The following is a 64,537-nucleotide window of genomic DNA, read 5'->3' on the forward strand; positions in this document are numbered from 1 at the left end:
ATTTAGAACTTACATTTCCGGAGGTTCATTAACCTTTTCCTTAGTGTCTTGTCTAGATACTGATGGAGATAATTTCATGTGGAACTTCTGTTATGCAAACAAGTAGCAACAAAATCTCTGCATCAGTAACATAAGAATGGCCATTTAAAAGTTTTCCTGCTGAATCATCTGCATGCACATCTTTTTTCTCTTTTCCAAGGAAGCAATGTGTAAAAAAACTAAATGTGTTTCAAAGGCATTTGAAATTAAAAAGATTGGCCTTGGTCGAAAACAGATTTATAGAACAGCGTCCAGAAATTCTTGGGAATTTCAGCCCTTTTTCTCTCACCCTCATAAATCTGAGTCACTCCCATCAGCATTCAGGCTATGCTTCACTCCAGTCTCTCTTTCAAATCACTTTGTTCCATGACAGAAGAAGTCCACCTCCTCTCCAGCAGGATGATTTATAAGAGTCAACTTACAACAGTGTTTGTTCTTCTTAACTGTTTTCTTCATCCCAAACTTCCCCAGTCTGCAAAAAGAGGAATCGTTTAAACTCCCAGATAGATATGAGGCACTCGATTATTTAATCCCTTCCTGTATCAAATTTCTGTGCAGTGTATTTCCTAAGTGATTCAGTGGCAGGTTATGAGATATATTTGTCATGTTAGCTGAGTCTCTCCATCAAGAAATTTCTCTCCTATTGAAGTTTCATTTGGTATTCTTTAATTCAATCTTATTACTCCTTAATCTAATCATATTGAAACTAGCTTGTTGCCGGTAGCCAAGTCCACACATCAACACTGAAATGGAAAGTTACTCTGAAATATAAAAACACATATCATTTCATTACAACTCCCAGTGATGGTTCTTCTCATGCACGGAGGGGATGACAAACTGATGCTCGCTTACCTATGCCAGTTAATTGGTGCTCATTAAACAAGAATGTATGTAATTTTCCTGAGCACTAAGGAGAGAACAGACCGAGTACAAAACACCTGCAACCATGGCAAAATAAAGCAAAAATTTCTTCTTTGCACTTCTAGATATTCCAAAAATTCCCCATGGGCTTGTCTTAGCTTTGAGGTAATGCTCTTGGGTTAACAGTTTTGATTAAAGCAAAGGAGGAAAAGAAAATGAAAATGAGAACAAGTATCTCCAAACAAAACAATCCTTTCTTCGGCTTTATTTCAGCGTTCTGTGTAATTTGTTTACACCTGCTACTGAAGCAGAAGTTGGCTGCTTCTCAACAGCAAAGCTTTAATACATATATCATACAATACGTATGTGTTTATAGAGACTCAATACATGTAGTTTGTACACACACTATTAAAACTGCAATACCAAATATACACAAGTATCACAGTGTCAGATTCGAAGTTACCCATGCTCCTGTTGTGCATTTGTCATGACTCACTTGTAAATGACATGTTCACATGCTATTCCTTCTAAGGCCTCTGTTCATTCAGCACTGAAGTATGTACCCCTGTTGCTTATGGAAGAGCACTTGCAGTCCTGCAGTGAATGTGCAGTGCCTTCAAGTCCCTTTGGTATATAATACAGAGATAATGGAGACAACAAAGGCCTTAACCCAGCCTCATCTCCTTGAGAGCAGCCCTGCGGAGAAGGACTCGGGGGTCCTGCTGGGTGAGAAGCTGGACACGAGCCAGCAGAGTGTGTTTGCAGCCCAGAAGGCCAGCTGTGTTCTGGGCTGCATTAAAAAAGGGGTGGCCAGCAGGGACAGGAAGGTGATTGTGCCCCTCTGCTCAGCTCTTGTGAGGCCCCATCTGCAGCACTGCGTGCAAGGCTGGAGCCCCCAGTACAGGAAGGACGTGGAGCTCTTGGAGTGGGTCCAGAGGAGGGCACTGAGATGAACAGAGGGCTGGAGCACCTCTTCTATCAGGAAAGGTTGAGGGAACTGGGCTGCTTGAGCTTGGAAAAGAGAAGGCTCTGGGGAGACCTCATTGCGGCCTTCCAATACTTGAAGAGAGTGTAAAACCATTCCTACCAGGAGTGGGAATGACTGTTTACGAGGGTGGATAGCGATAGGACAAGGGGGGAATGGTTTTAAACTGAGACAGGGAAGGTTTAGGTTAGATATTAGGAGGAAGTTTTTCTCACAGAGGATGGTGACACACTGGAACAGGCTGCCCAAGGAGGCTGTGGATGCCCCATCCCTGGAGGCATTCAAGGCCAGGCTGGATGTGGCTCTGGGCAGCCTGGTCTGGTGGCTGGTGACCCTGCACACAGCAGGGGATTGGAACTGGATGATCGCTGCGGTCCTTTTCAACCCAGGCCATTCTATCATTCTATGATTCTCATGCCCTGCCAACATTCCCATGTTGCTTTGAGATGTGGGAGTACCAGCACTGCGTGCTCAGAAAGACCTGAACCAACCTTCCTGAATTTTTTAAATTCAGCTTTTTTAGTACTCCAAATTTGGAACATTTCAGCCCAAATGACAGAACTGCAGAAAGGAAACAGATTTTACACCAGGAAGTGACTAGAGACTGGGATCAGAGCCAGAGGGGTCTGTGCTACTCCTGCCTTTGCCACGGAGCAAGCACAGAGCTCTGAGCAGAGGCACAATGTGGTTTCCTCAGTTGCTCTCTCTGTACATGGCACCAGTAGGCAGTATTCACATTCTGCTGTGACACGACATTAAGGCAGAAAGAGGAGATAGATATGTGTGCATATAGCAGCTCCAAGCCTTCCTCCTTCCTGGTGCGGGTTATCTCCAGTGAAACTGGCTCCAATTCCAAAGCTGAAGTGTGTTGGTTGCCTGCAGCTTCTTGTCCACCTTCTGGCTCAATGTGCAGGCACACAATAACATGAGGCAGGGATGTTCATCTGTCCCTGAGAAAAGAGCTGGGAGACAGAGTGCTGAAACCCAAAGGAAATCAGGGGCTTTGCAGCCCAAGAGAAGAGTCAGGAAAACATCCTGCTTCCAGTTCTGTCCAAACGCCGTGTCATGAGGGAGGTGGGATTTTCTGGTCCCCTTCACGAACTTCATTTTTCTATTTGCCCTGAGTGTATCAGAATGACTTTCTGTGGACTCCGAAACACATCTGCTGTGCTTTGTACAGATAAAGCCATGCAGCCTCTGTGTCCCTGAGGTGAGAGGAAGTGCTGAGCCGTATCCCTGCAGTCTGTTATCTCTGGAGCCTGCTGAGACTGTCAGTGCTGGCCCAGTTTTGGAGGTACATGCTGGGTTCTGCCTGCCCTCTCAGGGACGGCAGCATCTGCCACGTGTTGCTGGTGAAGCCGAGGCAGCAGCTGCCCAGGGTGAGGTGGGTTTGAGCCTATGGCTGTACTACTGTGTGTTGTTTCCTCCTGGGAGAGAGTGCCTGAGGTTTCCTTTCCTGAAGGCAGCAGCATTAGCTTGCAGTGCTGGCTCCCACTGCTCTCACACAGCCTCTGTCTTTATCCACTGAGTGCTTTCACATTGCTTCTTAGTGGCCTTCACCAATCTGAAAACTCTCAAATCCCACTGGAAGCTACTGCTGAGCCCAACACACAGCCCAGCAAGGCCAGCTCCAACATCTTCCCCTGAGCACTGGAGGAGCTGGGGGAGCCAGGAACAAACTGTTGGTCTTGGGGGCTCACGGGTGACAGCGCCTGGATGGTGGAGAATGCGGGCAATGATAAAAGATCTCATCTACTGGACAGAGCCATGCTTTGTCATGAGGTTCTAATTTTACTGTAAAGCAGTCTGAACTTCACCCCAAGCTCTCCCCAAACCTGCTTTCCCTTGGCATCCCCCTCATTTGATCTTTCTGCTCTTTTGATCCTGTGCACCATTTTTCTAACAGATTGGAGCTGATGAGCTATCGCGGTTAGTTCAGAAGTGATTCTCCAGCTGCATCAGATCTGGAAGGTTTATGTAAGTTTTAATTAGAATTGTCTGTCCTGGAAGGAGAGAGTTTTGTACGTTGCCTATAGGTACTGAGAAGCATTTCATATTTGGGAAAGGTAATAAAGGTATCTTAAGGGAGTCTGAAGCTCTGACTCAGCTGCAGCCTTGTGCTGGCAGCTGGGAAACCTGCTTCTGCATGATAGAAGAGTTCTTTCAGGTTGGGTATTAGGATAAATTTCCTCTCAGAAAGAGTGGTCAAGCATTGGCACAGGTTGCCCTGGGAGGTGGTGGAGTCACCATCCCTGGAGGTGTTCAAGAAACATGTAGACCAGGAACATGATTTAGTGGGAATGGTGGTGATGAGTCAACGGTTAGACTAGATTATCTTAAAGTTCTTTCCCAGCCTCAATGATTCTGTGATTCTTCTGTCCTTGTGCAATGCTTACACGGTGTTGATAAAGAATTTGTTATGTTCCTCTCCCAAAGAAACATCTTCATACAATTCAAGTGTGCATATCTTCAAGCTCTTCTTCACAACTCTGAAAATCATACTTTTTCATTTTAGAAGGAGTTGATATGGTAAACACAAAACTCAGTTCCAAGAACTGGAAAGGGTAAATGATTGTACATCCGAATTTCCATGACTTAATTTGTCCTGGAGAGGGATGCTGAAATAATTACAACCTGGTTATGGAAAAGACTTCTCATCAGCTCCCATAAATCTCACACATTGTTGGAACCCTCTTGGACGTAACAAGCGAAACAGCAGAACAGCCTGGTCAGGCAGATGGCTTTCATTTTCTGCATCTGGGTTACCTAAAGTCTGTAATGCTATTGGAAAAGAACACTGTAATGTCAAGTAGGATTGTTTGTGGGGGAGCCAGCATAACGTTTGAGCAGTGAACTTCTGCTTCTTTAGTAGGATAACAAAAACTATGTCTGAACTATTTGCTTTATCATTCCCATTTACAATCACTGCAGCAAGCCAACCTGGAGGTCACCCACACAAAATTCTTTGCTAGCACTGCTTGTGTGCTCTTGGCCTCTAACAAAGTCTATTCATGAATTTTAACAAAGCCGGGACTAACTTATGAGAACTTAAATGATACCAGCAAAGATTTTGTTTCATGAGCATCAGCAATGAATTTCAACTGCCACAAAACACTTCTTAGATTGCCACCAAATGAGTCTAAAACTGCAGTAAATCCATACTTGATTTACAGATATGCAACTGGGAACCAAATTGACCTAAATGTGTGCGTGTTTGCATCACAAAGCCTGTAAGCCTGTAATTTGGTTAGCTAAGACTGGCTCCTAGGGACTGAACGTCTGGTGTGGGATCTCTTAGTTTGGTGTTTTAGGTAGTTCATATATAATTAACGTTTGTGTTAGATGACAAAACTCTGCTGTACCTGGAACAAGGGAGAAAAACGGCCTCATTTAACTCTGTTATGCAAGTGTGCACATGACTCTGCAGTCACTTCTGGAGGTCTGTGGCATTTTGCAGTTGGTGTGGAGTATCTCATCATCGTGGCATTGCTGAGAAGATAAATGTCCTTAAAGGCAAATGTAGTTAACAGCACCATGGGCTGCCGGGCAGACAGATGACATGAGCAACTAGAAATGAGTAGCTGCTGCAGTGACACATCCCCCTTGACACAGCCATTCTAGCTCAGGATGAGTGTACCCTCCCTGCACGTTCAGGGAGCTCTAAATGGAGCTATCTCCATATCTCCACTTGTCTGGATGCAAGAAGTGTACATTTCAGAAGCTAGTCTGCTAAATTTTTTAAGATCCCAGCTGGATTTACATTAACCTGCAAATAAATATATTTGCCATGTTTCCAGGCTCATAAATAGTTGACCACTTTGTGAAAAGCTCTTAGTTTCACTATAATCTATTCAAGCAAGAAGATCTGTGAAAACAATGGTCTGCAAGCTGTTCTCATCATGCAGAATACTGTGGCTAAGTGGGTGCTGTTTGTGCTTACATGGAAATGTAGCAATCTCTATGTGGTCTCAAAACAGTACAAGTGCACTGTGCAAGGCAAGGCAAAGTATTTTTGACTCCATTAGAAATTTCTAGCAACTTCAGGAGCCATTAAAATCCATCTCCTTGGGAAATACTGGGAGCTGACATCCATTTCCATAATGGCTTGTAAATAAGAACACAACAACTTTTATGAACACATTTACAACTTCTGCCAGCGTCTCCAGTCCACCTGGGTTCTTTGGGATCTTGCTAGCCAGGTAAACTAGGTCTGCCAGGGAGGAAATTAACATTCTCCATAGCAGCCCATATGGTGCTGTGCTTTAGATTTGTGGCTGAAAAGTGCTGGTAACACATCAGTCTTGGCTGTTGCTGAGCAGAGGTTGCACAGCGTTGTTTCTTCCTTTCCTATTCTGCTCACCTCAGTCTGTGAATTGGCTGTGGGCAAGGGGCTGAAAGGGGACACAGCCAGGACAGCTGACCCCAGCTGCATAGAGGGGCATTCCATGTAATACAGCATCGTGTGCAGCAGGAAAAGGAAGAAGGGATGTTCATGATTATGACATTCGTCTTCCCAAGCAACTGTTACACATGCTGAGGCCCTGCTTTCCAGGAAATGGCTGAACACCTTCCTGACAGAGGGAAGTAGTGAACAAGCACACTTTATTTGCTTTGTCACTGCCTGTTGCTTTTCCTTTCCCTATTAAGCTGTTGTTATCTTGATCCTCAGGTCTCCTCACCTTCTTTGTGCTTTCTCCCCCTCCCATGGTGAGCCAAGTGAATGAGCAGGTGGGTGGGAGCCCAGCTGCTAACCAGGGTGAGCCCACATTGGTCCTTTTCCACACTCAGCATGGGGCTCAAGACAAGAGCATGCTATAGGTGCTACAGTTGTTAACCAACAGGCTTCTGTGCTGGAAACTTGCTGAAACTTGCCTGCTTTTCCCTGAATTAAAGTCCAGGGCTTGTGAGTGTCTACTTTGAGCTTTTGCTATTTACAGTGGTGCTTAACACTTTATTTGCTGTGCCTGGGGACCTTTTGATAAAAGCAATGGCCATGTGCTGGGGCTGCCATACGGCCCTGGCATTGATGGTTTTCCTGTGCTGCATGAGATACCTTATGAGAAAATGAGAGATTACAGCTCCCTCTTCTCCTTCAGGTGCTCTGTCGCATAGGCTCATGAGTTTCTTGTATACCTCACATACAGCTGTGGTTGAACAGGACAGGCAGCTCAGCACCACACAGCCTTTCACTCACACCCTGCCCAACTCCAGTGGGAAATATCAGGGAAACAAAAAAAATTAGAACTTCTAGGTTGAGATAAAGACTATTTAATAAAACAGGAAAAAAAAAAAGAAAAAGGAATAAAGAAGTAATACTAATGATAATTAAACATACATATATCTACAGAACAAGTGGTGTAGAATGCAAATGCTCTCCACCTGCAGACCAATGCCCAATCAGTCCTCAAGCAGCAGCTGCCCACCAGCCAACTCTCCCTCAGTTGTACAGTTTTTTCACATGGTATGAAATACCTTTCTGACCAGTTCAGGCCCACCATCCTACTTTTGTTCCCTCCCAGCTCCCTCACTGGCAGGACAGTATGAGAAGCTGAAAATCTGAAATGTTCTTGGTTCTGTACGGTTCTGCTCAGCAATAATTAAAACGTTGATGTGTTATCAACATTGTTTTTCCCCTAAAGCCAAAACATAGCATCAGATGAAACACTATGAAGAAAATCAACTCTGTCTCAGCTGAAATCAGGACAATGGTGCTTGATCAGAGCATCTAACACAGCTGGTTTGTTGCTGTTTGTGTGGAACTTGGCCTGGCCCTGGTATAAGAGTAAACAATTTGCTGGTGAGGTGACAAAGAATTGTGGACCAAGGCAAGCAGCATGTGGTGTCAGGGTTGGGGGAAGTGCCTAGGGTAGTTATGCTATCAGAAGTGATGTGATAGCTGACACATGAACAAGCACGTAATCCTGCTGAATTACCACAGCATCTGAAAGAAGATGGCTTGCCTAACCCAGTGAGACCCAGCTCCTATCAGTGTTCTGGGGCTTGGCCTTTGCCTCTTGAGCCTCTGTCCATCACCATTAGAAGCAGGAGGAAGAAAGGATAGAAATCACTCAGGAGGGAAAAACCACTCAGGCCCCAAATGTAAGATGTGTGGAAAGATTACAGCCACAAGCCAAGAGAATGAATGCTGCCTGGATGCTCCAATGTTGGGATACTGGAGTCAACTGTCAAGAGTGAGACTGCAGGGAAGTCTGGGAGCTAGGATCCCTAAGTAGGGACACTGAGACTGACAAAGCAGTTGGAAAGTGGAACCCACATCCTTTGGATGTGTTTCCTGTTGACTGTGAAAGCTAGTTACCCTCTCAAGGAAGATAAGGTACACTGCCCAGATAAGTAGAGTGCCACTCGTGTATCTCATGCATGAGGGAATAAACTGTGGCAGAGGTGGTGTATAGTGCACTGGAAATAAGCAGGTCACCAAAGACCTGGATGCTATCTGGTACACTCAATCCATATAGCAGAAGGTGATACATGATACAACGATTTAATATGCCAACATCCTGGTAATTGTGCATTAGCCAGACTGAGCCACTAACTGTGCAACAACTGTCCTAATGGCTCCAGCAGTTCAACGGGAGGGAGGGAAGGTGCAAAGAGGATGGAGCAAGGCTTCTTTCAGTGGTGCCCAGTGCCAGGACAAAAAGTATTGGGCACAAACTGGAACACAGGAGGTTGTGTCTGAACACCAGAAAACACTTATTTGCTATGCACTGGAACAGGCTGCAGAGAGAAATTGTGGAGTTTCCTCCTTAGAGATCTAAACATGGTGCCATCTGGACATGGTGCCAGGCACCTTGCTCTGGGGTCTCTGCTGGAGAAGGGATTGGAGCAGATGGACCCAGCCTCCATCATCCCAAGAAACTGTGAACCCAGCACCGAAGTTTTGTTCCCTAATTTCTATACCAGAATTGTACTGCCCTCAACCACAAGCAGAATCTACATATTGACTTTTCACAACAGTGAGATGTTCACACAGGATTTGGATTTCTGAGTACTGCAAGAATGCAAAGAAGCAGCAACAACAGCTCAGGTTGATACAAGTCAGCATGGCTACACAGGCTGCAGCAACTCCACTGATCTAGGGCAATGCAGGGGAATGGGAAATGGGGGCTGTGGCCAGTTCATAACACTACATCACTGCTGCTCCCTCCTGGTCTCTCTGCCCCTACTTCATGCAAGTCCTTGCCATGGGATGCCATCCATCCTTCCCCACCTGATCCTACATGAGCTTCCCACAGGCTGCAGCTCTCCAAGAACTGTTCCACCACAGGGCTCACCCTTCACACGCTGTTCTGTGTGGTGCCTGAGGGCTGTAAGGGACAGCCTGTTCCACAATAGGCCTCTCCTGGGCCTCAGGGAACTGCTGCACTGCACCTGGAGCACCTCCTGCCCTCCTTCTGTGCTGACCTTGGGGGCTGCAGGGCTGTTTCTCTCCAATTTCTAACCCCCCTCTCCCAGCTGCAGTTGCATAGCACTGTTTCTCTCCCTTCAATGCTCTCCTAGAGGCACATCCAGCATCACGGATCAGCTCTGCCCAGTGGTTGGTCCCTGTTGAAGCAGCTAGAGCTGTTCTGCCCCAACACGGGGCAGTGCTGAGTTCTGCTGAGAGAGTCCACTCCTGGAGCTCCCATGCTACCAAAACCTTGCCACATAAACCTAATACAGCTTCCAACAGCATTACACCAGACACTGACAAAGAAGAAAGTCAAAAGAGTGTCACTAATACCAACCAGAGCATCACAGGCTATCTGTCCACTGTCCACACTCCATCTACATAAATGAAATTTGGTAAGATTTATCTAAGTTTCATGTAACTAAATTAATCATAAAGAAGAGTGAACTATCCTACCATAAGGCTCCCTTTGCCCCTCCTCGTGTATTTATTCCAGAGTAATCTCATTTGCTGGAAATTCACTTGTCTAGCTGTAAAATAGACAGATCAGTACTCAAGAAGGAAGAAAGCTTTCCATAAAGTACGGCTCTGTGAATTCTTTCATATGAGGAATATATACTCTATTTTGTTGTTAATGACAATTCTGCACTGGCATTATTCTGGCACTCTGCACTGAGATAAAATCTCAGTGTATTTCCAAAACACAGTTTAGTTCATAAGCTCCGGTGAGTTCAAATCTGAGTGGAATGCACAAGCCCTTCCCTGTGGGTTTTCAGAGGAGCTTAAGCTGCTCTGGAGAGCTGCTAGGTTTAAACAACCTGTCTGCAAAGTAGCTTGGGCAGATGAAATGAAATTCTGTCAGATGCTTGATAGCAAAATGCTGAAGCACAGCAGCCCATTTAGCAGCCAGCAACGGTGCAGCTGCCTTTGCAACACAAGATAGAGCCAAAGCAAGACTTGTCCTGAGCTGTGATTGGGAAAAGAGACTGACGCTGTGAAAATCTCATGTTCCTAAATATGTGCAATAGCAACCAGTGCTGATTTGACTAGAGGACAAGACAATAGCAAGTGTCTTCTAGACTATTACCTTTGCCTCCCAAGCTGTGTCTTGCACACTGGTGTTGTTCCAGCAGCACGGCAAGGGAGATACCGGAGCCGGTTCCTCTTGCAGCACAGCTCCTAGCAATACTCTCGCCCCGTGAGGTGGTTTGGGAAGAGCGTGCAGCCCCATCGCCAGCCCGTCTGGCTGTAGGTTGCTGCCCTCCTATGGCAAGATGCGACAGCTTCGCTTATCTCCAGAGCAGCTATGCATTACTAAACAGAACTGAGTTCAGTTACCAGTACCTGCTGTGAGAAATTACAGCTTCCAAATGCACAATTTGCAGGTTCACGGTCCACCTGAAGTAGAAAAGTGGACTCAGCAGAAACAACTCAGCCTTTCTGTCCTGAGAGGAATCCCTCTGCAGCTGGAAAGCACTGCTTGCTTTCCAGTGGCTGCCAGCCTGAGCCTTGGTGTGACACTGGTAGTGCTGAGCAGTGATATCCCAACTGAGAGGTCATAGATTCAGGGCTCCTCTCATTTAGTGACAACTTTTTGTTGCTATTGTTTTTCTTTCTCACATCTATACCTCAGCAGCACAGAGCTGTTGACTTGGAAACTCGGTGTCTTAAATCAGTCTGGGCTTGTTTATGTATTTCTGCTGAATCTTATCTGTTACCATGGCAGAACTGCAGAGTTAAACCTCAGCACAGGTAGCACATGCTTGATTTCCTCCTCCAGCGAGTTCCTTGGCTGTTTGCCTTCTTTATTACCCTGCTTTCGACAGGTGCCACTGGTAGCAGTGCTGCCTACTCCAACTGTCCCACAGACATCTTCTTTCCATCTTCATTCTCATCCTAGAAGTCCTGGGAATGAAAGTCACGCACTGAAAGTGGAGACACCTCTGAATACATGAAGATTCTGCCATCTGGCTCTAAAGAAAGAAACAAAGCAGGATCAAACAGGATCCACTGAAACGAGCCTTTCACTGAGCGGAGACAAACAGCTCATGAAGCCAACTTAACAGCAGAAGGGACCTCTGAGCGGCTGGAAACCAAGAGGTCATTCATTTTAAATGGCTTATTTATAACCAGAGAGATTTTTCTACCCTGACAGCCTAAATGCATATGTGCACTGCACCGTAATGTCTGCGAGGGCATCAGGCTTCTGAAAAAGCACAGGAGAGTTCAGACATCCCAGAGTTGCTGATGGCTATTGAAAAATATGTCTTTTTTTTTATCCAACTTATATCATGGTTCTCAAAGTTCACTATTTCAGATAGAACCTGTTATTCAAAGTACCATAAGCAATCTTCTTTTTTGGTCAGCATATTTATTTTAAGATGCACTTTCAGCATCCTTGGGCTTCTACAGTAAAACAGATGTCTGAGAGCATCTGAAGCACTTTGCTGTGCCTAGTATAAACTGAAAGAGAAGAACTGCATTTTGCAAATATACTCTGAAGCTGTGAAATCTGGATTTTGCTCTCGTAGGGAATATCATGAGAACAGGCTGCAACTTGAAAGCTTCAGAGTTCAAATGCACAAGGATCCTGAGTTGCAGTTTCATCTTTCAGAAGAAACGGAGCTATGTCTTGTTTTTCATGTGAAGCGGGGGATGTTTGGACATATGCAGAGCCTGGCTTACAGAAGCTGGCTGTGGCAGTGGTCTGAGGCTAGATTCAGTGCAGGTTAGAGAGCAGGGAACACCAGGCTAAGCTGAAGGCTGGACTAGATAATGACCATGGGACCCTGCCAACCCCTACAATTCCGTGTTTCTGTGAAATCAGAAGCAATTCATATCATCCAAATGCAGCTGGGAGAAAACAAGGGCCCCTCAGCTTCTGCACAGACCTCTCCATCACAAGTCTTCACTCTGTGCATAGGCACTGAAGTCCATGTCTAAGAGACATTCTAGGCTGTTTTCTTTTCCCAGAGTCTGTCTTGTGATTGTGTGTGAAGTCAATATTCCGCTTTCATGTCACTACATCCTGCATTTTTGGTAGATGGAAATGCAGCCTGCAAGGCTGATCTTGGCCTGCTAACACTTCTTGTGCGGATGTTTCGTGTCTGGATGTATACAAGTTTGAACTGCTCTGAATTCTGTTGTAAACAGCCTTGCCTCTCCTCTGAGTTCTGCCAGTAATTCTGGGCTGAAGGAAGGCAATACGCAGACAACACCAAACTGTGTGGTGCAATCAACATGCCTAAGGGACAGGATGCCATTCAGAGAGATCTACACAGGCTTCAGCAGTGGGTGCAGGACAATCTCATGAGGTTTAATGAAGCTAAGTGCAAGGTCTCGCAACCCCCACTATCAGTACACACTGATACAGCCCTGCCAAAAAGACCTTGGGGGTACTGGAGGATGGGAAACTGGACATGAGCCATTCAAGATCAAGCTGGATGGGGCTCTGAGCACCTGATGGAGCTGTAAGTGTCCCTGTTCCTTGCAGGGGAGTTGGACTAGATGATCTTTGAGGGTCTCTTCCAGCTTAAATGATTCTGTGAATAGAAATGTTCTTATAGGAAAGGTCTTTGATAATCTCTCCTATATGCTCTCATTACTGCTTGGCTTGGTAAAAGGCCTGCCTCACTGAAAATTCTGCATAAGTGCTCTCTGGGGCACACTAGAAGCACTGACCGGCACACCTTCCCAGATTCCCACACACGCCTCTACGATGCTCCCTCAGACTGACAGCACACACAGTGCTGTCCAGGTGGCCTCAAGGCTCTTCTCCATGCCTTACAAAGATACAGACACAGCATCGTTGTGAGCCACTTCAGCTTCAGAAGGACTTCATCGGCGCACACAGCTCAGCAGCAAGGCGAGCTGTCTGTTATTCTGATCTGCACAGTGACACACAGAATGCTTTTCCAGTTCTGGGCTGTGTCAGAGCATTGCTTGCGTCTGTGCCCTGTAACATGGGCACCTCTGAATATCCCTTCTCCATATATTTCACAACCAAGGGTGATGGCTGGTGTTTTTTCTTTTCCGAGCCCTTCTCCATCCAGCGTGCTGTGTGTGTGCTGTGTGTGTGCTGTAACTCTGGATGCTCATCCTGATACTCAACAGACCAACACTGCTGGCCGGCCCTCATGCCAGAGGCTGGGAAGGGCTACAGCAGTCCCGACCCCACTGACAGCAACTGACAGCAAACTTCAGCCTCTTGAGCATCTGTGATGCAGTTGCTGCCGCTAATTAGAACTTCTAAACAAGGAGGAAAGGCCCAGCAGCCGTACTTCGGGTGGTGCCTCCACCGGGGCAATATGGCGGCCAGAGCGCTTTTCTGTGACAGCGAGAAGCCGCCGCGTGCGCATGCGCGGCCCTCTCTGCTTACGCGGCGCCGCGGCCCACAAGTCGCGCCTCTCCACCACCATGAACTACACTTCCCAGCATCCTCCGCGAGCCCGACCGGAAGAGCGTTCCGGCGGCGGTTGCGTAGTGGGTGAGGCGGGCTGGTCGGACCGGAAGTGGGGTGGTCGCGCCGCGCTGAGGAGATGAGGGGTGGCGGACACGGCGCCTCGCTCTTCGGGCTTGTCCGTCGCGCCTGGCCGGGCCTGTTCTCCGCCTGGGTCCCGCAGCCGCCTCGGGCGCTGCCGTCTCCGCTTCCTCGGAGAGGTGAGAGGCGTCGGAGGGCCCTGTTTGTCCTGCTGCGAGCAAGACTAGATATAGTCTCCTTGTTTACGCGATAAGGAGTTTCCAAACAGTAGGCTAAGGAAGAGAGCAGCAGGAGTGAGGTGCTGAACGGCTTCTTGTTGCCCTGCAAGCTTTGTTACGATGAAAGAGATAAAGTTACCGATGATAAACCATTCATGTTAAGCTTAAAGCACGTGTTGTCGCTTCCAGGTCTTGCTGCCACACTCCCTAGGAATTCGTATGACGTGAGAAGAGTTGAAATCACTCCCCTGGAGCAGAGGAAGGTAACTTTTGACACTCATGCCTTAGTGCGGGATCTGGAAACCCACGGTAAGTCATAACTGTTGAATAGTCATAGAATCACAGAATGGCCTGGGTTGAAAAGGACCACAATGCTCATCCAGTTCCAACCCCCTGCTGTGTGCAGGGTCACCAGCCACCAGACCAGGCTGCCCAGAGCCACATCCAGCCTGGCCTTGAATGCCTGCAGGGATGGGGCATCCACAGCCTCCTTGGGCAGCCTGTTCCAGTGTGTCACCACCCTCTGGGTGAAAAACTTCCTCCTAATATCTAACCTGAATCTCCCCTGTCTCAGTTTAAAACCATTCCCCCTTGTCCTATCGCTATCCACCCTCGTAAATAATCCAAAGGAAATCTTTACTGTGAGTGTGAGTGTGATCAATTATACTCATAGCAGTACTTTCCTATGTTTTGGAAGCCTCTAGCAGAGGCTGGTGAAGGAGAAGCAAGTGGTCTGTAACCATACAGGCTGTTACAGTAGATTTGCCTCATTTGTAGCTGTTGGTTTAGTTTATATAGCATCTTCTCTGCATTTAACGTTCTTTCCTAAGCTAATGTAGTTCCTGAGCTACTGTGGGTTGGTCAGTTAGTACCAAAACCATCCTCTGTTAAGGAGTTTTGAAAGTTTGTAGTGATTGTGTAGAATATTTGTATACACGGAACCTGACTTCAGCTCTGTTGGTTTGATGCCCCCTCAGTTCTTTTGTGGGACGAAGGAATGAGCATTCGATCTCTCATGTCACTTAACATTATGTAAACCTTTGTTGTATTCCCCTGTCATTCCTTCTCAAACAGTTGAGTTCTGGCTCAGTGAATTTTGCCAAGCTATTGTTTGACAGTGAATGTCCCACGGATTGGAATAGTGACATGATGTTGGATCTATTTTGTTCTCTACTTTTTTTTTTTTTTTAAAGTAATTCCTAAAGTTTGGTTTGCTGTACTGATCCCTTCCAAATAGAGCTGATATCTGGTATCAGTTCTCTGTTAGAATTCCAAGATCTCTATCCTAAGTGGCAGCTGGAATTTTATCCAGTCAAGGCTAGGACCTTTTCCCCTGCGAAGTCCTAATAGTTTAAGTACACAGAAGACAGCCAGTTGTCCACCAGTAAGGTTTTTTTGTTGTTGTTGTTTCTTTGAGTTTTAATGTCTGTCTTGTCAGCATGTAGTTCCCTGCATGTGTTCTGGATCTACTTCTAAAAACTGGTGTTGTATTTGCCACTTTCCTTTCCTCAGGCAGCCAAGACATCTTGTTATGTGTTTCTTGTCCCACGTACTCATTCAGCTGTTCCTCCTTGGAGGTCCTTTAGAACTCAAGATGAAGTCTGATGCTGGTGCGGTTGTTACTGAGTTTGTTAATTTGTTCTGTAACTGCCTCAAACATGTCAGCATCACATGACAGGGCTCTGAAGGTAAAACCTGAACATACCACCAAACTGAGAGATGCTTTTCAAGTCTGTCAAACTTGCTGCAGGCAGTTTTCAGTCTCAGGTCTCTTACATATATGGATTTCTCCATGTTTTCTAAACTTCCACGTAGGAAGGACAGTTCCTAATGAATGAAACAGCACAAGCCCAAGTAACCCTGAAAACGCAGGGAAACCAAAGCAATACAATTACACTTCGGTGGAAGGAAACTCATACATTTTGCATAGTTCTTTTAGTAATGCAGTCTTGCAAGGCTTGATAATTCCAATAATTCAGAAGGGATCGGCATCGTATTTCTCTAAATAGCTTAATTTGAAAGCAGTTTTCAATGAAAAGTTAATTGATCCCAATTTGTGAAATGGAGCAGTTGAAGCATAACACATCAGTGTAATTGCTGCAAATAAACCTTTAGCACAGAATCAGGTTTGGCCAATTTGACAGCTGATTCTTCAGTTCTCTCCCTTTAAATGCTCCAGAATTGCACCAAGCTACCAACAAAGTGCAGTTTTTATCTTCAGCGAGCAAAAATCATGCAGTCTGAATTCATTCTGCAAGCAATGGATGCAGCAGTCTTTAAATCAGTTTTGCATGTGCTTATATCTCTAGAAAAATTTCCATATGTGCAGACTTGTCTTTTAGTTTTATTATTCTATAGGATGCATGCCTGGTAGCTCAAGTTAACTTAGATTTTTATTAGAATTAGCAGAAGTTCATTGCAAAGCAAAATGTTGCTGAATTATTTTTAGAACGCATGAGGAGATACACGTACAGAAATCAGGTACTGCCATCAGCTGCACACATGAGCTATCTCAGTGTATGTAAAGCTGATGCCCTTCAGATTCGCGCAGCTTTAAATCTGCTGGCTTTTGCCTACTCTCCCCTGCTCCTTACTGCAAGTTCTCAGTAACTGTGTGACTTCCCACTTGCTGCTTTAGTTAGGAGCAGCACTGTAGTGTCCCATTTGTTAATCACCTCTTGCTTTTCCCTTCACCCAGCTCTCTGACATTGCCCAAACTTCTCATCCTTCAACTGCTTTTCAGGCTTTGCCAAAGAACAAGCAGAGACCATCGTGTCAGCATTAATAACCCTCTCAAATGTCAGCTTGGAGACAGTCTATAAGGACATGGTTACCCAGGCTCAGCAGGTAACATTTGTTTATGGTATGTATACACACAGAGTTGTATAAACACAGTAGCACATGTTTGTGTATCTAAAAGACAAGAGAGCGACTCTCCCTAATGCCACCAATTCCTTTCTGGGATGGGTTTCTCTGGGTCTCAGGGTGATACTGAGAATGTAAATTTCTCCCAGAAGTTTCTCACTTTTGGAGGTGGCCATGTGGTATAGAAGTAATACAGAGACTGCTCTGTTAAAGCTCTGAGACCAAGCTTCAAACTGTGCTTTTGCAGCAGTTGAGAGCAGAAGAGAAATGCAAGGAAAGCAATTGTCCTATTTCTCTATTCATAAACTGAAAGCAATCACTGGAACTGCGTCACGATTTTACTCCTGCATTTCGGTCTGTAAAGTTACATCTGCTGTAACAGCAGAAGGTGGCTGGGATGTGGGCTTAGGCACCACCACGTGGTTATGCAGCGTTAAACAGCTGCTGCAGCCCTCAGCAACTATCACTGTCCTTGCCCAGGCCTGACTTAGGTGAAAGGTTAGGCCCAGGAGCCGTTCCCACAGAGCACAGTGGATGGAGGAAGAGATTTTAACCATCCAGCTGTTACCCGTGGCGTGCCGCTTGCCCTCAGGGACAGCAGGCAGGCTGTGACTTGCTTGGTGGCTGTATACACCTGGCTGTTTGCTCTGGACTGCTCAGTAGCTCAGCCTGTGCTCAAGCAAAGTGTCCAATTGTCTCCTTCATTTAGAGTCAGGTGTGCGATTGTACCTGAAGGCAGTGAATCTGTTCAGTAGCGTGGCTCTTCCTTCTGAGCTGCTGACAAGTTCTGTTTTAACGCACTGCCAAAAGAAAAAGAACTTTAGCTTCTTCCTGTAGGCGTCTCAGCCAGCATCAAAAAGCTCTGGTGCACAGTAATGGTTTTAATAATTAGTCAGGAAGGCAGTGCAAGCTGAAATTACGTGCCATTCTTCTTCAGTGAGTTAATGCAATTAAGTGTTCACTGCTGTTTTATTTAAACTGTGGGCTCCTACTTCCACGGATTTTTCCTTACTGGCATTTATGCTTAATGAAATTTATTTAATTTTTTCTGTGAGTCTCAAAAAGAAGACAAGAAGTTGTGTCTTTGTTTCTTCTGTAAAGCAGAAGCCTTCCTGTTTGGGCATCTGATTACACATAAAAGAAAAAGTCAGTATCTAAGCTGTCATTTGTATGGAATTATATGAGGTAGAACCACCATTTTTATGGTGCGTTCAGTGACCACGCTGAACATTGGGATAAAGAGAGTGAGCTCCTTGGTGTAAACGGCCCTGAACTTCCTCCAGAAACAGTAAAAACTTCATTGTGTTCAATGAAATAAAGTCAGACCTCAGTGGAAGCAGGGGCAGGGGAATTTAGTTCAGCATAGGATCTGAGAAATACTGTTAGCTACAAACAGACTCACAGATTTGTCATCTTCCATGCTGAACGGCAGGGAAACTTTCTTCCACCAGTTAAAGGAGCACGGCCTTCAAGAATCTAAGCTATTCCATTTCTTCCTTAGTTTTCTTTATTTTTTTAACTTTAGTTTATAAAAGCTGTTTCTTTTGGAGAGTCTCCCCATCTTTATGCTTTGCTGCAGTTTACTTCCTAATTTGAGTCCTAAAAATCCCTTCCTTTGCTTATCAGACAGTTTGGAACTTAACCATTGACTTATTGTATTGTTTCCAAGGAAATAACTTTGCAGCAGATCATGGCACATCTGGACTCCATTCGAAAAGACATGGTCATCCTGGAAAAAAGTGAATTTGCAAACTTGAGAGCAGAGAATGAGGTACTAACAAATACCTTTATTTAAGCTGTCAGTACTCTAAAATATACTGTGATTTCCCCAGTGCAGCTTTTTTGTGGTACAGAATATTTGATGTCATCTTCTGTATTACTCAAGGGTGATTCTTGTAGTCTTGTTGCTGTTAACCATTCAATCCAGGGAGAGCAGTCAGGCATTTCTGTTAATTAAACTGGTGATTAAGATATGTTTTAGTTTTGCTGGACAGCATTTTGGTGTTTTTCTCCTGTCTTTAGTCTCAGAATACGAAACAATGATTTTGAGCAAAATTCTGAGCAGATTGTATCTGACTGTTTAAATAGAGCACATCAGTTAAGGTATTTAGTTGGGAACACATTGCTCTGTGGGAAAAATTGCAGAACAGTAATGACAGAAATGCAGTGCTAACACTCACACAGCTGATTGTTTGGGCAGCAGTTTTCTGAAGTTATAAAATTTCTTTTCCTTCTCTGTTCCTAGAAAATGAAAATTGAACTAGATCAAGTTAAACAGCAGTTAATGGTAAGTAAACAGCAAGTAGGTATACACTCATCTCAGGGAAAAATATGGTTGTTTTCATTATCTTTATTTGCTTTAAAGAATGAAACCAGTAAAATCCAAGCTGACAGCAAGCTAGACATAAACCTAGAAAGGAGCAGAGTGACAGATATGGTAAGCTGACCTGTGAAGATACTGTTATGAGTTTGGTGTCATCTTCCTTCGCTGCAGTTGTGATTTGTCTTTTATCTGTAGTTTACAGATCAAGAGAGGAAATTGATGGAAGCAACTACAGAGTTTCATAAAAAAGTAAGGATTGAATTCACTTTACATTGAGCAGGATGCAGTTACAACCCAGATGTCATGTAAACACAACTTCTGTGAAAGTTAAAAGCTGTCTGCCTGCGATAGAAGCCCTGTCTGTTGTACATGTTGATGGGATCTGTGTGTGGATCTCCCAAGCAGGTGACACACAAGCCTCATCTGTCACTTCCAGAGAGCCTTTGTGCAGTCTGTTGTAGGTAGGTGTGTTCTGCCTCGCTGCCCGTTCTGGTGTTAAGCAGCGAGCTGGCTGGCCCTAGCAGAGACTGTCTGGGTGCCTGCAGCCAAGCAAGTTTCAGGGGCTGGGAGTCCTCAGTGCCTCCTTGAGGGCACTGCAGCCTGATGCTGCTGAGGGACATTCCCATTTTCAGCATCAGCTTCCTTTTCTTGGGTAAGGCTGGTGATTTCTTAGACCTTTGTTTGGCAAGAATTTAGGGATGCCATGAAGACATAATAGAACGTCCTCCTTAGGAGGCACATGGTGTATTGCAGGTAAAATTCAGATCGCACCTATTTTTCTCTTCTTCTGTCTTCATCTTTAATATACTTGCCTATGGTATTAAGCGTTGCTCTGTGACTTCTGAGATCATTTACTAATTACACAGTAATTAGTAATCTTTACCAGTATGTTGGAAATTTTTCTTTGTTATTGCTCATAGCACCATATTCCTGTTTTGTTTTGCAAACTGGACAGAGCTGGAGAACATTGTCAAATGATAGGCTTTCTTTTAATGTTTCAGGATTCGAATACCAACAGCATTATTTCAGAGATCAGTAATAAAATTGACACTGAAATAGCTTCCTTAAAAACGCTCATGGAATCAAATAAACTCGACACGATACGTTACTTGGCAGGTATGTGATGGGCACAAGGGTGAGTACCAGGGACTTAATTTGGACACGTAAAGTTCAAAGGTTATTCAACGTTACGTGCAAAATGAATTCAAAAATTCAGCAGAACAGCAGCAGATGACTGGAATTGGGTGTCATGTCTGATGTGTTGGCTTGTCATTTTGTTCAGTGGAAAGCCTGTTTAATTACATTTAGTTAAGACCCAATACAGGCATCTCTCCTGTAATACCATTTCTGACAGATGGGCAACAGCAGTAAAAATTACTGTAGTCTGCTGTGCTCTGTTACCCAGTTCGGTTCTTCAGAAGTGTTCCTGATACGATGGTTCTGCAGGCTGCTGAATTTGAGCTCCCACCTTGCTGTGTAGGCAGTGCTACTGTGGAGGATACCACATCTGAAACAAGGCATTGCTTTCCATTCTGTTTGCAATTAATTTCCTGTATGCAGAACATGATACAATTTAACATTCATCTAATTACTGCTACTTTTGTTCTTTTAACAGCTTCTGTTTTCACTTGCTTAGCAATAGCACTGGGATTTTACAGGTTCTGGAAATAGTTCTAAACTGAATGACCCCATTAAACACAGGTGGAGAAAAGGCCAGCAAGGCTGCATCTGCCAAACCATCACATCCGTGCTGTAGGTCACTGTGCTACCTCCAGTTTTGATATTCTTGTTCTGATTATTGTGAACATTGTTTTCTGACTGTGTAAAATTAACAACTGAAATAATATGAGGGAGAAGTTGGCAAATAATAGTAATATTTCAATATCTCCTATTGAATAATGTATATATTTCAAAAGACTTTGTGTATTCAATCACAAAGTGTTTCCTAATGGGCTTCAGAATCAAGTTTGTTGTCTTCTAAAACATTGCCAGTACTCTCATCTCTGCTCCAAATGGAAATACTGAACATTCTGCACGCCTGTGGAAATACTGGACTTCTGTTTAGTATAAGTATTACTGATATGGGAGAACTGCAGCAGATTCCAAGAGATGTACTGTGATCCAGGCAGTCACCTTACGTATAGGAGCTGGGTGTTTGTTCCTCTATTTTCAATGGGTTTGAAGCCTGGTTCTTTGGTTATATGTTTTCATAAATATTTATGAAAACATCAACATATGTATATAAAATACACACTCCAAGGCCTTTTCTAAAGAATCCTTGTTTTTCTTGAAAAATGGTTTACATAAATTTAAAATCTTGTGTAGAACTAAAATGTTTCTACAGATTTATTTATTTTTAATATCCCTTAAAATTTTTGTAAGCCCGGAGGTCAACAGAAAGGGAGAACTTCATTTCTCCAAGGGGAAGTGCTGTTGTTCTCACTGACTGCAGACAGCCCTGGGACAGATAAGTGCTCTTAACTCCTCCCTTCAAGCAGTGCTGAGTACTCTCAATAAACCTGCATGTATTTTCTGGGTGTGGGATCTGGTTGTGCCACAGAAGTGCTCCTTCAGAGCAGTCTGTGATGCTGTGGGCCTCTTTCAGCTTCAGGAGATGAGAGCCTGCCTACAGCAAGGACTTCTCAGTCTAGCTGCAGAGACAGGATGTGATGGGTGGATGCCTTCCAAAACCGAAGCAGTGGGATCGGGTACAAATGGCTGTGCTTTTCATTTGACTCCTTTTATTTTCAAAACATCTTCCTGGTTTAAGCTTTGTTCAGAATAAGCACTTTGTGGGCTACAGAGTTTATAGTTCTGGATAGCAGCAGGTTTTCAATTGCAGTTCTGTTCTGTTTTCAGTTGAACTTGCTGGTATCTTGCAAATTCTTGTATTCTGTGCATGAAGTTATGTATTTAATGTGTACATTTAAGAAAATAAAATGGATTTCTTACATTTGCTATCTGCAGCGCTTGAATACAGATGACTGGATTGTACAAGTGTGGCTTTTATAATGAGCACAGCACTGTTAGTGAGCTGAGGCTGCTTTTTCTGTTGTGGATGTGTTAGTGGAATGGGTGTGGGGTGCCAGCACAAGGACCTGAGGCAACCCCTTGCTCCGTGTGACTGCTGCACCGTCACACATCCATCCTCATACACACTGTAACCATTTCTGGAGTTCTCTCCAAGACACGGGTTGATCTTCGGCACCATTCCTACGTTGGAACAGCACCAAGAATGATGGACCAAATCTCATTCATGGCAGCTCCACACCACACTCACACACCTTGAAGTCTGTGATCCAGATTCTGGATTTCTCCTTGTCTGGCACAGGTTTATGTTATTGCTTAGGATGTTCTCCATCTATTGCGTACGCACACAAAAACAGAGTTTTTCCCTAACTTTGAAACTTACCACAATCAAGCTTCTCTGGATAGCAAAGGAGAGGACACATCAAGATTCAAGCACCAGGAAATTCACCTTTATAACACAAGGATTTATAATTGGAATCAAAACAGCCAAAGTATTATTCATGAGAGCCATTCTGTGGCCTCCACAGATTGGCTGGAGATGAAAAGTCAGTTGCCTGGCATCCAGCTGCTGTTTTGCAAGGACTTACCCCATATGCTGTTCTTTGTGTCTGTACCCCACAGGTCCTGGCTGAAGTAAGGGGCTTCCTATTTATTTTTTCTGTTTCAGGGCAGTGATACCAAGCTCCAGTAGGTGAGGGTAGCTTTTTCGTAGCCTAGAGCCTATGACATTGCTGCAGGTGAATTTTGGAATGTTCCAATTTGCAAAGCTCTTGTTAAACTACCCTGGATATGAAGAGAAGCCTTTTTTTGTTTTGTTTTTGTTTTTGTTTTCCTTGCTGCAGTGATTTAGAAATATTTTCTGTCCCAGAGAACTGGGAAAGCAGTTTGATGAACCACAGCTCATCTGCAGAATTGGGCTCTACAAGTGCTTTGCACTGGACATTGCCATTCTGCACCCTCTGCCTGCCAGCCCTGTGTCTGAGGCTCCTTCCTCAGCGCAGCCTCACAAACACTCCTCCATGCCTGCAGGGTGGATTCTTCTTCACTTTCTTTTTCTCTTTGCAGGAAATGGAGATGGGTTCGGGTTCCTGAAACAAAGGACATCATTACAGCTATTAAGCAGCAATCACTGAAATCTGCTGCACCATAAGACAGGCTTTAAAAATATGATGTGGCTGGGAAAGGTCTGAAAAGCCAGCTCTCCTGGGCTTCAAACTTAATGTGTAAACTTGTGATCTACTGTCAGATTTGATTAAGTAGGTGTATGTGTTTTCTGTTTTCTAAGCCAACCTATCTGCACCTGCTTTGCTGTCAGTGGGCTTGATAATTAAGATATGACACAAGACTAATTATTCAATTCAGCCACTGCACACAGCAGCGTTGTATTACAGGCGTCCACCAAGTCTATTTCAAGCCTGTGGTAAAAGGGGGAAGAATGAACCCATTCTGAAGGAGAATTCTGATGCAAAAAAGAGATCCTACAACATGTGTGGTGGCTGCTACCAGCTATGCCAGCTGGGGAATGAGGGGCAGCTCCTGAAGTCCCCAGTCCAGTCTGAACTGGGCACCAGCTACTCGCCAAGATGAACAGCCAGTCATCCGACCATTCCAACCATGGAAGCATTCAAGGACCACTCCACTCCCTTTTCTAAATACAGAGAATCCATATTCTCTGCCAAGGACAGAGAAACTGATAACCTCTCAGGTCAGGATGCAGCAAAGGCTGCTGCTTGCTTCACCGTGCCAAGCTGAAAGCTGTTAAGGTACTCACTCAAGTACCACCCCACAGTCTTAGCGAGAACAGGCGCCCAAGCAGCGGGGCTGCCGTCCGTCCCACTAACCGGAGGCAGAGCAGCAGGGCTGCGGGTTCTCCCCCGGCTCTCCCTGAGGAGGCCGATCTCGGCGCGGCAGCCATCCAGCTGGCTCTCCAGCTTTTCCCTCCTGACTCGCTCGGATTCCAGCTGCGCCTCCAGCTCCCTCACGGCCCTGCCAAAAGCAAAGGGGACAAACAGCATTGAGCGCACACAGCCGTGCCCAGGCCGCTCCAAGCGCGTTTTAAGAGCGCAGAAAACGCGAATGTAGAGCCCTCCTGGCTCGGGCTCCTTTGTAAAAGCTCCACTGTCGGCTGCTTTCCGTACCATACAGCCAGCTGTGCTCGGCGCTTCTGACCGCGAGGTGGAGACGTCTCCCCGCACAGCGAGCCAGCGCCGGGCGGGACGAAACCCAGCTCGGCTCCCCGCTCCTCTGCACGCTTCCTAAAGTGATTGGGTAAGCACACGTGAGGAACGATCAGATGAGAGCCTGCATGACACATACTAAAAGGAAGCTGAAGCATTGGTTGACCCAGCTACACAGGTTCTCATCAGTCACAGTCACAGTGGCTATTAAATTAACTGCAATTCCTGGAACTGGTTAGCTGAGACTTAATTCTGATCTATCCCTATGTAACAGCAACTGAGTCATCTGGAAATGAGCTGGCTCTCCTCTGTGCCACAATGAATTAGCAAAGCTGTAAAGGGAGGAGGCATTTTCAAAATCTGCTAGAAATCCTTCCCATGTAGCAATTCCTGCAATGTTAGGGACAATAAACATGCCAAAATAATGGGGTTTTCCAGCATACAATGTAAGTATCTTGGAGTTGACACACAGGTCTCTGTAGGTACCCTGAGAAGCACTACTTCAGTTTCAGAAGTGGACCTAGGGATGCTCTCCAGCCTCCACTAATGGCACATCATTTGTGACATTGGTTTGAGGTGGCCCAAGCATGTAATGGACATGCTCATCTACAGTGACTGAGAACAGTGCATAGCCAAACGTTCGACAGGCAGAGGTAGAGTCAGGGATGTCTTCTTGTGCAGGCTGTCATCCTGCACAAGCACAAGAAGTATGGAGCTATCAATCATTTGTGTTGTACTGCAAGGTTGATCCTCGTGGTAGGAGTCCACAAATGGCCAAATGGCTGAAGTCCTTTTCTTTTTAGGCTGGCTAAATTCACTAAGTGGAAAAGACAGAATGGCCAAAGCAATATGAGTGTAAAGTAACCTTAAAGAAGGCTTTAAAATAGGACACATTATAAAGTTGACCTTACTTCTCAACCTCCTTTTCATGTTTTTTCATCTTCCTCTCCTCCTCAGTTATTCCTCCCAGCTGTCTGTAGTTGCTGTAGGCAATTTCCAGAAGTTGCTGAAGTTCTTGAATCCTGCGATAGGCCCTTACTGTAAGACAGGGTTCTCCAGGTAGGTAAAATGCAATGCATGGAAACAGCTGAAGACTTCATGCTGAAGTCCAACAGTATGGGAAACAGTCACACACAGAGCAGTAACCACAATGCTCAGCAGACACTGAGATACACCTGGCACAGAGATGCTGAGATAGAGACCCACACAGCACACTGCTCTCAGAAACAAAGAGCATTCCAGTGTAGTTTCACTGCAGGGATTGTAACAGTGTAACAGTTATGTTCTGACCGTCCTGTGCCTTCCTAACCTTCCACAACTCAGTGTCACAGATAACCTACCAACAAACTCATTCTACAACAGGAAACAAATGTGGCAGTTGGCAGAAATTGTGCAACCAAAAATCCAACACCTTTGGACTGTTCAAATAAGGAGTGAAGTCAGACAATGCTTACTGCGTGCATCCCTTTTTTCTGCTTTATCCAGGATTAAGTCTTCTTTGCTGTCTGTACTCCCTTCCACACCATGTCTTTCAAAAAATTCTATGTTGCTTGCATCCAGTTCTTCATCACTAGAGTTACTGTCTCCAGTTCTTTGGGTCAAAAGTTCCACAGCTGCTAGCTGGGCAAATCTGCACAGAGAACAGTTAACCTACATTGATATAGCCCTGTAATCTAGAAACACGCAGCCATGTCTCCCACATGAGATAAAAACTCTGAAACACTTCCTGTTCCCATTTAGAGGACAGAGTTTCAGGATTTGAGGAAGCATTGGTACACAAACTATGAACAGCAATCTCCTTTCCACAGTACTCTGCCTCACTGAAATCTTATTACGATGCCTCCCACTTCAGAAATACATTTTGCTTTGTAGGATTTCTTAACTGAATCTCATCAGCAACTACATTACTTTCATTAAATCAAAAATCAACCAGCCTTCTCTTGCTCTCATTTACTTTGTACAGCTGGAGCACACAGGCTCATAATTTCCCTTCTGCAGATCCGTTAGTTTGCAGCTTTTCTCCCTGACCTTGCTCAAAAAAAAAAAAAAAAAAAAAAAAAAAAAAGCAGAAGAAAATAAATTTGCAATCTTTTACAGCCTTTTACAGCTACAGTGTGGCTTTGCTTATCACTCAGAGCTGTAATTAGTTCTTGCTTCATCACCAAAAATCAGGGGTAATTACAACAAAGCTGACTAGATATTTAAATAGCAAAATAAAGGTTAAAAAAAGACAGAGCTACATGGCATGTACTGCTACCTCTTGGCTACATCCTTTGGAGTCTCTCCAGCATCATCTGTAATGTCACAGTCAGCTCCCATTTCAATCAACCACTGTAAGCAATGGATGTGCCCTTGTCCTGCAGCTGGGGGAAGGAAGGTGCATGCAAGTCAGCCGTGCACAAACGCAGCATTTTAAACCTCCTACATCCCCCTTCTGCTATGGTTTAACATGCAAGATGTTGGGTTCACCAAGACCACAAAGGAGAGAGACTATTTCAGAGGATATATTTCAAGATGCTCAAGACATTTGGGTACACCCAATTTATCAGAGATCATGTAGAGTGGGTTTGTGGCTTTCTCTGGTCCCTGAAATATATGTGCAACTCCGTCTGTACATGAGCTAAACTAAATGTTCTCAGTCCCATGCATCAGCAGGGCTACTGCCCATACTGCATGGCCCCTAGTAATGATGTGTCACATGTGGAAGATGCTCCTTGGCATTGCTGGCTGAAACCTGCAAGCCTTTTTCTTAAGTAAAATAACTCTGCCTCTGACAGCACCCCACTTGGAGATGTGTCAGACTGAAATAAGGAAATGTACTATCAGCCCAAAATTTCCCCATAACAGAAACACTGGGGGTGAAGATTGGGGGTGAAACAATTGTTGGTAGAAACTATCCAAGAAAAGATAATGGGAAGAAATGTGAAGGAATGTAAAGTTGTTCTCTACACGTTTTTAAAAATTCTGCCATTTTTCTCTTAGCCAAAAGAACTGTGGGAAACAGTGTTAAAAGTGTACTACAAGAATGCCTCCCCTGCCATTTCTTCTCTCAAACACTACTAAGAAAGCCTCAAACATAAGAGAACTGATGTCCCGTAATGCTAGCACTCTACTACAAACCAAGGTGTTAGATACCAGGAATCCTGCTGCCTGCAGAGTGGGCTACCAAATTACTTTGTTGTGGTTTTCATGTCACATCAGCAGTATGCTCAGTAAATAAAGGCTCAAACCACAATGCAGATCACTGCCATGCCTAACTAGTCCACGTCTCTGGAGGTAATATCCCACCAGATAAAAAAAAATCAACGTGGATGTTGTTTTCTTTTTATAGCAAACTGTTCTATCTTGACTTCAGCTTGGCTATTTTGTTTTTAAAGTGACCCCTACACATGCATCCATCATAAAATATTTTTCAAGGTTGCTCCTTTGAGCCCTCAGGAAATGAGATTTTCATTAAGTTTATCTAATGAGCAGCCATTTGAAAATATAAGTAAAGAAGCCAGCAATAAACAGGAAAAAGCTCAAACATCGATCACAATTACTGACCTTTGTGCATGAGAGTGGACCCCTTATCATCCCGCTCATTAATATTGATTACTCCACATCTCACTAATCTTCTGAGTACTAACAAGTCCCCTCTGAAAGCAGCATCATGGGCTGGGAAAGCTAAAACTGAAAATGAAATACACATTTCTGAACAGATGCCAGTAATTCCACTAAACGTGCTCATATTTGTCTCAAACAACTTGCCTCTACGATAGCAACTCACAGACATTCCATAGCTGTAGCTAGCAAGGTTAATGAACTTTTAATTAGCTAAAATGCAGCTGCATATCTAGGATTGTTCATCACAGACTTGACTAAAACTCTCTTGGTCATGACTACAGGCATCTTATACAGTTCAGTGATTAATTTCACAAATCTGAAATAACAAGTATACCTTTGTTTTACAGTTAATGTTCTATTATTGGTGGTAACAGTAGTCATCTGCCTACCCAGATTTCCACAGTCTACCCAAATATATAAACTATATTACTTCTCCCCCTCTGCTCGGCTCCTGTGAGGCCCCATCTGCAGCACTGCGTCCAGGCCTGGGGCCCCCAGTACAGGAAGGACATGGAGCTCTTGGAGCGGGTCCAGAGGGGGGCACTGAGATGAACAGGAGCACCTCTCCTGTGAGGAAAGGGTGAGGGAACTGGGCTTGTTTAGCTTGGAGAAAAGAAGGCTCTGGGAGACCTCATTGTGGCCTTCCAGTACTTGAAGGGAGCATATAAAACAGGAAGGGAAACGGCTGTTTGTCAATGTGAATAGTGATAGGACAAGGGGGAATGGTTTTAAACTGAGACAGGGGAGATTCAGGTTAGATATTAGGAGGCAGTTTTTCACCCAGAGGGTGGTGACACACTGGAACAGGTTGCCCAAGGAGGCTGTGGATGCCCCATCCCTGGAGGCATTCAAGGCCAGGCTGGATGTGGCTCTGGGCAGCCTGGTCTGGTGGTTGGCGACCTGCACATAGCAGGGGGTTGGAACTGGATGAGCATTGTGGTCCTTTTCAACCCAGGGCATTCTGTCATTCTGTGATTCTTGCTTAAAAGCTATTCATGCAGGCCATTTGATTTTTCTGGTTATTTTTTTATAGGTGGAGAGTGTTAGTATTTATATGTAAGCACAATGTCAGAAGACTAGCAGACAGGGAAAGTGTGTGCCTGGGAACAGTAGAGAGGTGAACAGTGCTCATATCCTTGCTCTGTTGAACATCCTCTTTAGAAACCTTGCTACCCTTGTGTCCTTTGCCATGCTGACTGCAGTAGTATTCCTGGTTAGCAAGTAACCTTAATTTCAGTGGGATCTTTCCAGGCTCAGCAGTCATTCAGGATCACGAGCAGGCAAATCTGCAAATTCAGCGATTCTGGATCTCTGCTGGAGTGCAGGCAGAGCATGGGCAACTTGGTATTCATAGTGCAACACAATGTGAGAAGCCTAATTCTGATTACTGTAAATCATATTTATAAAGTCGTGCTGAGTATCCCAGTCTAGCTATCAGTAATGGTGCCAAAAATATCCTAAGCAACAGCTGTACCTTACAATGGTGATACAAAGGTCATAGTTCTGCTCGTACAGCTCTCAGAATCCAGTGCTTCATAGAATTACTATGTCTATTTTAACAGTACAAATTGTAATCAACTTTTAACATTTCATCCCTACTCACCTTCCTGTGTCTCTGGATGCTCCTCCTCTTTTTCCACACTGTCAATATATTGCAGAATATTGTCTTTATAGAACCGCTCAGCCAAGTCCCTTGGAGTCTCTCCATGGTCATTCCTGGCTTTCAGCGCACCCACGACACTGGCCATTTTACTGACCAGGAACTTAAAGCAATGCAGGTGTCCTTCCACTGCTGCCAAATGAGCTACAGCACAAGGAGAAACCACGTATGTTAGAGCAGGGCATTGCTGACCGTCAAGAAGGCAGTGTTGCCACTACCAGTTACATCTAGCTCCTCTACCAGCACCTGAGGCATTCAACCCTGCACAGCAGGAGGGAGCAGACAGCTGCACAGGGAATGCTCAGCTCCTATCCGGAGTTCAGCTATAGGCAAAGGAGGTAAAAGAAAGCTGTTAAGGACAGGATCTGCACAGAAAATGCCCTGGTAGAGCTGACTGCAGCCAACACAGCATGACACTGCCAAGAGACACCAGAGCAACAGCTAGGGATGCACTGGTGGGGTCTCCTGTTCCCCATGGAATGCTCACTCCTTAGCAGCTATGATCTGGCCTCACTGTCCTAGATAAGACTACAGATGGCCTGCAAAGGGAGGCTTTGGTTAGGAGTTAGGGCATCTGTTTCAGTCCCACATCCACTGCAGCACCCCCAACAAGCTGCATTACACCTCTGCAGCTCCATCACTTCACCTGTAAAATGACAGTGACATTCACTTTACTGGTAGAGCTTTGGAGGTACATCCCCTGATCTTCCCATTAATACACAGATGCATTCACTGTGCTTCTGTGACATTTTTTTTAATGTTTACACTCGTGGAGAGTTGTGTGGGCAGGAGCTGCTCTGACCCAGCACAGCAGTGACTGCTTCCTTGCAGAGCACAAGTGCTTCCTCCCCTGTCCTTTAGGCTACACTGAGCTTTAGTTATTCAACACCAGCAGAGTGCTGGGCCTCAACAAAGTAAGAGGTACAAAATACATGGCCATTATTATGAAATAAATCATAGTCTCCAGTCCATCAATGGGAAGAAGTTGCAAAATGCAAGTTAGATTGCCTTTATTATGCAACATATTATCACTCCATGTATTAACTCAATGTGGATTATCACTCCACATATTAATCCAGCATGCATTATCACTCCAGCAAAATGCTCTGGCTGCCATTCTGCAGGAAAAAGGGTTACATGTTTCTGATTATCTTCCTAATTGCTAAACAATGTATCTAGGGCAAAAAAAGAAAAAAAAAAAAAAATCACTTAATTCACTTCAGCTAACTTCTGGCACATTGGAGATCTCTATTGCAAACCATTCTCACAGTGAGTTAGGAAGAAGTGAAATGAAGAGACACGTTCCAGAAGTTGATACTGATAACTGGTCAGCTGGTGAAAAACAGTCTCAATCCATATGAATCCACTTTCAAATACCTAAGAATCCCAGGGATAAAACTTCACCTTCTGAGATAATGCATTACACAGTGCCTATCCTATGCAGAAAGCAGTCAGAGAAGCTCAAGACTTTCTGCAAAAACAGCAAAGGAAAAAGACACTGCAGAGCTCCATTCTGCCTGTGTCCTTTTGCAGGTTTGCAGCAAGGCTCTGTGGAAGGCATAAAGGAATTTTCATACGCTTTTAACATGTGCTTCTTAGCAGCCAGTGCCCAACATGGAACAGTGCCACACAACCTCAGACACGCTGAGCACTTGCTCTTGAGACCAAAGCCAAACAGTTCTGTGATGTTAACATAAAATATGCTGCCTAGCGCTGAGAACTTTGAAAATCTTCATCTTAGGCATCACGGTTGGTGTTGGGATCCCAACTTCTCCATGTTTCATCTCACCTCCTATAAAATCGAGCTGAAGTTATTCACTGCTGCCTAAATGGACAGTGAAAGAACCACGTATGTGGAAAAATCAGGCTTTGCACTACAATTAAATACGGTATTTAGAATAGGCTTCACTAGTAAGACATAAGTAAAGCATGGTTAAAAAAAGAGAATACAGAAAGAAAACAAAATGTTGAAATAATAAACACAGCCTACTTAGGGCACTGAATGAGCCATAGTTCCTCCAAAACAAATGAACATACTGTAGGCAATTAAAGCCTCTGCCATAACAAACATGCAAAAGGTGCAGTCTTACAATTCTTAATTTTTAGGAGCGTGGATTTGCAATCCTCAGTAAATTCCTGTCAGTACTTTCAGGTTAAATTATAGCACTGGCCAGCTAATCTTGAAGCTGAATTATATAAAGATGATTTAAATCGACACTGGTATGCAGAGCACAGCACTTCTGTTCATTTTTTATTAGCAGTGTTACAAAGTATTTTCTTTCTTCTGGATGATAACAGACACAAAGGAACATAACAAGGACTGAACAAAGCGGCTTTAGAAGAATAACCAAAACAGTTCTTGACCAACCAGTACAACAGGGCATCTCAGTGGAACGGTGCTGTCATTCACCACCTCTCCATAAAAAGAAGTGTTCCCAAATGCAAATAGAGCTACCTCCTATGTTGTCAGCAGAGTGCCTAACATCACATTCCTGTATTGCCTGAGCCACTACACCAGATGTCCTCCTGGGATGTAAGAGCCTCATACCCTTTAACAAAGCCTGGGTTTGCAGGACAGAACACAGACATCGGTTTTCTGGATAAATGGTGCTCAGCAGAGGATAAAATGCTTTAAAATGGATTTTAAATCTAAACCTCTAAACAAGTTATAGAGGGATGAAAACATTTGCTATTTGGAACAAATAATACGACAGACTGTAAGAAGGCAAATGTTAAAGGGGAAATGATGTTACAACAACAAAGGGTTGAACGACAACATTCAACTTACAGAGTAATTTGAGGCAGTAGTGTGATAAGCAAAGGGATGGCGGAGAAACTACAAAGGGCAAGAAACAGAGCATCACTTTTTATGCTGAAGTGGCTACACACAGGATTTTGAAGAGATTACAGACTACAGATAATACAGAAATACTGGTATGCCGTAAATCAAGATGGAGAAATCAGAGGTAAACGAGAACAAGGGTTTTACCAATCCAGCTAAGAAACAGTTGGATGCAAAAGCTTGCATATGAACACACCAGAATCTGATCACACAGGCACAGCTGTTCAAGCTTGGTATACATTCAAAAAGGAGCAGATAGCAGCAGAGCCTGCCTGCTGCCCCACCTGCCCTTCTCCTCCTGTGATCTCCATAGGCACAGGCACTGAGGATGCCCACGTACACAGCACTCAGGCTGAACCTGCTCCTGATGTGAGCCCTGCCAGCAGCAGCAGGAGCTGAACAGGATACTGCTGCCAACCAACAAGTACTTTGGATTTATGTATTCTCCCATCATTATAAAAATGGAATAATCAGGTTGATAACATGGAACAAATCATACAGTCATCAGCTGGTTTGGTTTGGAAGGGACTTTAGAGACCATCCATGGATGGGGAGGCAGGGACACTTCCCAGTAGACCAGGCTGCCCAAAGTGCCATCCAACCTGGCCTTGAACACCTCCAGAAACATGGAATCACAGAATGACTTGTTCAGGTGGAAGGGAACTGAAAGATCATCCAGTTCCAACCCCCTGCCTTGGGTTGGTTGCCCCCCACCAGTTCAGGCTGTCCATCCAAGCTGGCCTTGAGCACCCCCAGGGATGGGGCACCACAGCTCTCTGGCAGCTGTGCCAGTGCCTCACCACCCTCTGAGGGAAGAATTTCCTCCTAACATTTAATCTCCTCTTTTAGTTTTAAATGGCTCCCTTTTGTCCTACTAAACCATTATCTATTGCCATATCAACGCTGCTGGTGTGTTTTATTTATGATGTGCCACAGTTATCACATACACAACAAGGGTTGAAAAAACAAATGATTATTCCTGACATACCTGGAAGGTTTCCATCAGTATCCACATCATCTATGCATGCTCCCCATCTAACAAGGAGCTGCAAACAGCCCAAGCGACCATGAAAAGCAGCATAATGAACAGGCTTCCAGTCATTCCTGTCTGCAACGTTTGCATTCTAAAATGAAAGCAGCAGGTTAATTTGTTTATGAAGCTTAGACACAAGATATTTTATAGATAAGAATCGATGGTTCACTGTGCTACATGATTTAAACAAAATGAAATATTTTTCCAAATTCAAGCCATGAAAGTAGCATAAGATGTATTTCTCACAGGCTTTATTGGAATAAAACACATTTTCAGTCATACTTCTATCACCATATTAGTCATTATTCTTAAATATACAGCTGGATTTTTTTAACATCTATTACTGTAGAAGGTTTGTACAACTGGAAAAAAATCACAGCCACTGCAGCACCTGACCTTCTTTTAGTGATTTCCCTGTCCAAATCTGTCCCAAGTTACTGATTCTCTCTAGATTTTTGGATCTAGAGACCTAACATCTCTTACAATTAAAAAATGGAAATTTATACTACAAATAAATTCCCAACAAGAATGTACCAACAGAGATCAATCCATGGTCCCAAACCTCAGTTAGTGAGGGCTTGGTATGGAAAAAGATACCAGACCCTGGCTCTGCCCTACGGAACAGCAGGTAGGAGTCTCTCACCGCTCCGCTTCGCAGCATGGTTTGCAATGTGTACGACTGCCCGTGGGCTGCAGCCAGGTGTGATGGAGTGCAGCCACGGTCATCTCGAGCTTCCAGGTTTGCTCCATTTATTAACAATGCCTACAAGAAACGCAAAGTCTGAGCTCAGTTCACAGGCTGAAAGGGCAAACGCTGCCTGGCAGGATGACTTGAGATGATCAGCTGGGTACCTCTGGGGTCACCACACAAAACAAATGTTAGCAAAGAGGGAACAAACGAGTGCACTCGTTTTACCAGTGACTTGGTTTCAGCTGTAAAGACACAGAGATGAGATCCAGCCCCAGTAGGAGCACTCTCAGCTGATTTTCTTAAAGAAGTGTCCAAAGCAAAGGCCTGCCTTCCTTTTGCTGAAGAGTGAATATCCCTACGTACCTGCATGCAAGCATCCTGCCCGCGGATCGCCGCAAGATGGACTGCTGTCCAGCCTCTGACTGTCACACGTGTCACGTCAGCGCCATGCCAGAGCAACCAGTGAAGGCACTGCTCAACCAAAAACAAGCTCGTTTTATTTAATACATTCTTCTTTAACAATTCTTACAACTTATCGGGGCAAAAGTTAACCATAAATTAACAGCAGATGTAACATTTCAAACAGCATTAGCTACTAGGAAATGAGATTGTTTCAAGGCTTCATCTAAGTGCACAGAAAGCACAACCAACCTTCTAATTGCAATGATCTTACAGGGTGGCTTCTTGATTTTACTATTTCAGATTTAAAATGCAGCCCGCAAGAGCATTCATGTGACATGAGGTAAAACATTAGGAAAAATGATGCAAACATGCTCACTTGAAGTCCAGCTAACATGAACAGTAGGAAAAATGCCATGAATCAAATGTAAAGCCTCAATTCATTTATTAGGCTTCTTGGGTGCATGTAATCCCACCTCTCCTCTCACCCATCACACATTATTTTAGCTTTATTCACCTTTTTTTCAGCAGGTGTTATTGCTTTCCATGGAAAACTTGAAGAATTATTAAATCAATAATAAGCTACAAAAATAGTTAAAGCTTTTTGTTATACATTATTATTATTTCCTGTCTTCTTTTAGGCTAGTCTCGAGCCCTGCTTCCTGCCCTGTTTCCACCAAGGAGCTTAGTAACAATTGAGGGACAGATAATTCAATAAACCCAAATACACTGATTGCAAAGGAGACTTAAATGAAAAATGGTAGAATTTATAGAGGCAGATAAGGGTGGGCAAGTGATTTTTAGAGTTGACAACACAATCATCAGCATTTTCTTGACAGTTTCTGTACCTTGCAGTAATAGCACTGCACTTATTGTTCTCCAATTTAGAGAAAACTTGACATTCTTTCCTTTGGGACTTTGCTCTCTGTATGGTTATTTACAGCCTTGCTGTTTCAAAGTAAGATCACTATAAACGTTGCACAAGGAGGCTGTAACAAGAAGGTGAATGTTGTGCTGAATGCAGCAGCTCAGTCCTTCTGGAAATCAAATCATTTGTGCAGCAAGTACCTGCTCATCTCTGCATCAGTAGGCAGTGTTCTTGCTTATTAAAATGAATTTATTTGAAGTATTTCTGTAGAGAATGAGGCATGGGACAGAACACTGGTAACTGAACAAACATTTCTGTGTCACTTCTCACTTGCTTCAGTCACTTCCAGAACATTATACATAACCTTATGAATTTTCTGAGTGTTCTGAGTGAAGGAGAAAACAGAAGAGGGACAAAAGTAATGAGGCTAGAAGAAAGGCCAAAAGGCACACCTTGCTTGGAGTAAGAAAAACTCTGATTTTGTAAAATTTGAGGACACTGATTGGATGGTGATAGGACAAGGGGAATGGTTTTAAGCTGAGTCAGGGAAGGTTTAGGTTAGATATTAGGAGGAGGTTTTTCACCCAGAGGGTGGTGACACACTGGAACAGGCTGCCCAAGGAGGCTGTGGATGCCCCATCCCTGCAGGCATTCAAGGCCAGGCTGGATGTGGCTCTGGGCAGCCTGGTCTGGTGGCTGGTGACCCTGCACACAGCAGAGGTTGAAACTGGATGATCAATGTGGTCCTTTTCAACCCAGGCCATTCTATCATTCTATGATTTTACCTCCAAGCTTCCAGAGTGTGCAGCACAGTGCAGCAGTGTGAACTTGTGGACTAAATCCACCTCATCGATAGAGGCTCCGCGTTTTACCATTAATGCAAGCTGTTCTACATCACCAGCTTTCACTGCCTCATGTACATTGGTGTAAATTTGCTTCTTCCTGACATCTAGTGAGGAATAATAATAGCATTAGCCAGCTTGGTCACATTTCAGAGAGATTAAAGAAGTGATGAATCAAAGAACAGTTTATAAGAATCAGTCACAAGTGTAACCTATGAGAGTATAACGTATCAGCATGAGTCCTTACCCACTTCTGTTTCCCAGAAGCAAAGCAATATTCAAAAACCTGAAAGAGCCATGTCCTTCCAGCCCCAGAAAAAGAACAGGACAGCAAAGCAACTCCATCTATGCATGCAAATGCTGGATCAAGTCCATCCCCAATGCTGGCTCACTTTCAAAGCTGTGGGCATCACAAACTCTGTCATCAATCACGCTCTCACTGATCCTCAGGGATCCACATGGCCATGCTCCTTGCTGCTATCAAGGACATGGCACACCAAGGCATGCTGTGCTGGGGGCACGGGGCCAAAGCACCGCTCTGGCACAGGTTACGTTGTTAGAAGCCTGGTATTTTACTCCCACCAAAGTCAATAACGTTTTCATGGACTTCAGTGGCTCAGAATCAAACTCTAAACACAGACGCAGCGTGGTCCAAAAAAACCCATCACCAGGACATGGGATCATACAGTCTGTGTTTTCCTTCAGGCCTTGTTACTGTTTGACAGTGTAACTGTAAACAATGGGAGCTGGATATCTAAATCCTCTTGCAACATTTTGGCATTTTGCCTACATTTGCCAACAAAAATAAGTGATGTAAGTAGATCTAATGGCTGAGATGGCTAACTTCAGATGGCTAAGCATATGAGTAACCCAAAACAATTAGTAATCACCTTTTGGAGTAGTCACCATTCTGGAACCAGAACGCACCAACAACCTCTGATTAAATTTCAGGCTCTAAGAAGTCTTGAAGAAGCAGATTGCTGTCCTGCAAGTCAAGCACGCACGTAAATGTTGGTCTTAAGGTATTACTGCCTCGGTTTTCCTGCCCATGGAGAAGAAATTGAGGCAATAGTTTGGATTATTAAAAATGCGAGATCAAAAATGTTAAAGCGTATCAGTGAGTTGTTGCTCAAAGGTTCCTGGCACACATAAAAGCACTAAACATGATGAAAAGCAGCTGACACTATCTACCAGTACCTATTCCCATGTAATCTGTAGCATGACAGTAGTGCTTGGCTGATTCAGCATTACCACAGAGAAACAGGGGCTTCAACTGTTTCAATAAGCCAGGCTGAGTGCTGTAATGCACCCCTGGTGCATCGTTACTCCACTCCCACTTGCCCCCCCTACCCTGAGCCAGGCTGTACCACTGCCCTGCACAACGGCAGCAAAATGCTGCATGAACCAACACTAGCAGCAACTCAGAATAGCTCAGGTTGGAAGGGACCTCTGGGGCTCATCCAGTTCATGTTTTTAAATAAAACTTAAGTACATGCAGCATTTTGGTGTTGTGTTTTTTAAACAGAGAGTTTCACTGATTTTCCCACAAGGAAGCAAATTCTCATGATGCCAGGTGAGGGTTACAGACTTCAGCACAATGATGCAGACTTACCTCAGAGACAGATGAAGCTAACTACACTGCTTGCCAAAGCACTAATGCACTTAACACCACATTTCACTGCTATGGGTTCAAGGTAATACGTATTATTTTTTAATCCAGAAGAATCTTGCCCTCTTTCTTCCTGTGGAAGGGGCAATGACCTATGCCTATGTGCAGATGGGTGCCAAGCTGCAGCCCCATGGCTCAGGCACCACAAGCATGGCTGGGAGTGAAGTTTAATGAACAGCTGTTAACACGAACCCTGTACAAAACACACTGGTTTTGAGAGAGAATGACATTTTCCATAACTTCAGTGCAATTTGTTATCAAATGCTTGTTTCCTAGGGAAAAAAATTGCCCCGTAGAAAGAAGTAGGTAAGTGGGTAAGCATTACAACAGTACTTGACCAGACTTCACCCAAGAAATCACTCAGCCTGAGGGAAAGGCACAACGTTAGGCTTTTCTTATCTCCATAACACACAACAATGCGATGCTTCTTGGCAGCAGTTGAAGGGGATGAGGCACAAAGCCACATGGTGGGCAAAGACTGAGGTGCTGAGTTCTGTGTGGGGTTATAACCCCATCCCAGCAGTGTCCATGGCAGTTATGCCACCTTTCCCCGCGTGTTTGGCAAATATCAATTAGCTTGGGGTATTTTAGGTGGGCCCAATAACAAACAGACATGTTAACAGACGGACAAAACAACTGAGGAGGGCCAAACACCGCGGGCACAGCCGCCCCGTGGGGCGCCCCGCTCACGGCCGAGGCGGGAACGGCACCGCTGGGAGCACCGCTCCCGAGCGCGGGGCGGCACGGCACGGCCCTCAGGGAAGGACCGGGGAGAAGGCCGCGGGCGGAGCGGTCTCACCGGCCGAAATAGGGCTGGCGCCGCGCTCTTCTCTTCTTTCACTCCTTCCCCCACGTCGCAGCGGCGTTGCTATGGGCGCGGCGTCCGCTGTCCTCGCGGGAGGAAAATGGCGGGCGGCGCTTGGCGGGAGTGGCGGCCATGGCGGCCGTGGCGTCCAGGCAGGACGGGCCCTGCCCGCGGGGCGGCTGCTGCTGGGCAGCGCTGGGGCGGTTTCTTGAGGCCCTTTCCCAGGAAAAAACAGCAAATCGCTGCCTGTTTTCAACCCACGCAGGTATTTGCCAAGCACTTCGCCTGCCCGCGCTGTGGGATGCTCTGGCTCGAGTCACAGCTGTGCGTTTAACCCGAGGCGTTCTCAGGTGTTTTTGTGACACTGCCTCGGTTCTTCAGCCCCTTGCCTAAGCACCCCACGGCCTCCAAGGAAACTGACTTCCTTCGATGGGGACAAAAGAAATCACTCTGCATATTGAATGGATTTTTTCTAATATGCAACTTCTTGTTGCAACTTACAGGAAGATGCTACACAAGGGTTATTGCTTGCAGTCTGGTTGTGAAGACGGGAAACACTGCAAGCAACAGCCGATCAGGTTCACAGCTGCTAGAGCATACACTGGGGTGAATTTGGATTTTCCAAGTACCCGACATTGCAAAGAGCCACATCCTAGGACAGTGATATTTCCTCTGACTTTCAGAAGAATTCCACCCCACATCAGGCAAACTGCATGCTTATCCCAAGACAAACGCTGTATGACAGCTTGCTGCCCATCCCACAAACATGCCCAAACACACAAACCCATTACTGAAAGAAAGAGATCGACACGAATATATGCTTCATTTTATTTATTACATTTAAGAAATATTAACATCTCAGGATAGCTGGTTTATCACCTAAATCCAGTCATAAGCAACAAAAAAAAAAAAAATTCAAATGAGCATTCTTAGATTCATTCCCCCCTGTAAAGAAAAGTTTGTTCAGCTGTATTAAACTCTTATGTGTGACTAAAGGAAAAAAAAAAAATCATTAAAATGTCTCAACTACCAGGCATCCTGGTTTGTTAATTGTCTGTTGGCACTTGTGTTCACAATCAAGCACTCTGGTTGCTTTGTTATATTCTGTCATTCTACCCAGAATGGTCTTTTGGTTACTTTTTTTTTTTATATCTGGATATGTAAGTTTGTTCAAGTAAATTTAAGAAGAAACCTAGGCTTTCGTCTTGAGAAGTTCCAGCACTGCTTCCCTTGATCACCCACTTAAGAGATAACTGAAGGAAGTTGCTTGCTTTTGCTTTTCTGAATCTTATTCAGTAAGAGGTTTAAAACTGAGGTCTTTTTAATTCCATTTAAACTGAAAAAAGTACAGAAACACTGTCTTCATTTGATGGTGTGCATAAACATTACACTCCATGTATAGCAAAAATATGTTTTATTTATAATTTACATTTCCACAAGTGAAAATTGTACATTTTTACATATACAATTTCATTCCATTAAATTTTCACGCATGTACAGAATTTTCACACAATGACACCTGAAACAGTGCAGGCAATAAGAAATTTAAATACAAAAATGTATTTATTTATTTATTTATTAACGAAACAGTAGCTGAGGCCCTGCCTCAATTGAACATTTTTATTTCCTATAAAAAGTATCTGCTTTCCAGAATTAACACAGGAGCTCTTCTGTAAAAAAAATCAAACCTCAATCTAAACAGACTCATCTGGTTCTGTTTTAACATCTATAGAGGCAGGTGTGCTCTCTTCTGCACAGGCAGCAGGGGTGTCATCAGGTTCTTCTTTCACTTGAGGTGAGTCACAGGACTCATCTGTTTCCTGTTTAACAATGTTCAACATAATATTTAGGGGATTTTCTACAGGGGTCTTGCTGGGAGAGGGTGTGCAATCAAATGATGATGTCTATAAAACAAACATTCATACAGCATTAACACATTGTTCAAACAACCATTTTTACCTTCTCTCCCTCTCTGTCTCTTCCAAAATGCAAACACACGGGCAGTAGATCACTCAAATTCCAAACTTTACTTTATATATTACTTTCTACTTTATCTAATAACAAAACTTGCTATATAATAGCATTTACTTTTTGTAATTACTCTCAAACAGTATCCTCGCAGTGATGAAATGCTTAATATGTTACTGTTAAATATTCCCAACTATCCCCCCAAAAGGAACTGTTAGCTCCTAAGTCTTAACAAAGTTAACAGATACTAACATTCATTTTCTCAATTTCTTAAAATTCCTACGATTACACATGTTACTCAACAATACATTCATAATGGCTTCAATTTAGTTTCACTTATGTGATACAAAAGCTGTCATGGATACATCATAACTAACTCTAATTATGCATTATAAACTTGCCATTCCCAAGGCCTCTGATTCTTTCCCTAGGCACATGCATGAGGAACTGATTCTGAAGACCTGCTCTATATAAAGACAGTGATCAAGCAAACAAACTGAAAGCAAAATCATTAAAAAATATGAAAGTAAGGGTTTTCTTACGTTTTGGTAATCTTCGTAACAGGATGGATGGTAAATCTGGAAAATAATTGTTACCCATTTAAATACATTACAAATACAGTAAAAGCACTGGTCAGACACAAACAGATCACACCATTCCTCCAGGACAATGATGTGTAAATTAAGTATGGTGTCAAATGCGACTGGGAAAGTATCTGGTATATGCTTATTTAGGAAAAGCATCACACAAAAATCCTGTAAGCACAGGGAATTATTTCTGTATAGCTAGCTAAGTACAGAAATAATTGGACCACAACCAACACCCACACTCACAGGAACATTCACAGAATCACAGAATGGGTGGAAGGGACATCTGGAGCCAAGTTGCCAAGGACCACATGCTTTGGCTTTTGAAGACCTCCAAAGAGGGACAGGCTCCAGCACTGGGCTCTTTCCAGCACGGTCTCTCTTGTAATGAGTGACCCAGAAGTGGATCCAGTAATCCAGGCAGACTCAACAATGCTAAGTAGAGAAGATCACCTTTGTTTATCTTTTAGCAACACAGTATGAGGGAAGCCCAGTGAGTCTGTACTAATGATACCAGGACTTCAAGCACATCCAAAGGTTGAGATATTTATGCACTTAGAAGCAGGAAAACTAAAAGAGGAGTCCTTCAGAAAAGACAGGTCACTGTGACCTATTTCTTTCTATAATTCTTCTGTTATGTTTTTGTTTTGCTTTTCAATATAAATGAGTACCATGTATAAAAAAATTGCATTACCTTCTCATGCATTCTGATAGCATTCTTGAGATGCCACTCTTCCTCCTCCTCATCCCAGTACTGCTCAAATTGCTCCCGGCAGATTTCACACCTCTGAGAAGTTATTGAAGTGACATGATACATGGTGTTATTAAAACTATTACTGAACACCAACTTCAGGAACTTGGCTGGTAACAGTTGCATGTATACATACATTAAGATAATATTAAGACTACTACATTTTACCTCCACACTTCAAAAATAAGAAAATGTTAACAGAAATTATTTGAGTACAGTTGGTAGAATGAGCAACAATATTTATCACTTGAAAAAGTTAAACTTTGCTCCCTCAACGAGGAAGTCTCTGCAAGACACTCTGTAACAATCTAATGCTGTTTTACTGTCAAGTTAAGCCAATCTGGTGTGGGGATTTAGTTCATGGCATCTTCCAAAACTCAACTTTGAGACAGAGTGAGAACTGTGCAAGAAGTATTAAAACCCTTAACACTTCTCTGCAAAATGAAGTCACCTCTGAGAACAAGGCACAAAAGGTAATTTTTTAAGACTGAAACAAAATCCCTGATGCCTTTGTTACCTAGTTTCTTGTAGGCTTAGCATATAAGAACAAACATATAAGCAGTTTGTATTTAACTGCTATATCCACTGGTCTACCAAAACACAGATCTGCTGGTTATTTTCAAGTCAGAAGATTATGACAGCTCTTCCGAATGCCCATCTTGTAAAGAACAATCTTTGTGTGTGTGTATAAAGGTAACACATCATTTATCATCTACTGAATCCCAAGCAACCATTTCCTACTTAGAAATCCAACAAGCTTCTTTTACTTATGCTTCCTATGGAAACACTCAAACCAACACGCTTCTCCCTTTCAACCACGGAATGCCAACAAGCATAGAAGTTGTTCAACTGCTGGTTAGTTATACTGCTACTGCCACAAGGAAACAAACGTTACATACACGTAAATGCAAAACCTAGGAAGTACTGCACAAAAACAAGACTTCAGTCTACTTATAGACCACATGGGTTATGGCAGGCAAGCTGAAACTCACCTCAACTGCTCCAGCTGGTCCAGCAGGCACACTCTGAAACTCCTTTTCTTTTGCAGCTTCCTGTGTCTTTAATACAACTTCTTCATGAGCTTTTTCAAAGAATTGGCTTTTTGCACGCTCCTCTAAGTCGGCTATTTCTTCAAACTCAATCCAATCCTAAGGACAAGGAATTCATTCACAATCACAAATAGCCAGAAATGGTTAATAAAATACATTTGAAAGAAAAAGAAAAATGAAATCCCAGAAGTAACAAATGTAATTGATCTTAGTTCACTAAAACTGAAACAGTCCTGTGAAAGGCCTTTATCCTTCAACTTTCATTCCATTCTCAGTCCAACCAAAGCAGTACGGATAACTCCAAGCTGCTTATTATTCACCATCTAACTGTGTTTTGATTTGGCAGGTATGTATAAAAACTACTTGAAATATCAGACATCACTGATCACCAAACTCCAATGACAACGCAAAACACCAAACCCAGCCCTCCATTAGCAAGGCACACACCTTGCATTACTCACCGTTACACTGTAGTACCACCTCCTGTGTGTAATTTTTCTGCTAACGTCTTTTTCCGAACGGTTCTGACGATAATGCCAATCTAAATGGTCTGCATAAACGTCTGTCTGTGAAGTAGTAAATCTCATTCCACACGAGTAGCACTGAATTCCAGTGTAAAGTCGATTTATAACACTGTCGTAACGCCTAGAAAAACAAAAAGAAGTTAACACTTTGGGAAGAAATGGAAGTTTCTCTTTAAGTTGTTTCAAGCGACCTCAGGAGTAGAAGAAAAGCATTTTCTCCTATAAGGTTAAAGCATATGACACAGTCAACTGAAAGCATTCAAGAAAGTAAATTAAAAGCATTCAAATAGCCATTAACTAGTCACAAGGAACACGCTAGCATTGTTATATCACACCTTCTCAACCATCTCGGATTAACTATCTAGATACCACCATGCCATTATTCCCAGTGCAGTGTAAGCTCATGCTACAATACGCACTGTCTGAGTTCTTCAACTTTAAAGTTTGTGAGGTCTGGGACATCGTGATCACCCTGGTCATCATCCTCCTCTTCAGCAGCTGGCTGTGCCGATGTTTCATTCGCTTCTTTAAAACAAAGAAGTTCATCAAAACTTCAATTCATTTTCAGAACAAAACAAGGTGCTCCCGAACATTATATTTATTCAAATGTTAATAATCTGAATACGCTAAGCTGAACGTGCGTAAGAGTTGAGTCAGTCTCATAGTTTGAAACGCATACAAAGACACTGTGCTACTCAGAATGGCAATTTGAGATAGCGCTGTTTTATCTAAGCCTCTGGCACCAAAATTCAGTATTCAAAGAGACACAAGTATTTCAGAAACTGACAACAATTTGGTTAAAATCCAGAACAAGTTACTGAGGCAGAGTGCCAAAAACAAAACTGCAGGCTCTAAGTAGCTTAAACATATATTTAGAAAGTTAATAATTCACTTTCTCACATGCACAGAATGGCTTCCCATAAAGATCCATTCAAGCAAAAAGAATACAAGAGTTCACAAAGTTCTCACACTTCACTTTACACTTCAGCTATGCATAAACTGGAGTTAGAATGTAATGAAATCTACATACGTGCTGAAGTGGAATCTGTTTTTGACAGTTTGAGGATTCCTGTTGACAACAGTTTAGCAAACAATTCATTGACATCAAGCTGACCAAGGTGGTTATCAGGATATGCATGTGGAAGGGCTCCTCCTAGGAGAGGGGACAAAAAATGTCACAACACTCAAAGACACCAAAGGCTAGCATAAAAAAAACACCTCTATCAGCATATTTCACAACACTCTTCTCCTTCCATCCCTTACTTCCATTTTTAATTTCAGTCTATTTATCCATTTCAGTTTGCCTCATACCTAGCTTTTGCCTCATTTCCTCCCCTACAACTTCCTTCATAATGTAAGTATTTTGGAATGCCATCTGTCCTGTGCTGAGATTTCCATGAAAAACACTGCATTTTCTTGTTTTGTGCTTAAAGATCTCATGAGAATCCATCTACTTACATTGTTTACGACTTGATAAAAGACTTTTATGACTAATAATTAATACATTGAGAATGTTAATTCGGCCTGGCCAATTGAGGCGCCCTTCTGCCATCCAAAAAGCAAACCAAAAATTGTGGTTTTGGGTGGCTTTTTTTGTTTTGTTTTGAAATGTAACTACATACCAAAACCATGTGGTTAATGAAAGCTCTCACTGCTTGAGATGACAGTACTCCCAAAGCCACACCTACTGCCATCTCACTGAAGGCTGCCCTTAGTGCACATGGACCCACCGCATCACCTCAGTACAGCGCTCGTTTTTGTGGTCATGAACAGAGAACAGTCCAAAGGACACGGAAGGAAATCACTATTTCTATACCATTACTATTACAGTACCTGCAGGGTTCTGAACAAAGCTTCCAGGATTTGGTAAATACTGTTGACCTTGGCCATAAGGTCCTGGCTGAGCAGACATGTGCGAAACCTGTAAAATTAAGCCTTTCAATATTCTTGGCAGGCAATTTGTTTTTAATTATTCTATCATTAACCTCTATAAATTTCTCAGCTCCATATACATTTAAATGCTTCTATTACTTTACTTTCTCATTCCATAGCGAAGGATCCATCAGTTACCACACCTTGGCATCATTTTCATTCCCCATCACAAAAATACCAGAAAGCAGACTCATTTTGCCTAACAGCCAAACCAACTTTTCTTCTACTCGCCCATCCTTCAAGCACATTTTCCACACACAGTAGCTCAAACTGATCCTTTTCACCAAAAAGGAGCTAATAAAAAAAGCATTCACCAAACCAAGGTGTCACAATGAGGTTTTATCTAATAACTGAGACAGTACCCATGATATGGAACTCATCCTGAAAGACTGATTTTCAGCAAACCAGCTGCAGCAGGAATCTTCAGATAGAGAAACAGTTTTTACAGCATGCTTGTAATACAACCCCCACAGGGAGAACTGGGAGAATGGACATCATTTTCACTGATGTACGATTATTTTTCCCTTCAGAAGAGAGCACTTCCAACAAGCAACAGCAAGGACAATTGAAACCATGAAGCCTGCTGGTGCCATGATTATTCTTCAGAAGCTATAGCTTAGAAGCCTGCAGGCATCTTTCTCAGCTGCCCCCAAGTTATGGATGTCTTCAAAAAGATAACAATTATTTTGGTCCATTTTAATTCTAAACCTTCCAGAAAAAAAGTGATTATGTATATTCACTTCAATAATCTGCCATGATTTGCAGAGAACTTGCTTTGCATAAGTGAAAACATCAGTGTCTTCCAATACCCTAATTCATTTTCAAATTCAAGACACTAATCTCAGTGCTATATTTTCAGCTACAAAATGGTTGCAAAGAACTGTTTTTTAATTTCTAAAGACAAAGACTCTTAAAAAATAGCAATGTGTGCCCCTTTCCTTGAATCATCTACATACTACTTAAGGATATTTTAGTCTGCAAAAAAAAAAACATCAATGTTTTTAGAGAAAGAACTGCTAATTGTCTACACAAAAACACTTCTGCAAGTAAATTATTTACTAGAATCAGTTCTTACCTGATGACCTCCCATTGACATGCTATTGAAGTTCCCGTATTGAGGACCCTGAAGTTTGTCATCAAAATAATGTCCAGATGCTCTCAATGAAAAATTCTGTGCTCCTGGGCCAGCTGGCCCACTGAAATTTGGTCCTAGTGAACTGTCAAATATTTCAGGCCTTTGGAACTGCATCCCATGAGCTGGTCCACTGTAGCCCTGTCCGGGATGGTCAACAAAAGGCCCGCTTTGTCCATATGGCGACATCTCTAATCGTGAGGCAGGATGGCTGGCCATATTTTCAAAACGTGCACCATGAAGGCCAAGGGGCAGATCAAATCTTGAGGCTGGCTGGTGAGGACCATCAAATCTCTGAGGTATGGCTGCATCAAATCGTGGTTGTGCGGGCTGGCCAGGAGCCCTTTCAAATCTTGGGCCAGGCTGTCCATGAATTCCATCAAATCTTTGCAAAAGAGACAGCTGTCCAGGTTGTCCATCAAACCCAGCATGGCAGCCATCAAATCTTGGACCGGTCCGTCCCAGAGGACCATCAAATCTAAGTCCACCAACTCCCTGGTGCACTGGTCCATCTATCAATCTGGGCCCTACACCTGGAGGCCCGTGTGGCCCCTCAAATCTGAGCCCACCTCCTGATGGTCCGTGTGGCCCCATAGGCTGTCCATGTGGCCCCTCAAATCTGAGACCGCTGCCAGGTTGACCATGGGGCCCCAATGGCTGTAAATGTGGACCTTCAAACCTGAGACCACTTCCTGGTTGACCGTGAGGCCCTAAGGGCTGGCCGTGCGGTCCCTCAAATCTGAGGCCACCCCCTGGCTGACCGCGAGGCCCCAGAGGTTGACCATGAGGTCCCTCAAACCTGAGACCACCTGAAGGTTGACCACGGGGTCCCTCAAACCTGAGACCAACTCCAGGTCCTTCAAATCTAGGACCACCCACAGGCTGGCCTCCAGGCCCTTCAAACCGCAACGGCCCACCTATTTGCCCAAGAGGTCCCTCGAACCTCAGAGGACCTCCCCCACCAACCTGTCCCTGTGGTCCTTCAAACCTGAGAGCCCCCGCCAGCTGCCCTGGTGGCCCATCAAATCTTAGGGCTCCAGCTCCCCCTGCTCCTGCCAGGGGTCCATCAAACTGAGAAGCACCTGCGCCCACTAAAGGCCCCTCAAATCTCAGAGCAGCCTGTCCAGGTGGCCCATCAATTCTAGAACTTGAACCAGCAGTAGGACTATCAATAAAAGGGCTTCCTTGTCCGTCTGCTCCAACTCTTGCAGCAGATGGTCTAGATGAGCCATCAAATAAAGGTCTGTCTTCCATCAGTGCACTTATTCTCGGCTTTGCTTCTATGCCTCCAAATCTTGACCCTGGACTGTCTGGAAATGGTTCTTTATCTGGGTCTTCGTATCTAGCTCTTTTGAAACGTTCATTGAATGGTGATCTTGGTTCATCTCGAACACCTGAAAAAAGAAAATAAAGGAAGATAAGGCGCTGTGCAGAGAAGGACCTCGGTGTCCTGGTGGACAAAAGGCTGACCATGTATCAACAGCAGGCCCTTGTGGCCAACAAAACCAATGACAAACCTAGGGTGCATGAAGAAGAGCATGGCCAGCAGGTCAAGGGGATAACAGATGGGGTCAGGCTCTTTTTCAGCAGTGCCCAGTGACAGAATAAGGCACAACAGGAACAAAGTGGAACACAGACAGTTCCATAGAAAAATGAGGAAAAAAAATACTTTACTTTGAGGGTTAAAGAGCACTGGAACTGAAAGCTGCCCAGAAAGGTTCTCCTTCCCTGGGGATAATCATAATCTGCCCAGATACTTCCCTACTCTAAGGTACTCGCTTTAGCACAGAGGGTTGGACTATGCATCTCCTACAACCCCATGATAACCACTCGGCAGAAGATTGCAAATTATTTAACATCTGTAAAATAAGGCAAAAAAACATACCAGATTTCCCAAGCAGCGGTCTTTCTTCGCGGTTATCAAACCTACAGACAGCATCACCATCTATCTTCTGGAACTCCGCTGCACCTTTTCCCTGCTGTCTGAGAGCATCTCTGAATTCATCTGATTCTCCCCAGTTGTCATAAGGATCAAAGTTTTTCGAACCCCTGCCTCCTTTAGCAGCACTTTGTTCCTCAAGCCTTCGTCGACCCTCCAGCGGCGAAAGGCTTTCAGCAAAGGGTCTGCTCGTGCCACTTACAGGAGAGTGCCGTCTTGACCTTTCTCCAAAAGGTTCTTTTCTCTCAAACTGTACTCCGCGCTTTGCTTTCGCTTGCTCACAGTCCACTCCAGAAAGCAAAGCATCGGGCACGTGATAGTCCAAAATATCATCAGGATCCAAGAGATCAAGTCTTGACAGCGAATGCTGAACTTGTGTCCTTTTCAGTTTAGCTTTATGCTCATAGTACGTTAACTCCGCGTCAGATAGAAGAGGCTTCCTTTTCAGAGAGCCTTTCTCCTCTGTGGGGCTGTCCCACACATTACATCTGTGCTTTCCTTCCTGGTACTGGAACAGCTGTCGAATCTGATGAGCTACCACGAGGAACTCATCTTGTGTTATTTCACCAGATGCTAAGCGGTCATTGGCCTGCAACATAAAGTTTGGATTTCTAAGCAGAAAAGCAAAGCACAACTCTATTCAAAACACCTCTACAAAGAGGATCAACCATTATTACCTTTTTAAGTAATTCTCTCTTGCTTGCAGACGTCAGTTCTTTGGGAATTTGTAAATTGGCATCCACACTTAACCGGTGCTGCTGTTTTGGTGCTCGGGGTGATAGAATTCCCTTAGCAGCAGGCCAGTTCTCTCGGTGTCTTTGGTGAGGAGATTTACCAACAGCTTGGTGTTCTTCAGTCTGCTGTGAGCTGAGAATAGGAACACATTTAAAACTAAGTTAGTTCTTTATTCAGGATATATTACATCTCTATCATAATTGTAACGGTAAAACATCACTATCAATTTAGAAAGTGTGCATATTTGCCATTTTTTACCACAAGCAAGTTACGAATTGTGATCAAGAACTTCTGTCAATACAGACAGCCTGAATATTTCCTCCCAAACCTGACTGTACTTTAGCCAAGAGCAGAATTTCCACTTACTTCAGAGAGAACCTGTTTAAAATATGGTAACTTACTTTTTATTCTCCTCCCAACCGGATTTCCACCTCTTGCCTGCTTTGGATCCCTGCCAATTCTCTGCATTCTCCTTTGGATCAGGAGAAGCTTTTGTAGAATGCTGGCTTGCTATTTCTTGGGGCCTGTCTTCTTGGCTTTTTTTCACTCTCCTTGGATCTCGCACCTCTTGTTTAACATTTCGCTTATTAGAATTCCTTTCGTCTCTTGCCCCTTGTGAGGCTTCTTCTGCATGAGACTGCTTAGGACCTATCTGACGGATCTTTCCAATTTTAGGAGTTGAAGAAGTGGGAGATAAACTCCTGAGTCTTCTTTTGGGCGATCTCCTCTCTCTTCGTTTTGGAGAATGTGTAGATGGTGACCGTGACTTAGGAGAGCGGGATCGTGACCGTTTTCTATTACTGGATCTCCCTTGTTTTCCACCCTGTTTTTCTGATTCTTCGGTAGGCACATCTTGTTTCTGAACAACACCATTAACAGTTTTATTTCTGCTGCCTACTGGTCTATGTTCACCTGTTTTATGTTCGTCTTTTTCTTTTTTCTCTGCATTTCTCCTCTTTTCCTTCACTTCATCCCCTTTGCTCTCTGGCTTTTCTTGAAGATGTTTTTTCAGTCTTGGGTCCCGCTTACTCATTTCAGATACTTTTGTGCTTTCAGATTCTTGGGCTTTAGTATCTTTAGTATTGGGAAGCTTGTTTTTCAAAGGAGATGGAGACTTAGACTTTGTTTCCACCTGATCAGCTTCTTTCTTTTGTGTTTTTTCACCTGCTTTCGATTTCTCTGGTTTTGTTGAGCTCTGTTTTTCGGACTGAGATGTTTTGCTCGCCTTGGCATCAGACTGACCGGTTGTGTTTGGTGGAAATTCTTTCCTATGAGACTGATCTTTAGCATGAGAAGAATGTTGAGACATTCTATTAAGTCGAGGATCTCTATTTACTATTTTGACATCGTGAAGTGGAGGACTTGGGGATGGTTTGATCTTTTCAGATTGCAATGAAGCCTGAGTAGGCATTTTAACTGCCATGTGAGGTGTCTGGGACACATGTGGCTTGGAAGGTGTTGGAACTGAAGGTATAGAAGACGATCCTTGCTGAACGCTAAGAGAAACAGCCTGAAATAAGGTGAAAAGAAAAAACAGCATTAATCTGCACGATACAACACAGAGATGCTTGTGTTCTGTTCTGAAAACAAAGCAGTAAATAGAAATGTTTTGAAATAGTTATGAGATTCAGCCATATAACTGAAAATGACCCATTAATTCCTAACCACCGGTATTAAGATAACACAGTACCATCACAGAAGATGAAGTTCAAGTCAGTGCTGCAAAAAATGCAACATAAGCACACCTCATTACAGCTTTAGTTTTTCTATACCTTCCACGTTTCCAAGAAAACTAAATGACTAAACTATATTGATTTATTTTTATTTCTGGTATTTTAAGATGTTTCACTTTAGTATCACAAACATCCAACACAAGATGAATATAAAAACAAAACATCTTAACTGCCACCACTGACATCAAACCAACTTGACCCACTGAGGACAGAAACTGCGCCTTGACATCTCTTACAATCAGGATTCCCCGTTCTCTATGGAAATACTCCATTTTCTAAGAGCAAACACATTCGAAAAAGCCTCTTTTATTAAGAGCCATGAAAAGATGTACCACAGGCAGACAGGATCTTTCAGAGCAGTACGACAGACCACAAACGTTTCTTAAGCTGTTCTGGATGTAATTCTTAAGATTTTTACCTAACAATTACTGGTCTAGAGCACCAGGTCTACTTGCCCTGCTCTAGTCCTAAAACAGCTACTCCTGTCTAAACTTAACCGCAGTTACCAGTATAGCAGCTAGGGCAGTATCAAACAAAGTGAGACCAAACCAAGGACCATTCACCAACTATTCTACTCACCAACTGTGCTTTAGTCTGTTCCAACTCCAGCTCTAACTTTTTTTGCTGAAGTTCTAACAACTGTTTTTGCTTCGCAAGCAATTGCTGCCTTATCAGTTGCTCCTGTGTCAAATTCTTTTGTATTTCAGGAACAGCTGGAGGAGTAGAGGCACCAGAAGTGACAGCAGAGGTAGATGCAGTAGATTCCTCTGGCTAAAAATAAAACACAAGGTTACATTCAGCATCTTAATAGAACCAGCTAACTCCATCTCCCTTAACTGCTAGCATGATACAAAACTGGGACTTAGTTTGCACAAGTTATGAACTGCAATTTTTATGCAAAATACAAACAAAATGCTGAAAAAATTCTGCTCCTCTAGAATTTGCCTGCTGTCATAGGGTTAACTATGCCACCATGAGAGAACTAAGTATGCCACTTAATATAAATAAATCAATGTTTAGAAATCCAGAATTCAGTTTTAAAACAAAAACTAAGCCCCTTAAATATTTCAAATCCCCAAATTCATCTTACCTGTCTCCAGAGATCAGGTGCTTTATTCTTATCATACTACATTTGTCACAAAGCAGCATACAAACAACAAAAACAACATGAGTACTACTGCCATCTGTTCATACAGTAGGTATAAAGACTTACCGATTTATTTAAAAACTTAGGATTCACATGGATGCTAGAAGTATTCACATTTGGGGGCAGAGGTTTAATTGGCCAAGCAGGATCTAATGAGTTGACTCTGACATCAAGTGCATAAAGTTTCTTCAAAGGGAAAATATCGTCCCATGTGGAGCGTAATTTAAATAAACTTTTCCTAGTATTTTCATCCACCTAAAACAATAAAACAATTCTATGGCTTGTTAAGTTAATATAAAACAACTTAAACTTTTCTGTAGAACTTAAGATCTCATACGCTTTATATTCTTACCAAATTTATCATTTTAACACAATGAACTGGCTACAAAGAACTCCTAAGTGGCACAGATTGATACATCTACACCAACAGAATGGGTAACAGTAGTTCTAATGTAGAACTGTCATTTCAAGGCTATTTGAAGGCTTTATTGTGTATTACCATTCTCTGAGAACTTTCTTTCAGCTTTTCCATTACCAAAATTCTCAATTTACTTGGCCAATTTCTGTCAAAAAATACAGCAACAAAAATATCCAAAGAAAAAGCCTCTGAAACAATACAGTAATTCAAATGTTTGTGCTGAGTGGCGTGCAGCAACAACAAACAAATCAGAGAACAACAAACTTTCTGAACAGAAGCAGTGTTTTGTTTAGCTGTTTAATCACTGAAATTTTTCTTTCCCCCTAACAAATGCAACAAAATGTGTGTGAGTCAAAACAAATTCAAGCACAGTGTAGTTCAATTGCAAAATCTGACCCATTTACGAGCCATAAATCAAGTGTATTAGTAGCACTAGCACCCATTTTCTCTTTGCAATCAGACTGGATCATTTTATGACAGTTCAAGACTCACTCAAGTAGTTCATTTAAATACATGAGAAACATCTGCTGACAAAACACACGCAGCTGCCCTACTGCGAATGTGCTAACTCAGTCATTACACATCGACCCTGTAAAGACCTTTTTTTGGCTGCAGCTTTATTTTAGGTGTCACAGCAAGACATGCTGTCCAGAAAGTTCAGAAGTTCTTTGAAAGAGAGGGGAGGAACTTCAATAAAAATAATTCATACTTAGCTATTGGGGGGTGGGAGGGTGCCTCTACACAACTTTCACTGCAAAAGCTGCTGCCATGACTGAGCCAGTTTCTGACTTCGCTAAGTGTTTAAAGATACCTTCAGTGATCATTCACTGATAAAACAGAATGTCTAACAACGTCAGGGCAAATTTCATCTTGCAATATCATCAGTTATCTAAAGTGACTGACACTTTACATATATAATATAAATTTAATAGTTCTAGTTAGCTTAGTAGACTACAAAACTCAGCAGATGAATTACCCAGAGCTTCAGCTGCTAGTTTAAATGCAACTCAGTGAAAGAACACAAACCAATATTGGAAAAATAAGCAAATGCCTACCTATCTACTCTACACACAAAAGTTCAATATTTCTGAGCTCATTATGACAATCTATCCCTTTTCCACTGTACAGCTGAAAAACAGATACAAAACATTCTGGGATCACAAATCCCCACTGGTACGTAGTAACAGATACAGCAAAGCTCCACTCATCTCATTCAGATGTGGTGCCACTTTCTTAGGGCATACAGGAAACCACAGAAGTTAACTCTCCGTTTCAGATTCAACTTAAACCCATTCAAGCCCAGTCTTTCAAAAGCTGGACTTGGATTTGCCATTCTCACTGAGGAATAAGCACAATTACTTCACTGGGTTTAAAGACTTAGAAAAAAAGTGAGTATATTTGGCAGCAGTTTTCAACACTGAATGAAATTAGAACACGTATTTTTAATGCAACGAAGCAACAGTATACTCTCACAACCTCCCCCCCTCACCCATCATATGCGTTTTTTAATCACAGACCACTTAAAGAATATCAGGTGCCAGTATTTGTCACAGTTTAAGTGCTCACATCAAAAATTAAGTGAATCAGACAAATCTAACTATAGAGAGCTCAGAAAAATCTCTAAGAAACTGATTCTGAGTATATTCCTGACATAAAAACTAACCACTACCTTAAAAAATAAATCAGCGATTCGTAATTAACAGCTCCATACATTACAAAAAGTCTGTCCAGGTAAGCAATCAGCAATCAAAAAACTCAGTGAAGCCTTGCCTACACAAGTTCATCAGGACTTTGCACCTTTTGGCTAACTTATCTCACAGGTTTGACAACAGCAGGAATGCCCTCCCACGTTATAGATACAGTATTGCCATTTATAAAAAACAATTCCTTCTTCTCATTCAGCACCCAAGAAAACCCAAAGCTGAGAGCGTGTATTTATTTTACCAGGAACAACTTTGCTTAAATACAGAACTTTTCTGAAAGTGTATATACCTTTTCAAATACACAAATAAATGTTGCAACTAGGTTTTTAGTAAATGCAGTAAGATACTCTCTTCCAACATTCTTGACAATGGAATCCATAAGGTACATAACAGGGAGCTTCTCTGACGCAGGAGCCTGGAGTAATAAGAAGAAACTGAGAAGTTTAGTACAACAAAAACATTCGTTCAGCTATTTAAATAAAGGGATAACCAATCCCAGAAATACAGACCTCTCTTTTTGTTGCCACTATAAACACCAAGGGGTTTGCTTGGGATTGTTTATACAAAAACTTAAAAACTTAAATCTGGAAAATCAATACTCAGTTCAAAGTATAATGCGGTGGGTCTACCACAGAGAAAAGGAACACCTTGGGTTACTCTGTTTGTCTCAAAGCTTTGGGGTGGAAAAAAAAGGGAAAAAAAGAAAAAAGAAGCCCACAAGACAGTATTACTGCTAGTGTACCGAGTGCAGCCTTTCAAAACCCACTGGAGAAAATAACTTGAAATTAGCAGGAAGCCATCGCTAGCACTTCAAGGAACTTTTAAAAAAGCGTTTATCGCTTGGACCTCCTGAATGCTTGCTTTTCTCCGTTCCACAGAACACAAATCAGACTTCCTGCGAACAGCCCAGGTCAGAGAACTCCAGCAGTTGTAGATTATACGTCGAACATCACAGTCCTTTCACAAACTACACGCAGAAAAGGTCACAACTATATCACTGTAATCCAAGGGAGTGGAGCAAGGAATCCCAGTCTCTGTTGGCACTTGTCAGCGGTAACAGTCAGGTTTTAGATGGATGTGCAGACAAAGTTCTAAATCCAGACCAAACCCAATCACCAAGCTGACTGGGTACACACGGGAAAGCTCAGGAATCACAACCACAGTTTTCACAGCCTGGAGTCTTCACACTCAGGATACATCTTTGCTAAAATAGAAGGCTTGAGGGATCTTTTTTGTTGGTTTTAAATCCACACCAAAACTTGCAGCAAGTCTGTGAAAGAGAAGCATGGATGGTGGACAGCTACAACTTCCAATGCAGGAAAAGCACTACCGGCCCAAATCAAGGTGCTTTTAATGCCCACCACTGGCTTTCATCAGCAGAAGACACAGCAAAGTTCCAGAAAGCATCAGTGAGCAAACAGCTGAGGAGGACAACGTGAAAGACACCACCACAAGCTCCGCGCTGACCAACATCCCCTCAGACAGGAGCATCCGCTCGGAATACTTGTAAGTCCCATTCACCATCCGGTAACTCAGTATAAAACGTAACTTCATTGTTCTTTTTAAACAGGACAGGCTCCTATGATGATCAGCAACACCTTACTTCACAGCCCCACTGTCCAGATAAGTGTGTGGAAGTGCTCTTGCTTTACAATTTTAGATTTAAATCCTTCCCTATTAAAGTGATTCACAGAAGGGCACCGCGTCAACAAAACTTTTATATGGGTAAACCGTATTTCCTCACTTTTAAGTGTATATTAATTAACCATGACCAAAACTCAACACTGAAAAGGACATTTTCTTGTTAATGGGGAGGGGACTGTGTCACTGCCTCTGAGCATATGTAAAAAAATGCAGGCAGCTGATTTATTTTGTACATGAAAAGACAGAAAAGTGCATAGCTAAGCAGCACGTTAAGAGTATGGTTTACACCATTTGTACTACCTAATCTGAGAGCTGAACTTATGACCTAATAGTGGGCTGTAAAGCTGCTACTATACAAGTGTTAGAATAGGGGCATTTCTCCAGCTTAGAAAAAAATGGATGTGCAGCTGCTTAATATTAACATGTCCACGAAATATTGGTTAGTTCTTTAATGCAGCCCACACAATGGCACGTTAAAAACACTGCGCTAAGTTGTGAATGCTTTCTTTTATATAAAAAATGACAGTGTACAGTTCCCGACTTTCTAAGTCAGCTTTCGGGGAAACAAAGAGCTGCCTCAGCAGCACAAATGCTCAAGAGCTACTAGCAGAGCACACTACACTCTTCCATTTCACCAAGGCATGGAAGTAGCTCACTACACACAGCTAAGATTCGAGTTGGAGATGCCAGAGTATCCATTTAACAGCAAAGGCACTGTAACAAGTTTAACAGCTTCATGTGCTTGGGAGTAGTTAGAAGTAATCACACAGAAAAGCAATGCAATGTAGTAAGGAAGCCTACTTCAAAATGTGACAGCGTTAGTTTAGCAGAGTGCCCTCCTTCAAATACTCAGCTGGCACAACCTAAGAACCATGACTTAAAAACGGTTGGGTTAAGTTGTCATTTCTGGAAATGTTTATTATATTATCTAGCCCACGTTCCAATAACCACACAAGGGAATCCCAGATTTGAACGTCTTGTTTTCAGGCGATCTATACAGCACCCCTAGCAAGAAAGAGCCCCACACAGCGCTAACCAACAGCAGGAGGCTCCGCATACCACCAGAACACACAGAATGCTAACGCTGAGCTCATCACCACAGAATTCCCACTCTTCTTTCAAATAACGTATGAAAGCTACTGTTGGAAATGTGTGGCTTTTTTTTATTAGTTTCCTAAAAAAAAAAAAAGTTTAACTTCAAAAAAAAATTGAATCATAATCAAACCCCAAGTCACAAACTTGCAAAAAAAAAACTTTGTTTAAAAAACAACTTTGTACACAAAATGGGTCTCAGAAACAAATTCTGCACTATACAATGGTAAATAAAAAGACAAATACATATTTCACACTTTTTATTTACATATTTTATAATACCAGTCACACATTTCAGAGCCATTTATTAAATTGTAAAGCAGACCACTCAAGTTTTTACACTAAACAAACTGTCTCCAGGCAACACTTTTTAAAAGTGGCTTAGCAAAGGAGAGCACTTTCCCAAAAACAACTAAGAACTTGCCTTGAATAAACCACAGTCACAAACAGTAACTAAGGCAAAACTAACCATTGATACAAGGATTTAAGACATCTTTAAAAAGAAAAAAAAAAAACACACACTTCAGGGCAGGCTCTAAAACACCCAGAAATGAAGAAATTTGACAGCATTGATATTTATCACAAATTATACACATCGACTGCCCTTTAGGAGATATAATGGTGAGATCTATTCGGTTATGATGTCACCTCCCCAAGGAATGGCAAAAGTTGGCCACTGGTAGCATTTAAAACTAGACTGGAAGAGGTCTGTGGAACACTAAAGAGCCATCCTGCATTGGTAGAAAGACAGATTAAATAATGTAAAAGATCTTTCCCTCCCCAGCATTAGACAGTACAATTCTCACCATTATAAACTGCGATTTAAAGCCAAAGGAAAAAAAAGGCCTATATTAGAGGGAGCCTGGTATTAGAGGGAGCAAGGGAGACAACAGGGAAGGGGTGACTGGCAGGAACACGATGGATTGAACGAATAACCCTTTTCTTACAGAAAGCTGCTGTTAGAAAGGTACAGTAACCCCCCCCTGCACCCATCCGTGTGCTGTGGCTGACTGATGTCAGCAACTGCCTGGGTTGGGTTCAGAGGGAGCCTCCTCTTTCCCTTCCTTTTATATCACGTGCCTTTCAGACGCCATGTCAGGATCCTACAGGCTGCTGCAGTTTCTACAGCCGGGGAGAATTTCTTCTTCCCATCCTTACCAAATAAACCTCTCTAGCCAAGACACATGAACATACACAGCACTAGCTTCACTTAGGGCACAGCCACCTGAAAGCCAAACGGGTTACCCCAAGCCCACGTCGCTTTCTCTAAGTAGACAGCACAGAATCACCCCACCAGCAGCACACGCACACTTCCCTACTCAGAGCAGATGATCGCCTTTCACCTGAAAACTTTCCTGGAAGACAAGCCCCACGCCCTTACTCCTCCAGTTAACATCTCACGGGGAAAATAACCTTATCTTTTAAACTAGAAGCGATACTTAAAAATTCATTATATTTAGCCTTTCTAAAGCATACGATTTCCGTGCTATAAACTCAACCTTTTCATTCCTTCGCACTATCCGGGTATAGATTAAAAAAAATAAACCTCCACAAGCTCAGGCTCTTGCTAACGACACTTATACAATCGTTATCTACGGAATAAATCGCTAAATGCAACGGTTTCGACACCAGCGTCGAGGGGAAAACCCAGCTCCAAGGGCGAGGCGCTGCCCAGTCACGGCCGGGCCGCCATGTTGCATCTGTTACCCACACGGGACCGCGAGCCGCTCTGCCCCGGCCGGCCCGCAACCCGACTGCCCTCGGGTCCCCTGCTCCCTACGGGGTGCGGGTCGGAGAAGGGGCGGCCCTCAGCCTGGCCGGGGAAGGGGAGGGGGGTGTGGGACGGTGGGAAGGGTAGGGCCGTGCTCCCTGCTGAGCCACGCTGTCCTCCGCTCGCTCCCAAGGGCGACCCCCGGCCTGCTGCCCCCGCCCCCCGGCTCTTCCTGCTCCCCCCGCGGCCACCTATGACACGGGAGCGCCTCGCCTCGAGGCCCCGAGCCCTGCTCCCCTCCCCCGCCCGGCCGCCAGCCTCAGGCCCGCTGCCTCCCTCTGTGGCCCCGCTTCCCCTCATTCTCGGGCCCTCCTTCTCTCCCTGCCTCCTCCGTCCCTCAGCCCTTTCTCCTGGCCCCGGCCGGTCCCCCCAGCAGTATAGGTAGGAGTAGTAGGCGGTGGAATATAAAAACCTTGGCGATTTGCGCCTCGATCAGGGAGACGATGTCCTTGGCGAAGGGCACGTTCTCCTCGGCCAGGATGGTCAGCATGTTGATGTGCGGCTTGCTGTTGAACGTCAGGTCCTCCAGCGACGACTGGTAATCGCGGCATGCGTCCTCCCGGGCCTCGCCGCTACCAGCGCTGCTCTCCGGGGCCGACATGTTCCTCCGACCGGGGCCCGCACTAGGACCCGACCCACCGACCGACGGCCCCCTCCCCGCGATTCCCCTGCCGCCGCCGAGCGACGCCGCCCCCCCGCCGCTGCCGCTGGGCTCCTCTACCGCATCCTCCGAGCTGCGGCTCCGCTGCGAGTGGCGCTGCCGTCCGTACCGCCGCTGCGCTTCCGACCACCGCCGGCTCAGTCTCAACGCTCACAAAATGGCGGCGGCGGCTACAGCTCGCGAACCGCTTCCTCCAACCGTTGCGTCATGTGAAATTGGGCTGAGGAAAAGGGCAGGCGGCTTGGAATGCCCCTTTTGTTCCCTCATCGCGTCCCCATTGGCTGACGCTCCTCCGCTCCGCACGTGATTGGCTCGACCTGAAGAAGGCAAACGTGATTCGCTGGAACCTCCCCCTCTCCCGCTGATTGGTTACTGAGACGAAACCCCGCCCTCACTCCCCAAGTCCCGACTCGCGATTGGTCGCTCTTCCCTACTCCCCTGCCGCTAACTCGCTGAGCCTAACCCTCCCGCCTTCCTGTTCCGTCTTCAGCTCTGATTGGTGCCCTGGTGAATCCCGCCTTTCCTCCTCACCCTGAACTGCGGTTGTTAGGCTCTCGCCGCCCCGCCCCGCCCTGCCCAGCCGTTGTCGTGGCAACGCGGCTTTCCGGCTGATGTAGTCGTAGTAACAAAGCCTGCTCGTGATATTCGCCCGAAGATAATAATAAAGCTCTGCTGCTTGTGGAAATAAACTTGTTGGCGAAGTGTTTTCTTCACAGCCCTTCCAAAACGCTGCATGCTATACCCAACACTTCTCCTTTGCCTTTGTGAGGAAACAAAACTGAACTTTTTGAGAGCCAAGGGGGGGAAATGTGGGAAACGTGGCTCCTTCCTAAACTGCTGTAGTTGTTAGAATCCTTGGTCGTGCTAATTACTGGAGTAAAACCAATAAAGTGAGCAGAAGTGCCTTGCTGAGGGCATCACAGGGTCCAAAGGCACCCTCAGCATCAGACCTGCAGTTTGTAGGTCAGCAAAGGACAGGCTGGTGTGAGGCGCAGCAGTTAGCAGCCCCAGAGTCCCTGACCGGAGTTCATGTCTGAGAGCATCCAGTGTTTGGTGCTTTATCTGTTTGTCTGCATGGGCTTCATATGAAGCCACTAGAACCTCAACAACTACTGCAAGAAGTTGCCCGTGAGGTCCCTGTGTTAAAGAGCTGTGGGAACACTCCTTTCTTTAAGCACTTCTTGGAACATTTATGGTGGCACAGAAATACGTAGCAAATCATTGAACTGTCTAACGAGAAGTTGTTGATGCTACAAGAATTCATAGAATCACGGAATTATGGAGTCACAAGGTTGGGAAAGACCTCCAAGACCATCCAGTCCAACTGTCCACCTACCCCTGGTATTTTCCCACTAAACCACGACCCTCAGTACAACATCTCAATGTTTCTTGAACACCTCCAGGGACAGTGACTCCACCACCTCCCCAGGCAGCCCATTCCAGCACCTGAACACACTCTCAGGAAAAAGAAAAATTCCTAATATGCAACTTGAACCTCCCCTGGCACAACTCAAGGCCATTCCCTCCCAGCCATCGCTGTTAGCAGGGAGAAGAGGCCAATCCCCACCTCAACGCAACCTCCTTTCAAGGAGTTGTATGGAGCAGTAAGGTCTTCCTTGAGCCTCCTCCAGACTGAAGTCTCAATTCCTTCAGCTGCTCCCCGTAAGACTTGTGCTCCAGACCTCTCACCAGCTTTGTTACCCGTCTCTGGACTGAGCTGTCATACCAACAGTATGTCTAATGTTTGGATTTATCTTTTCCTGCAAAAGCATTCACTGTACATTGTGTATTTGAAACTGCCTCCCAAAAGCAAAGCCATCCCACCAGCTTTGCTGAAATCACTACTTAGAAAGGCTTCTGGGACAAACACGTGCCACCTCTTCTCATTTCATCTGGCATAGCTGTCAGTCAGTCTTTCTTTTGTGCAGATGTGGCTGGAGCTTTTGCTGGTATGAAGCTCATCAAAAAGCCCCAGGCATAGACCAAGAAGACACTTGACTTGAGAATCACCAGTAACCAATAACTAAGGAAATCAGTCAGGATAGCTGTGATATAACAGTGCTACATGAGAAAATTTGTCAAGGTAAGAAGCCATTCAAGAATTTAGTATTTTCCAAAACCTTTACAGTTTTGCTTCTGCTTGAGTTGGTGCTTGAGCTGGATTTTTGGGAAGTCTAATAAAATTCCTTTAAACTGTTTTGTGGCTAGAAAAACAACAAAATAAAACATAATCTCTGGGCACTCAGAAATGGCCTTGCCACTTTTATTCTTGTGTAGTAAAATCAATCAATAAATCAATCACATTTTTTGCTTTTAGAAAACAAAAACACATATACTACAAGAGACAAACGCTGTGGGTTTTTAAACATCAGTTTAATTGCATGCAAATTACCCCACTCTTACATCAGCTCAAGTCCTTTGTTCTCCAGCCCAGATTCACTTAAGGAAGCAGACAGTGCTTCTCTGTGGTTCCTCCCAAAAGGGGAAATAGCCTCCTTTCAAGTCTCCAAAGCAGCTCTGCTGTCATAAGCATTATTCTTCAGTCCTTCATCTGCACAACTGTCTCAACCAGAAAGTTTGCCAGTGTGGCTACAGGGGAAGAGCTGGAAAACCCTCTTAGAGATGGGACCAAATTTAGATCAATATATTGCTTGTATCAAAACTGCAGAGGATGTTTCTCTTGAAACTGCATCTTAAGGGTTTTGCCTTGCTGAATGTTGCTCTAGTCCTGGCATTGCTAAGTCAGCAAAACTGTAAATACAAGCCAGGCCTCTGAGCCCTGCCAGTGGAAGCACTTGTTGTCCAGGTTAAGTAGGACTCATACTGCTTCTCACACTTCTATTCACATTTAGAGTTGTACCTTGTTGACCTCTCTCAAATAACCACAAGCTTTTTATAGCTGGATTATCTCCTATTTAGAGCTAAGCACCCGGGCTACTCTGAATGCGGAGAGCCTGGTTTTGTTTGTAAGGTCAAACCGTAGGAAACACTGGAAATGCAAACTCTGGAAAGCCCCCAGAAAATTCAGTTTATTCTCCCAGTGTTGGTGGTGGGCAAGTAGAGATGCATGGTGAAGGAACCATCTGCTAGCATTTCTGTACATACGAAGTTCAACATGTAACTTTTCCAATACGGTTTGCGTTTCACAGTCTCAGAAATTAAGACAAGCTGAATATATTCAGTCACAGATTATTTGATATGCTGATAATTATGAAAAATTCAAACACTGACTTACTGAAAAATATGTTTAATATGTCTAGACAAACCTGCTAGCCTGTATCACACTTCAAAGCTTTGCAAGACAGTCCTGACAGCTTGTAATTTTCATAACGTTTTCATTGAGGTGGGTTGCAAACAGCCACAAGCCAAGACTGAAGGCTAGAAATAGGTAGGGATATAATAGTTAAATCCACACATCCCTTGGTCGATCTACAGTAAATGCAGTGATATAAAAGTGAGATACCTGAAACATTTGGGATAATAGTAACAACCCTGGTACCTGATATATGTACCTGTCATAAACACTGCGATAGTACGCCTCTGACTTGAGCTCACTGGGTACCAGCAAGAGCCTCAGACCACAGCAGCTCGTAGGGTCAGCAGCAGCCTGAGCAGATGTGAATAAGGTGCGGAGCTCCCACACAGGCTGTGCAGTCTTTTGAAACACTGTGTTGACTCAGCTGGGTTGTTAGCTGTACCCGAGTTAGCCTGAAAGCTCTTCTTGGGTCTTTGAGAATGAAGGACTCAAGGCCCAGATGTACTTTGCTTTGGCATTTCTGTGTCATCTGCAGCTACCCAGGCAGATATTTATGACTGCCCTGCATTACCTGTGACTGCTGGGTGACATTTTGCGGGGTGAGGTTCTGGGTTGCTACAGAAACTGTCTCTGTAGATCCATCCCATCAAGCAAGGCTGTAGCGACAAGGCTTGCACTTTCAGCAAGAACATAAATAATTCACGTTTTTGCTGGCCTGCTCTCCTTGCCTTCCCTACAAGCAGACTGAGAGCTCAAGGGAGAGCAGCTGTGATTAGCTGGAACACGCGTATCAGAATTAAAGGTGTGTTTACTAAAATATATTTTCAAAACATTTTGATTCAGAGCCCAATATTTTTTTTTTAGGAGAAGGGCAATGAGCAATACTCTGTCAGTGCTTTTTTAGAGAGATAGCAGGAGCTCATCTTCCAACCCAAATGCTCCTATCACATTGCACCACACCCACCAGTTGCCTCTCGCTGCAGTAAGCTGCCGAGGAGCAGCTGCTTTCCTGACTGATAGAGCACAGCCACGTGTCAACCGTCAGCTACCCCCCTCAACTCATCCAGCTTCTGCTCTTCTGATCTGGGAGTTCAGCACTTCCTCCTGCAACAACAAAGTCCACTTTTACAGCCTGTTTCAATGAGTTTGGGATAGATGTCAAGGAGTACGGGATAGAGAATCTGCAGCAGCATTTGGCAGTCTTAGTTTTCATCCATCTTTTGCAATTCAGTCGCAGAGCTTTGTGAGTGAATTCCATGCAGTGACATAGTGTTCAGTTTGTGTTTGGCCTTTGATAAAGTCATGGCACAACCTTTTTGTTATGTTTCAGTGTGGTCTGATAACAAGCACGCTCTGTACCATGTAATATGTAACCTCTAGATAAGTAATTTTTGGAAGAAGCCCTTTGGCTCTTAGATGTCATTTGTCATCTCAGCGGTCAGCTGCATCTGCTGGAGGCTGTGGTTGCTGGGAGCTGCCATGCAGGCAGGCGGCCCCTCCTGTCCTGATCTCAGCTGTGTCTAGCTGAGGGATTATCTATACATTCTGGTGTTTCTGTGCACTGAATCCTTACTGAATGAGTGTGTGTGGGAGACTGTATCTGTTTTTCCATAGGTCCTCTTTTCAAAATGTTTGTAACCTACCAGCTCTGTGCAGCAAACTATACAGAGCCTGGAATGCTTTTTCTGGTC

The 64,537-nt window shown here is 43.8% G+C and overlaps 3 protein-coding genes across 4 annotated transcripts; 1 reads left to right on the top strand and 2 right to left on the bottom strand.

Moving 5' to 3' along the window:
- Nucleotides 1-13,834: 13,834 nt before the first annotated feature.
- Nucleotides 13,835-22,135, top strand: CCDC90B (coiled-coil domain containing 90B). The gene is made up of 9 exons (XM_042839404.1): nt 13,835-13,955; nt 14,184-14,303; nt 16,738-16,841; nt 18,529-18,630; nt 19,105-19,146; nt 19,225-19,296; nt 19,378-19,431; nt 20,184-20,298; nt 20,798-22,135. Exons 1-9 carry the CDS (start codon nt 13,835-13,837, stop codon nt 20,851-20,853), a joined length of 786 nt encoding a protein of 261 aa, XP_042695338.1. The 3' UTR covers nt 20,854-22,135.
- A 1,027-nt stretch (nt 22,136-23,162) lies between these two features.
- ANKRD42 (ankyrin repeat domain 42) lies at nt 23,163-37,456 on the bottom strand. Its single transcript, XM_042839715.1, has 12 exons — nt 37,221-37,456; nt 36,274-36,437; nt 34,585-34,692; nt 34,174-34,293; nt 33,486-33,621; nt 29,599-29,799; nt 27,936-28,061; nt 26,647-26,752; nt 25,844-26,019; nt 25,301-25,427; nt 24,054-24,198; nt 23,163-23,300 (listed from the first exon to the last, which is right to left on the bottom strand). The coding sequence occupies exons 1-12, from the start codon at nt 37,237-37,239 to the stop codon at nt 23,205-23,207; spliced, it is 1,524 nt and encodes a 507-aa protein (XP_042695649.1). The 5' UTR covers nt 37,240-37,456; the 3' UTR covers nt 23,163-23,204.
- Nucleotides 37,457-39,620: 2,164 nt separating this feature from the next.
- Nucleotides 39,621-59,591, bottom strand: PCF11 (PCF11 cleavage and polyadenylation factor subunit). 2 transcript variants are annotated; one of them, XM_042827822.1, is made up of 16 exons: nt 59,342-59,591; nt 54,712-54,837; nt 52,368-52,556; nt 51,734-51,925; nt 49,823-50,931; nt 49,364-49,553; nt 48,633-49,275; nt 46,691-48,141; nt 45,517-45,604; nt 44,714-44,836; nt 44,103-44,205; nt 43,621-43,804; nt 43,103-43,258; nt 42,054-42,146; nt 41,315-41,350; nt 39,621-40,708 (listed from the first exon to the last, which is right to left on the bottom strand). In XM_042827822.1, exons 1-16 carry the CDS (start codon nt 59,528-59,530, stop codon nt 40,499-40,501), a joined length of 5,082 nt encoding a protein of 1,693 aa, XP_042683756.1. In that variant the 5' UTR covers nt 59,531-59,591; the 3' UTR covers nt 39,621-40,498. The 2 variants fall into 2 exon arrangements, with proteins under 2 accessions (XP_042683756.1, XP_042682903.1); XM_042826969.1 differs by having other exon boundaries at nt 44,103-44,208.
- Nucleotides 59,592-64,537: the final 4,946 nt, after the last annotated feature.

The sequence above is a fragment of the Centrocercus urophasianus genome, unplaced genomic scaffold (assembly GCF_019232065.1).
Source record: "Centrocercus urophasianus isolate 14NV4802_14NV808 unplaced genomic scaffold, USGS_Curo_1.0 seq_1, whole genome shotgun sequence".
In the NCBI taxonomy this organism is placed as follows: domain Eukaryota; kingdom Metazoa; phylum Chordata; class Aves; order Galliformes; family Phasianidae; genus Centrocercus; species Centrocercus urophasianus.

Coding starts and splice junctions, on each gene's coding strand:
- ANKRD42 (XM_042839715.1), bottom strand. Junction 34,693..36,273: donor CACACTCTGGAAGCTTGGAG/GTAAAATCATAG, acceptor TTGGTTGAGCAG/TGCCTTCACTGGTTGCTCTG. Junction 25,428..25,843: donor AGAAAAAAGGGATGCACGCA/GTAAGCATTGTC, acceptor CCTGTCTTACAG/TAAGGGCCTATCGCAGGATT.
- CCDC90B (XM_042839404.1), top strand. CDS start 13,835: ATGAGGGGTGGCGGACACGGCGCCTCGCTCTTCGGGCTTGTCCGTCGC. Junction 19,147..19,224: donor AAGTTAAACAGCAGTTAATG/GTAAGTAAACAG, acceptor TTTGCTTTAAAG/AATGAAACCAGTAAAATCCA. Junction 19,297..19,377: donor GGAGCAGAGTGACAGATATG/GTAAGCTGACCT, acceptor TTTTATCTGTAG/TTTACAGATCAAGAGAGGAA.
- PCF11 (XM_042826969.1), bottom strand. CDS start 59,530: ATGTCGGCCCCGGAGAGCAGCGCTGGTAGCGGCGAGGCCCGGGAGGAC. Junction 44,837..45,516: donor CTTTGTTCAGAACCCTGCAG/GTACTGTAATAG, acceptor CCCCTCTCCTAG/GAGGAGCCCTTCCACATGCA. Junction 44,209..44,713: donor AACAGATTCCACTTCAGCAC/GTATGTAGATTT, acceptor TTTGTTTTAAAG/AAGCGAATGAAACATCGGCA.